Here is a 51,517-nt window from a genome sequence, read left to right as displayed (position 1 = left end):
CAGGATTGCAAATGATGCAGACAGAGAAGAATTGTTTTGAGACTGGATTTTAGCAAAAAAAAAAAAAAATGGTATTTAGTCGTACTTTTTGAAGGAACAGATTACAGTGATAGCGTATATAAGGGGTTTGTGTGCTGAGAAGTAAGGTTCACCAATACACTATTTTGAGTTGAAATGCCCTGTCAAACTTATGCTGTAACTTGGTATGATAATTACTGTGCAAGCTGCTTCATAATTGTAGAAAAATATATTTTTTTTCCAACCAAACATTAACCAGATACTTGCGACTCAGTCGGATTATAGTTTATTTAAAAAAAAAAAAAAAAAAAAATGAGAAAATGAAAACAGACTTTATATATTGCACATAAATAGGAAATATATTGAAGACGTAGTGGAACTGCACCTTGGCGCCCACTGTAACAGGCTCCTCCTCCTCCCAGGTTTCTGAATTATTGGCGTTTTAATGAGTTTGGTGCCATTAATCACCAGACACTGTAGGCTTCTCACTGTCATGGCAGACTTGTTTCATTCCAGAGCAGTAAAACGTATAAACAGTCCACTGAAGTGCATTAAGGATTTTTGTGACACTGAATTGAAGGCCACCATGGCATTTCACTTCCCACCTGACGAGAGCCACAATTTGGCCCAAATCATCCGTTCTTGTGCTTGTTTGTGGTACATGACGACAAAATAAAAAAAGAACGCAAGACGAGATGCTCGATCCGTGGAATGATGTTGCAAATAGAAATAAAGAAGTCAAGATCAATGTTCCGGTCCCTATAAAGTCACGTAGCGTTGAAATCTCAGGTCAGGGTGACGAAGGTTGGATTACAAAATCTGAGATGTCTTTGCATCCTCTCTTTTCACAGTTTGATAGCAGACGGTTACTAAACAGAGAAGCAAGAGGCTGTCCATTTTAAGCTGGATAGTAGAGAATAACCCAGCCTTTGCTAGTTGCCCTACCAATATACAAGGCATTATATATATATTTCTAGAGTCTGTGCTGTAGGTTAATAGTTCCCTTTCCGGAAACGATTGCGATATTTGAACAAAATGTTCCCACACAAAGTCACTGTGGAAGCACGCATTCTAAATTCAATGTGTTCAAATAGAGGTCACCATGGTGCTCCAACCCATGTACGTCCCCCGCCACGTGAGGAACAAAGGTTGGATCTTCCCAAATAATCCGTCAGAAGTACTTGAGTTCGTACTCTACAGCCGGTTATCCCCACTTAGACGCGTTTTCCTGAGGACTCTGAAAACAGAAGAAAAAGAGTGCTAAGTTTTCGGAGCTTCTCTGATACCAGTGATAGGGCCACGGGAATATTTGGAAAATTTGGATATTTTCCGTCAGGCCCTCCTGATTACCCAGCCATTTGTCTTATATTCCTGTTTCCATGGCCATTCCCTATTCTATATGAGAACAAAGAAGCAATGGAGTGAAGGAAAGATGATAATATGTAAGGAGAAGTAATTAAGAAAATAAAGAAAGAGAACGAAGAGAGAAATAGTTTGAAGAGTTGGCCTGCAATCAAAGGTTTTCTTCTGAGCCCCTGGCATACTAAAGGTGGCCATACACGTTGGCGAGGTTGCCAAGCGAGTGGATCTTCTCCCGATATCCCCACCTACGGGTGGGCGATATCGGGTGAATTTAAGCTAATTCAGTCGCCGATCCGACTAAATTTTTTAACCTGCCCAATTGATATTTGGCCAATTTCAGGCCAGATATCGGTCGGGTATGGCCGTCGTTTTTGCCCCTACATGGGCTGATAAGCTGCCGAATTGGTTTAAGGGACCGATATCGGCAGCTACAATCGGCCCGTGTATGGCCACCTTAAGACTACACTTCTATTAAATGTAATATCTGCAAATGTTTCATGCCCTCAAATATCAGATCTAGCAATCTAGAGTTCGCTGAACAACAATGGTTCCCATGAAGGTACATACAGAGCAGAAATAACATACAACATACGTTTGATTTAGTCAAGGAATGGAAGACCTGGGCTCTAACAGATCTTAGTAGCAGGGTTATAGAAGAAGAAGGAAACAGGAAATTACAAAGAAAATGGACAATACTGTCATCTTCAATTTTACCTCCTTTCTCTTTCAAATTGTTCAGCCAACTGTTCTTGCGAGGCACGGAAATCATCCAGATGGTTGGAATGATATCGCGTGTCTGTCGGCCCATCCCAAATGCGCCCAGACATAGGGTCACTGATCCGTTCCCTGGGTGCAGAAGCTCCATTAAGTTCTCCGTTCTCGGTCTGTAAGAGTGTTCCAAGACAGCCAAGTTCAACTCAATGCATGTATGTAGTACAATTTAACAAGATACCTGGACAAGATTTGGTTGGTCATGTGATCCAACTTTCTCCCATGTATATATAAATGGTGCTGAACATACATGTTAAAACCAACTGGCCAGACACTAATTTTAATGGTAGGGTCATAAATCATCCATGACTTGTATTATTGGGACCTACATACATAACATGTAAGGGACATGACAGAACCTGGGTGAGGGACCTGTGATTGCTTGGACTTTAGTAATCATTTCAGTGGATTGAGTTTAAACTGCCTCACCTTGATGTCTATCTTAATGAGCAGTGATGCCAGTTCCAGATCCTCAGTGTAATTATTTTTGAGTGGGATGGCTCTATATCCTGTAACAAAAAGTTTTTAATATTTTGTAATACATAGAAGTAGAAACCTAACACAAACCACCTCCTTTTTTTTCCTCCGGTGCTTTTTCGAAAATCCATGGTACCTGTTTTCAAGCCACGGACCACAAACGAGGCTTGGGCCAAGAAGTTCTGATCACTAAACATGTCCTCTTCATAGACCACAAACCGTAGGAAAGCAAACTCGGGGTTAGCAACGACAAAGGGGAAGGTTTTCTGTGGCCAGATGGGATTCAAGCCATTATCCACTGATAAAAAAACAAGATAAGACTTCAGTTACTCATCTTCTTAATGACGTCCCTTCCAATCCACTTTCAGAGCCCATTATTTGAACAACATCGATTTATTTTGCACGTTTTTGATTTTGTACTTCATCACAATCTTTTTTTATTCAATGGAATGTATTATTTGCAAACCCGGGTGTAGCTATGGGGGCCAAATGAGCCCCAGCTATGCTAAGCTTCTTTTAGGGGAATGGGAAAGGCAGGTTTTTGCAGCTGAAGCGTTTGAGCTGTACCTTTGCCACATTTTTAGGTGGCACAGGTATATCGACGACATTTTGATAATCTGGCAGGGATCTGTCCAGTTGTTGAAGGAATTTGTTGAGAGGTTAAACAGCAATCACTTTAATCTGTGTTTTACTTTCAATTATGACTCCAAATAATTGGAGTTTCTGGATATTTGTACTGAGGTTAATGAACAGGGCTCAATTTTGACTAAGCTTTTCCGGAAAGTGACAGCAAGTAATAGTCTATTACAGGGGTCCCCAACCTTTCTTACTCGTGAGCCATAGTCGAATGTATAAAGACTTGGGGAGCAACACAAGCCCCATAAAAGTTCATGGAGGAGCCAAATAAGGGCTGTGATTGGCTATTAGGGGCCTCTATGCACACTATCAGCTTTATTTGGTAGGAAATCTTGTTTTTATTCAACCAAAACTTGCCCCCGAGCCACTGGTTGGGGGATCACTGGACTATTACATGCCTCATCCATGCATCCTCAGAGCTACATTAAGGGTATCCCTAAAGGTCAAGATGTATCTGTTCCTCAGATGAGAATTTTGAACAGACCCATGAGCTACATAAGAGGTTTAAAATGCGAGGTTATAAAAGCAGAAATCTCTATAGGGCCTACAAGCGGGCATTGTCTCAGAGTAGAGAGTCATTTCTTTACACCTCTATGGTTGGGCCACATAGGCAACCTTGTTAAGTGTGGGAATTGTGATTAATGCAGTTTGATTAAACAGTCATGTGACTTTGGTAATGATTCAGTTACATTTAATATCCTCCATTTTATAAACTGCAAATCTACCCAGCTTTTCACTTGCTATTGTGGCAGTTTATGTGTAGGTAAGGCAAAATGACCCTATAGGGTTGATTCACTAAAGGTTTATAATCGTTATCGCATGCTTTTTTGCGTTAAAATTGACGCAAAAAATAAGTACTGATTCATCAAAGTCTTTTCTCATGTGTTAAGACACATATCGCATGCACTAAATAACGCATCATCGCAAGGCGTTAATTTTCACGCATTGCGTTAATTAGCGCATAGAAATAATACTAACACTTGATTCATAAACACATAAGAAGCGTTAGATGCGCTAAATATCGCATGAGTTTGTGCAAAGATTAACACCTACTTGGGGCAGGCGGTACTTAAAGAAAATTGTGGTTTGTGAGCTTTTGGCAACACAACATGGACTTTGCAGTGAGATTTTTTCAAGTCTGTGTTGGCCCCAGAGTCTACTATTGCTAAGCACATGTATTGCTGCCATGATGGCTGTTTCTCTGGTATATACTTTCAAGCACTGACAGATTACATGCTGATCTGAGAGGTGGTAACCTTAAAAGAACAGTAACTCCAAAAAATGAAAGAGCTTTAAAGTAATAAAAATATAATGCACTGTTGCCCTGCACTGTGGTGTGTTTGCTACAGTAACACTACTATAATTTATATAATAAGCTGCTGTGTAGCTGCTGTGTATCCCTCCCTCTTTTTGGATAATTACGGGAATACCGTTAGCGTTATCTTTATCACAGTTTGGGGTTTTGCCATTCTGCCAGCATTTGATATTTGTACAGTTATAGTGTGATATCAAACCAGTGTGGCCTCATTTTAATACTTTCCCCCTGGTTCCCCCCATGTGCAGCTCAGTGTGTGGGGTTGGACCCCTTTAAGTCTGACATTTTGGGACAGGGGCCTGTGAAGTTTGTAGATATCCAACATACAAGGATAAAAACCTCTGTGTAAGGTCGTGAAAAGCACCATTTAAGGATGCAAAATTAGAAAAATGACAACAGTTTAAGAAAATCTAAGTCTTCTCCTGCTTAGTTTTATTTCTCTTACCTACAAATTCTGTCTTCTGCTTTGCATTGTCATATTCAGTACCACAAACTTCTACCTCCACAAAAGGGCAGACAATACCCCTTCCAATCTTGGGCAGATGGCGGGCACCTAGGATCTGAGAAAGGGAAGCAAGCCATTACAGTGCTGTTGGTTGAGAGGTTTTGAAACTTAAGGTGGCCATACACATACCAATTACGATCTTTATTGCGACTATTGGTTGCAGGAAAGATCGTTCCCATACTCCATTGACGTTTAGGGCTGAATCATCAGATATGGAGGTAGGAACAATAGGGATTCTACCTCCAACTGATGATTCAGCCCTAAATTCAGATTTTGTTTGGGTGCCTTCAATGGTGCCCAATCAAAATCTTTTGCCCCACCTGATCGACGATACGATCGATATTCAAAGCTTTTGCAATATCGGCCACCTTGGCCAGCTTTAGCGGAGGTTCCCAGTAGTGGGACAGTATTACTCTAGTTACAAATTTGAAAAGGAATGTTTATTTGCTGCGTTATATAGCATTTCACTCACCTCAATGCTGATGGTTATTGTCTCCTGGCGTAGGGTGCCTTTGTCAAATGGATCGAACATTTCATCCCTCATGCTACTTGGCTGAAAAACATAACCGCAACGACCCCCGGAGTGGAAAAGAGCCTGGTTCATTTGCATGGGTTTGTCTGTGAGAAGAATAGCATCATATGAACTACAAAAAGTTCCATTATAAAAGACGGAGTGATCATGGAAAATACTGAATCATTTACTTATCTGGGCCCAAGCCTGGTTGTTGTGCAAATAATTTACCTCTGCTATTCCACTTAAGGCGATTTTCGATCGTTCCCACCCTCCTCAGACATTCAGGGCTGAATAATCAGTTATGGAGGTAGAAACAATAGGAATTCTATCTCCTTCTGACGATTCAGCCCTGAATGTAGATTTTGCTTGGGCGCGATCAACAAGTCGATTGATATCCGCAGCTTTTTGCAATATCGGTCGCCTCGTCGAGCAGCCATACACACACCAAATATTGTACAAAATAAGGTTTCGTACAATATCATCGGTGCGTGTATAGGCAGCTTTAAAGAGGGAACTAGTTGGGCCTTAAATATTTACTGTTCTATGATAGACGTGACATGTGGTATGAGGGACACTGAGCTAGGAGTGCATACCTGGAGTCTGGAAGTTGAGCGCTACAAGTTGACTGCCACAGATCCACATTGGCAGGGGATCATAGTTTGATGAATCAAGACGTTGTCCTTTGGGATAGATACGAGATAGCTGCCGCCGGTTGTACTGTAGAAATTTCTTCCCTTTCAACTTGTTGACATACTTTTCTGCTTTGGTCTCAGGGAAGGAGGACATGTCACGGTAACAGGCCTTCTCAGTGCCAATCTCTGGAAAATGAGGCAAGTTTTCAGCACCAAAAATAGAGTCACACTTCCTTCAGAGCAATACGACAAAAATACCTACTCTCTTCGTCAAAGGGAACTGGCCGGCAGTAGATGACAAGTTCTGAGAGTTCCAGGGCAATCTTCTTCCTGCGCTCCATGATTTTGCCTTCCGTGAGCTGCAGAGAGGGTACCAAATTAAGTATAGAGAGGGAATAAATATAGATGTAAGTGATGAGCAGAACCTCTTATCATACCCGTGCATCTGCAGTCTGAGCGGCTTCCCGAATTTTTCTTATCCAGTCTTGCATGTCTTCCATTGTGTCCGCAGCAACGTCAAGTGGATATCGATTCAACTGAGGCCCGGTAATGGTGAATACAAAGGGTCGACCATTAAAGACATCTGGTCGAGGAACTAGATGAAAGGGTGCGGATTCTTTAATCATAGTGTTGCCTCAGTTGTTATTATTACACACCCACTATAAGCTAAACGTAACGTTCCTATACTACCATGTTGTGTCGACCAACCTTGATCCATGCATTTACTTACCAATGTGACAGGACGGCACATCCAAAACTCCACCCAGAAGATCTCCTAGAGGACTGTTCTCATCCAGATGCTAATGTAGTACAAGGAAGATAGCATTTACAGTTAATTGGCTCATGATTATTGTAAACACAGTTTATTAGGGACTCAGACTCTAAGCTCCATTGGGGCAGGGAGTGATGTTTAATCTCCGTAAAACACTGTGGAATATTTTGGTGCTATATAATTGAACAATAATAATATACAGCAAATATCAGTAGATAATTCTAACCTTTATTCATTAACGTCCCTCATTTCCCTTTTCCTACATTGAGTTGAATACTGCCTTAAGAATTCCGCTGAAATGCCCTCACAATATGACCTGGCACTTATCTTTATAACCTTCTGTTACAGTCCTGCAGCGAAATATGTTATATTTTAAAATAAGACAAGAATTCACCAGTTTACTGGGTTCCAAAATGTTATGCTCAGTAAAATCAATTTCTAAAGGTCCCCATACACGGGCCGATAGTAGCTGCCGATATCGGTCCCTTGGACCAATTCGGCAGTTAATCGGCCCGTGTATGGGCACTCCCACCAGACCTGCCCAACCGATATCTGGCCTGAAATCGGGCAGATCTCGATCGAGTTGGTTAGAAATTCTAGACTAGAATTTCTAACCTGCCCGATCGAGATCTGCCCTATTTCAGGCCAGATATGCCCATCATTATAATTCTATTGTTTGGCCCCAGGGCCAAACAATCGAATTACCCTGGATTCTCCCGATATCGCCCACCCGTAGGTGGGGGATATCGGGAGAAGATCCGCTCACTTGGTGACATCGCCAAGCGAGCGGATCTGCCCGTGTATGGGGACCTTAAGTAGTTTTTCCAAGCTGCTGCTCCTTTTAGGAAATAAATGCATCAACCCAGGGAAAGTAGTAGCACAGTCTGCCGCTATTTTACCAAGTCGCTAGCACAGTCTTATACTCGTGCGTATGAATTATATAGGGATGCGCCGATTTCAGGATTCGGTTCGGGATTCGCCCTTTTTGAGCAGGATTCGGCCGAATCCATGCCTCTGGTCAAACTGGGGGTCCCTAACATATTGGCAACCCCAAGTGAATCAAGGGTTTCCCTTTCCAATAACAGAAAGACCAAATCAGTAGAGCAAAGATGCACAAATGTTGGCCATCAGCAGCAATAGGGCAATCTGTTCTGCTGCGGATACACGTAGAATTATGCAGCTGCAAATATTAGGGAATGGAAAAATGCTTGGTAGTTGTTATATGGTAGGACAGCAGAGCCAGGCCTCGTGGGAGCATTCTGAGTAACCCAGACCCACCTGTCTCTCAGGCTCAGGCTCAGCTGGACTAAATATCTCTTCCACGTAGTTGGCAGGGAACCACATCTGCTTTTTACCCCCGCAGTCGCCTCGCCACCTAGAAAGTAAATATATTTTAGTTCATTATGGTTTCTTTGTTCTGTTTTTACTATTGACAAGGAAACAGTCTGTGTTTGGTGGTAGAATAAACTGCCACATTCCTATTTATTTGGTGGGATGGTTCTACCAAAATTGCTTTATTTGTGCCAAAAAGCCATCGTTGAATCCAACATCCGGCTAGCTAAAGTTGGATGCATTTGAAGTTATAGCTGTTTTTGTGCTTGTACTTATAATATCCCTTCCTTTGCTGACAAACAGCAGTCCTGTACTCCTTTATGACTATTCCAGCTATCTTCATAAGTCCGGTTCAACTCACAAAAGTCATAAATCCTTCACATGGAAATAACTTTTCAGCACTGCACACTTGAGTGTTCTCTTAATGCATATGGCAGAAGAACTGATTTAACATTCTCCAAATATATACGCTCACATACATGCAAAATAGATATAATAATGTATGTACTGTAACAGTATATCCCCTGTGTGCGAATAAGGGAGGGGTAAGGAAGAAATCAAAGCATAAAAACATGAAGCACAAGCAGGTTTATGTTTCAATGACTGGAGTGGAGAGCACAGAAAATGTGTACTATGCTTTCTAAACCAATTATGATTAAAATCAGAACATCCATTGAGGCATGAAGAGATGTGGAGAGCCACGGGTCATAAGTCGACCCTCCAGTGGATTTGTATGATCTCCCAGCCTGCAAAAACTATATTTTTTAATGTAGAGACAGACAAACAGCTGAAGGCATAGACGATAAAAGTGAGGAATGGACTGGCTCTGCTTACCATCCTCCCTCTTGCTTCTCTACGTTCTGGATGATTGTATTCTTGGTGAAAGTCAATTCATCCTCACGTTGAGCCTTATAATCAAACAAGGCCCTGACAGAGCACTGGGGAGACACAGAGGGAAGAGAAAACAAGGATTTCTAAGGGGGAAAAACAGAGGGTCATAAAAAAGGAAAAAATGATGGGGCGGGAGGGAGACAAAACAAGCACAACAACACATGCAAGACAACTTGGCCTTCACAATTAAGATCAGTGTCTTTGATTCACTGTTCACCTATACCTTAAATGTAGGCATTGGATTGGCCTCCACATAGAAACCAGGATTCCTTCCCTCGTATAAAGCACCATAATCTGGATCCTGCAACACAGGGCAGCAAGTTTAGTTTTACACTAGACCCACTGAAGGCTTACCTTGCCCTAAAGGAGTTCCAGTACTCACAGGGGTGCCGATCTTTTCAAGCGTTTCTTCATTAATGGGGTAACGCAGCTTCATCTTCCGATACAGAGGGTGCTTCTCATAGTAACTTATTAAATCCACCAGGCTGTCGAACTCTGAGCTTCCAAGGACAACGCTTTGACCTTCCTGTATTACCCGGCAGTGTTTGATCTTCCCCTCGGCTCTGTAAGGTGACACAGAATTAGGGGGCACGAGAAGATTCAGGATAAGAAAATGAGACCAAACAGAAATAAACTGTTAAAGAGTAATGACATGCTTTTATTTTGAAAGTTGGAGATCTGTGTCTCACCTGAAGGAGATGGCATATGAGTTCTGTTCACTCCTCTTGCGCACCAAGAAGGCTCCGTCTCGGGGAACTCTCATCAACATGTGTTCTGCTTGCCCCCGGGTAAGGCTGGCATGATACCACCTAGAGAATTCAACATAAAATCAACTTGGTCTTTGCTCAGGTACCATATTCCCATACACCTAACACCCACGAATTGCCATATAGATTATCCTCACTGGCGGTAAAACGGTATGTCACCATTTTTCCAATAGTATACAAGGCAATATAAACCCTCCCATCTTCTTTTCATCGTCCACCCATTTGTATTTTTCCTTTACTCACTCCTTGCTCTCGTGGGCATTAGTCTGTGGAACCGGCTCTGTCAGTCTCATCTCAAACTCGTTGCACCTCAGGGGCATTTGCTGGTAGTGAGTAATCAGAGCATACAGACTCTCAAACACCAGATTATCTGTCAGGAAGAATTTCGGACTACCAGCTTCTTGCCTGGAGTGTATCCTACAGTGCTGAACTTTTCCATTTCTCCTAGGAAGCCAAAAAAAAAAAAAAAAAAAAAGTCAGATGTATGAAGGAATCTGGTCTATGTAAACACTCCAGTAAAACTCTAATTTGTATGATTAAAGGCTTGCTTTCAAACATGTAAGGTCAGGAATTGTCCGGCGGTGGGGCACATACAGCTTGCTCTGCCTTTTGAGGATTTCACATATAGGTTAAAGTGAGGAAACCAATTAACAAGAGCGCTATTCTAAAGGTGGCCATACACGTAATGATCCGGTCGCCAAGCGAGCAGATCTTCTCCCGATATCCCCACCTACGGGCGGGCGATATCGGGGGAATTTGGGCTAATTCGGTCTTTTGGCCCTAGGGCCAAACGATCTAATTAGAACCACTGTTAAGGGCGCAGTCGATTCGGGGACCCCATCAACGAGCAGATGCGGTCCCTGATCCGACTGAATTTTTTAACCTGCCTGATCGATATCTGCCCGATTTCAGGCCAGATGTCGGTTGGGCAGGCCAGTCATTGCTGCCCCTACATGGGCCGATAAGCTGACGAATTGGTCTAAGGGACCGATATCGGCAGCTACAATCGGCCCGTGTATGGCCACCTTAAGTTGGTCCATAATTGATGGCCACATAACCCAAATGCCCTTATTTCCATGGGACAGTCCTGAACTGTGGATTTAACAGTAGGTAGGATTTAAAGGCAAATCCATGTAATGGCTGAATGTGACTTTGGGTGATCGATGGTGGATATGGTGTGTCCATGCATGAAAGCACGTAAGGCACTCACAGATATGAAGGGGCAGTTTGTGCACTAAGTGTAGAATGAAAAGTGACTGCCCACGGGACTCTTACCAGAAGGAGAGTGTGTAATCCCCCACAAATGTCTCACTCTCCCGCACCAGAAAGGAGCCATCTGGAGCCCCAGTTTCAATACAGTAATCTGTCAGCAGCCGTTCTGCAATGTGCCGTCCATCCCTTCCTGCACCCAGCTTCCCGTGGAACCACTTTTCAGCAGAGTGCAGCTCTGAGCTGTTACTGGCCTGAGAGAACAGGATGCAAAAAAACACAACTGGAGTCATGGAGAAAAAAAAAATATGCAGCATAAGGCAACTAAGTGCAGCTAAAAGGTGTTGTACATTCGTACACTTATTTGTGTTAAGTTAAACTCAACCCTACCTCCTTCTGTTCCTCCTCGTCATCGTTAGCCTGGCTGCCGGTGGTCTCCTCTGAATAATAGATCTTGCTGCTGGTGAGGACAAAGAAATGTGGGTACCACTCCTGTAGAGGAAAGTGGGGCATTAGCAGTGGAACTCATTCTTAAAATTAAACATCACTTATACTCTGCTTTCTTAATATTCTTTTATTTTATGAAATGTGCCAACATCAGGTTTGAGAGCCAGCCTTACATGGCCCAGAAATTCAGTCATTAAGATCTGAAGAATCCAGTCAGCCTTCCATACAGGAGGCTCTGGGAAACCGTTTTGATATACAGTCAAGCAACATCATTGGACCTCAGAGTATCGAAAATTGCCCTCCATGTGTGAATATGAGAGCTCACTGGCCAACCTGAAAACGGCAAGAACCTTGCAACAATAGAAAGTTCTGACGTTTTACAGGAATGGGTAAATAGTATGTCATTCGGTCACTGAGCTTAAGGGCTGTGACACTCGGGGAGATTAGTCGTAACGAAACAAAGCTCCCGAAATGCTATCCCACTGGCTAGAATTTAAATCGCCAGTGGGATGGCAAACGCGGCGCCGCAATTTCCCGAAATTGCCTTGATAGGAAACTTCGGGCGACAGCAAATCGCTGCGTCGCGTATGCCATCCCACCGCCGATTTAAATTCTAGCCGATGGGATGGCATTTCGGGGAGATTAGTCGCCCGCGACAAGGGAGATTTGTCGCGCAGCAACTAATCTCCCAGTGTGTCACAGCCCTAAGAAGGGGATATCAACGAAACGAGTCCCTGAATATTTGATTTGGCTGTGCCTCCTCATTGAACTATTCTAAATGGGACTAAGCTTACACTCTTACACACAGGAAGTTAGCGCAGTGTGAAATACCTCGGGCTATCTCAGCTCTACACAAGCCCACCTTCTAAACCCCAAGCTGCTCAACTCACGTGATTGATGGGATCTTGCAGGTACAAAATTCCATTCTTGATGGAGTTGCTGATGTCATTTTCCGAGTAGACAGTGGAGGCCGGTATCTCTTCATAAGTGCTCCCTTCTGCCAGCTTCTTGTGCTGCGTAACATATTACAGAAACCACAAAGAGTAACACATTTACTCGTATTGCCTACAGCATTCTGACTAAGCTAAGCCACAAGTATCCTCTATCTAAAAATCAAATTATTTTCAGCACGGACATGCCACAGCTTAGTTTCAACATTCATAAACAGCACCTACAGCTGCTACTGCCCCTACAGCTGCTGTACATCCTCCCGCTTACTATATGAACTAGAACAAAGGGAAATCTTTATATTATATGTGTTTAAGTATTATCTTTGTGTTTCTTGATTGGATCTGATACGGAGTAGTTGTGGCCCTTTTATGCTTTGTTATCTACGAATGCACCAGTTGATAATTTGCCTTGGCAGAGGAAAGTTTCCACTTGGATCCAATTAACTACAATATGACAGGATCACCGGTTGACCCCCATGCAGATATACAAGGCCAAGGCCAAATCCATACATTTATGTCTACAAATAGTGTGTTTTTTGGACAGTCGGACATATTGCAGGGTCATCAAGTTTGCGGCTACATTAAGCAGAGCACAGGGATAATATGTATTGGATCGAGCTAATTTTCAACTACAAGCACGTTAATGAGGTTTAAAGGTTTGCCGTTTGTTTAACCCACACCTTGATGAGGATTTTCCGTTTCAGTTGGTTGGGAGAGGGAAGGCCATCAGCGTTGACATCCACGGGCTTGGTCAGGAGCATGTCCCCAAAAACCTTCTTAAAGTGCTGAGCCATATTTCTTTGTTGTGCAATGCTGCAGTGGTCTTCAATTGATAAGATAACTGGGTATCTGAATAGAAAGTGATATGAGAAAAGGATGTTTTTATTATCTAAATATAAAATCACTCTGGTTCTTTAGACATTGCTGCCTAATACTTACTGGTGGAAGAGGTCAGTATAAACACCCACAACCACAATGCGATTGAATCATAGGACAGACTTATGAAATTGTAGTCAGTCCTCTTGGTGCTGTACATAGCCAGATGACAGTACAGGTATGGGACCTGTTATACAGAATGCTCTGGACCTGGGGTTTTCTGGATAAGGGATCTTTCTGAAATTTGGATTTCCATAACTTAAGCCTGCTAAACATCATTTAAATATTGAATAAACCCAATAGGCTTGTTTTTGCCCCCAATAAGGGGTAATTATATCTTAGTTGGGATCAAGTACAGGTACTGTTTTATTATTACAGAGAAAAGGGAATCATTTAACCATTAAATAAACCCAATAGGGCTGTTCTGCCCCAATAAGGGGTAATTATATCTTAGTTGGGATCAAGTACAGGTACTGTTTTATTATTACAGAGAAAAGGGAATCATTTAACCATTAAATAAACCCAATAGGGCTGTTCTGCCCCCAATAAGGGGTAATTATATCTTAGTTGGGATCAAGTACAGGTACTGTTTTATTATTACAGAGAAAAGGGAATGATTTAACCATGAAATAAACCCAATAGGGCTGTTCTGCCCCAATAAGGGGTAATTATATCTTAGTTGGGATCAAGTACAGGTACTGTTTTATTATTACAGAGAAAAGGGATATCATTTAAAAAAAATTGAATTATTTGCTTATAATGGAGTCTATGGGTGATGGCCTTTCCATAATTTGGAACTTTCTGGATAATAGGTTTCCAGATAAGGGATCCCATACCTGTACCATGAAATTGAAATTGTCCAAATCAGGGCATGTATAGAGCAGTATCACAGCATTGAACCGTTGAAATCCCTTGTTGAAAAATGGGGCCAGCAAAGGTGTATATAATAATGCCAATTATTATTTGCACCACTAGTAAATATAAAAAGTGACTAAATAGTGAAAAATAGTGACTATAATAAGTATAACCAGCTAATTGTGTTTGTAAATTCTGGGCATATAACAGAAATGCAGCAAGCTGGAACTCACTCTGATGTGACAAAAGCATGTTCCTTGATGGTGGTTAAGACTTCGGAGAACTTTATTTTGGTGGTCAGCGTATGCCCATGGTAAATAACTGGCATTCCATCTGGCCCATCCCAGCAGTCCACTGCAACGAGAGTATAAAGATGTAACGGCACATAAGGACACAGGTAAAGTGGGGACGTATTCAAATACACAAAGCAGACAGATGTTCTAGACCTCCAAGCAATCTTGTGTCTTGTACCTGCACCACTACAGGATTCCACCTTCCTAATTAGTTACTTTATCAGATGTCTTCCCTGCTAGACCTGTCATTATCAGCTCTTAAATGAAGTAATTACAAAGTGGAAACATCTAGAAGCAACAACAGTTTATCCACAAAAGTTGTAGGCCACACAACTTCACAGAAAGAGACTGCTAAGGTGTCCATTGCATGAAAACCACCTATACTCATTTGGAACACTCACAGCTGGGTAGGTTGATGGCAGGAAAAAAGTACCTTTCTGAGGGCATCACTCCACCATTAGTGTAAGAAGATGGGGTTCTGGGGCTTCCAGTTTTAGAGAAAGCGAACTGTAATGCTGCAGTGTAATTGACAATTCAGCGCTTCCTACTTTGTAGCAGAAGTTTTGGGAAGGCATGGTCCTGGTTAGGCAAATGCCCCCATGTACAAAGGAAGGTCTATACAGAAAAAGTTGATTGACTTCAGAGCCTTGACCTTAACTCAACTGAAAACCTGAGGGATACTTAAATTGGAATGGCCACTGTAAGCCACTTGACTTGATCCCTAATAATCATGCCGCTAAATGGAAGCAAAATTCCGCCAACAACGTTCCAACATCTTGTGGAAAAAAGTAAAGGCATCAAATGATGAACCAGCTTCATATGAACGACTTTGGTTTGGAAGCCTTTGTAACGATGACAGTGTTTATCTGAAAATAAATCTACTTAATATCCTGCAGATATTCAAAGATATATACACTGCCACAGGTCTGGACTGGCATTCAAAAGAGGCCCTGTCATTTCCAGTACCCAGAGGCCCAAACAGCCCCCCCAGCCCAATAAATAGTGACTGTCTATGGCATCTTACAGCAGCCCCTCTGGCATTTGCCTGAACCCACAGATTGCCAGTCTGGGCCTGGGTCCTGGCATTCCAAGTACCCAGAGGCCCAAACAGCCCCCCAGCCCAATAAATAGTGACTGTCTATGGCATCTTACAGCAGCCCCTCTGGCATTTGCCTGAACCCACAGATTGCTAGTCTGGGCCTGGGTCCTGGCATTCCAAGTACCCAGAGGCCCAAACAGCCCCCCCAGCCCAATAAATAGTGACTGTCTATGGCACCTTACAGCAGCCCCTCTGGCATTTGGCAGAACCTACAGATTGGTAGTTCAGTTAAAAAATGTGCAGCTTTGTATTGTAATCTGAGGGAAGCAATATCAAATGAATTCCTGTTTCCTGCTCTGTCTTACCATGAAGTCAAAGGAAATCATCTTATCAGTGATCCAAAATTGCCCAGAGGTGTGAAACGACTTAAAATGAAACAAACTTTGTTTTGACTTTGCGATAATGGTCTCTTTTTCAAATATAGTGATATGGTGGGACATGGGGAGTCATCTGAGCAGACTGTCTAGGTAAAGGTTGCTCCATATATACTATACTACACTATTTTTCCTTATATATTACCCAATTATTGTGAATCCAAAACTCCCTTTGCTTAATAAATTACCACTAATGCACAGACAAATGCCTATTACAAGAAACCCAAATATTAAAAACCTATTCAGGTTTATTCTATTTAACATTTCTTTTGAGGCATTTGCAAAAAAATATGCGATTGTGTTATTTTCTCTAGCCATGACTGCTTACGATTCAAGCAGAGGTGTCTTGGAGCTGCCCAAAGCATTAGTTGCATCCCCGAGTACGGATTTAATTTGGCTCCAGAACCATAGTCGTATAACTGATGGGTCTACTGAGATTTGAGGTTTGTTTCAATCCAATCAGCACTGACCACATCAAAGATGATAGTGTTCATTTTAACTGAACAGGGCCATGAATAAAGCAACAAATCCAAAGTAGTCTAGAGTAAATGTAGCCTTGCATTATGACTTAGTACTGTTAGGCCACTCTCCAAAGCGGACGAACCTAGGCTCCTTTAATTACAACCTCTATGGAATCTTTGAGGTATCCTAGATACAGTCCTCCTATGACCCTGCCAGGCTAGGGCTGTGCTACTATAGCCCATGAGGTAAATACGTTTTCAGTAGTAGCTCAAAAAGAGTAAATCTAGCCAACTGTTGTGCAGATCTGTTACCCAACCTGATGAAGCACACCTCTTGCCCTTTCTCATACATAAAGCTCTTAAATAAGAATCATAGATCAAGTTGAATAATAGCATTACTGTCACATCAATAGTTTTTCCTCCACTAGAAGGCGCTCTGCTTACATTCTATGCAGCGACAGCCCATGCGCAGGCAGCGAGCGTAGGCTTCCAATGAAGATTCACTGGAGAACTGATCCCCTGTTAGGTACCTGGAGAGAGAAGATAAGTGCTTATAAAACATACAGTGCGGGTTTTAATACAGAAAGAGTAGAGTACGGGGCAGAGATTAAAAGAAGGGAAGGCAATAAGGAGACAATTAGCTTGATAAAGAGCCAGTTAGGCTCGAAACATTGCTGCTGCCCACATTGTGACAATCAAGGCATTATAATGAATTATGAAGGAGTGCTGCCTATAATCACTTGGAAAGGCAATAAGGAGCCTGCAATATATAAGGGAGAGGTTTCCAAATTTAGGGGCTGACCCTTGGGAGTGGGGTGGATTTGTGATTGGGGAGCCATTCTGAGGGTCATCAAGAGCTATATTTGAGACGAATGCTTATTTGCCGTCATAGGTATGCCTGGAAGGCCATCTTGAAAGATGATTTGAACCAAACTAAAGGTCCCCATACACTGGCAGATCTACGGGTGGGAGATATCGGGAGAATCCAGGCTAATTTGATCGTTTGGCCCTGGGGCCAAACGATCAAATTATAATGACGGGCATAGGCAAAGTCGGTCTGAGGACTGCATCAACGAGCCGGTGCGAGCCAGATGTCGGTCAGGCAGGCCCATCGGGAGTGCACATACACAGGCCGATTAGCTGCCGAATCAGTCTAAGGGACCCATATCGGCAGCTACTATCGGCCTGTGTATGGGGACCTTAAGAGGTGAACACTTATTTGCTGAGCTGACAATGTATTTATATATCTATAACCTTGTTATGAGGTAAGAGGGTCCTACCCAAATGCTGTGCCCCAGAGGGGCTTGTGTCCAAAAAGAGTACAGAGATGGATGAAAAAGACAGCAAAATTCAGCATGGGACAAATAATGAGGAATGAAAGAGAAGAGAGCAGGAAATAATGAAGAGTAAAGGGGAGAGAGCAGGAAGTCAACATGCTGTAGTGGTGGAAAAAGGAAAGAGCAGGAAGCTCAGTATAGAAATGGGGCAAATAAAGGAAACCGGGTAGCCTGTTTAACTTTAAATCTGAATAAAAAGTAAAGAGTAGAGTCTCTGCTGTTGGAGGTAAGAGTAGATGGTCAGTAGACCACACTGTTTGAAAATATATAAAATCAGACATCAACACAGTGTTCCGTAAGTTAAGGATACAATGCTCATGTAAACTAAAAAGGCAGAATGGGAGAAACAAAAAAGGAGGAAGCCTGTCCATAGAAAATATGGAGTTGGAACCAACAAGTCATATGGAAGTAGTGAAGCGCTTACGTGTTGTGGGAAGAGGATATCCAGTAATGAGACAAAGGGTTGTCCATATTTTGGGGACACACTGTGTCCAGTTCTGAATCCCACACTGTATTCTCCTTAGAGAACAGGAAAGATACAAACTGCAGAGGAGAAAATGAATGTTTAAAAGGCAAGAAAAATGGCATAGACACAAGTACATGGAAAGACAGGATTGCGCCAAACCTCTTCCAGAGTGAAATATGGCTCTTCGATCTCCCTCAAAGGGTCATGCAGGAAGTGGAACATGAACTCCCGCACTTTGTGCAGATCAGTTGCCCACATCTCCTGCAGGAACAAAGGGGGGGGGGTTGATTTTATTGCCAGACAGAAGGAAAAGAATGGGTTATAAACAATGCAGGTGAGAGAACTAGGGGAAATGTCAAGTGAGAAAATGTGAGAAGATAAAGAGCACTAGGGAATTAGGGTCATTGCAAGCAGACAAAGGAGACAAGGGAATAAAGGTGGTAGAACAGAACTAAGAATATTACCTTTTGATAATCCAGCAAGAACTTTTGGAAGTCCTCTAGGGATACTTTGGTCCTTTCACGCTCACCAAACCTGGTGAAAAAGAAAGTATTTCTAGCCACGCCATTTCAACCTCTATCCATTACTGGAATCTGCCTTTTTACAATTTGGCACAAATTTCCCTATAAACATAAGTAGTACATACATGATGAAAATACATTTTTACCTACCTCTCTGTAAAGGGAATTGGGATCTGAGAAGGAAAAAAACAGTAAATTAGGCAGAGAACGGCGATTTAGCAATATCAAACAATTTATTACTGTAGCAACATATGTTCGTTTCTGCTCATATGTACATTGTATGTCCCATAACACAACTTTTCCTCACATCATGACACTTCATTTCCCCTATACACCCTGCAGCACCATTCCAAATCTCACAAACACCCCACAACACTCCCCAAAACACCCAGAAAAATTTCTCCACCCTACAACTCACCCTTTGCGCTGCCCTAAAAACACCCATAGAAGGGATATAAAGGCACAACTATGGCTGCTGTTCACATACCGTTTTCTGTGCATCATACATAAGGGATCGGTAGAGTATGGCAAACTGGGCATAGTTAATCTCTCGGCTTCTTTGTTCCAGTTCCTGAAGAGTTCAGATTTATAATATAATATAAGGAATAGAACATAGGAGGACAGAGGAATACACATTTATATCAATTGGTGGATATGGTGGAAAGTCCAAAGGTGATGATCAGTGAGACTGGTAGAGATGCAAAGTAATAATAAAGAGTATGATTTCACAGGGACAGAATATTGAGAAGAACAGAACTATGTGACTAGGAGTTTGGTTATAGTGGGTATAGGAACACCAAGGGTCAGTGTGCCAAGAAGTGGTATGGGTGTTCGGTTGAATAGAAAGCCAAAGGGAATGAGTGGATATCTCAGTAAGATCATACTGGGTAAAATGCACAATGTCTCACCATTAGTCGGTCACGCAGGAACCTCATATTGGGGACCCTGTAATTAACCTGGGACAGCATATTCTTTAGGTCTTTGACAGAAATCCTAGAAGGGGAATAAGCAGAAGGAAGTAAGACTTCAGTTATTGGAAGCAACATAACATATTTCAACAATATTGCACTAAGCTCTTTCCATTTCTAGAGGACATTCTACATTTTATCAACAAGAGACAGCAGCAACTTTAGACTGCTGACAATAACTGTGCCACCCCCTAGTTAACTGGCCTACTTGAATACTAGAGGATGACCCTGGTGGGCCCTAGCCTAGGATATTTCCCATGAGCCCATACTTATTTTTTGCTATGGGCCTATATAAAACCTATGCCAATTGGCACTATATATTCTATATATCTAAATGCAATAAGAGTGGGCCCAGGATGCCAGATGTGCCTTAGGAACCCACATCAACACTTTGTGGGGAAAGCACTTTTTCTGTGCTGATCTCTAAGAACACATGTATAGCCACAAATAACTTTGGATCAGTACAACGGATCTCCGTCTTACTTGTCTTCCCTGTTGCGGTCCAATGTGTAGAACTGCTTCCGGAGCCACCTGGAAGGATAAAATACATATATATATAAACAAAATATCCACAGACGGAGGAAGTGATGGCAGAAATGTCTGATAACGTGAATACTAATTGAAGTATAACTCTCAGTGTCCCTCGACAGAAGTAGTAGATGCAAGGATCCTGGGACCTGCCGTCCCACACGAGATGTCGGGCCATAATTAGCTTATCAGAGCAACAGAGGCATTTCCTCATTACCTCTCAATCTGCAGAGGAGTAGGCGCCTGCAGTGTATCCTGAAGCAGCCAGTTTAACCCTTTAATCCACATGTTTACTTCCTCCTCGGAGGTGGCTGAAACGGACAGAAAAAAAAAACCGATAGTTCTTTTAGGGAAGGGACGGAGTTGCAGTTCTGCAATAGCTGGAGTTCCCAATGCAGCCTGCCTTTAGGGTAAGGAAGAGAATGCTGGGAACTTCCTACTCTTGCTTTAGTTTAGTGGAACTGCAAGTGCAGCATGAGGGTCACTTACCTTGTAGGCTCAAGGTCTTCAGTCTGAACTCTGTTCCGTACAATATAACGAAGCAATGAGCCTGCTCCAACCGCACCGTTGGGTCCTCCTGGTACCGGTCGAAATCTCTGGAGTTCTTGCTAGGTCGAATCTCCTTAATTTCCCGAATATCCACTAGGGAAGAGGAAACATCGATATAAATCGGGGTGTTTGAATGCACAAGGGGTGGTTCTCCCTTTTAATATGTTACATAACGGTCAGTTCTAAACAAACTTTCAATTGGTCTTCATTATTTATAGTTTATGAATTTCCCTTCTTCATCTGACTCTTTCCACCTTTCAAATGGGACCTCAACTGCCAAAAACCTATTGCTCTGTGAGGCTCCAGTTTTATTGCTATTGTTACTTTTCATTACTTATATTACTATTCAGCCCGTCTCCCATTCATATTTCTGTCTCTTGTTCCACCCAGTCCCTGGTTACTAAGGTAAATTGCACCCTAGCAACCAGATAACGGTTGAAATTCCAAACTGGAGAGCTGCTGAACACAAAAGTAAAATAATTAAAAAACTAAAAATAATAAAAAAACTAAGACCAATTGCAAACTGTCTCAGAATATTACTCTCTACATCATACTAAAAGTTAACTCAAAGATAAACAACCACTTTACGATCACCCTGAAATACTCTTCAATGATTTATTTCTTACCAAAAACCTGATTTTACATCCCCAGATTTTATATTTTCCTGGAAATTGCAGCAATTTTTTTGGGAATGATTTTGGAGCTGAAACCCTCATTCTACTGGAACCAAGTTTAATATGCGCTGCTTTATGGCCAGTCTAGGACAGAAGTCTAGAACACTGGAACATGAACAGTTTATTTCATTTCTTGAAAGGACCCAACATAAATTCTTTTATTTAATAACTAAAAAGTGGATGAAGTGACTATGGGCAGCTGTTATCAGCAAGTGGACTTTGCACATTACATGGAGGCATCTGCTACTTGTATACACATGCCTACTGTATATATATATTAAGGTGTGTAACTACTGCAAGCTGCCGTTGGGACTAGAAGACTGATTATTATTGGAGGAATAGGTGGGGAATACACTCTGGACATACCCTAAGTTAGTGGCCTGTTGCTGGTAATTATATAACTGTCACTCTCTTTGACAAAGTTATTCCGGACCCCACACACATACTTTTTTTTGCTAAAAAGGTGAAGTTGCCCTTTAAGCTGCAAGTCTCAGTTCTCCCAAGAGACCTGTTTAGCTTATTAGTTACAATTATATCTAAGTGCAGGTGTAGCTTGTTAACTTATTTAACTAAGTTTGAGAATCTTTGTATCTTTTTGGGCATTCAGTGCAGGGGATCAAAGGGAAATGAGAGACTTTTCAATAAGAATCCGGGACTGCGGGTTGAGCTGTTAAAATAGGGACTGTCCCGCAACAAACAGGACAGTTGGGCAGTATGCTTATACCCAGTATATATGGACTGTTGTCTCCCTATTCCCCGCCAGGGAAACATCTCACTCGCTTTCATTTTTTTTCAGACACCGCTCGATATTGATGTTTCCTCTTCAAGTTTCACCATTTGTCTCAATACCACAACTGTGACCGGCAGCCAATAAACCTTCTCTGCTACGCCTGCTCCCTAACATGGCCATGCTTTCCAACAACTTTAATTAGCCTTCCCAGTCGCAGTGCCCTAATAATATATGTATAACATGAGGACAGTATAGATTATGAGCGACGCGTTTCGCTCACATACAGAGCTTCATCAGGCAATAAACAATTTAATACAATCTGTTTCAATATGATTGGTCCTATACCTTCCCCATCACAACACTACATTTCCACGTCACCGTAACGCCTTGTTTATCCCTTGTTCAGCATTTCAAAAAAGGAACTAGGTCAATAGATTTATTTAAACCAAATAGTAGGTACTACAGTGGGAAAATCAAAGAATAATTTCTGTTAAAAATGTTGTTATACAATATTCATTAAATTTTATACATTTAAATGAGTCATGTACCAGAAATTACACATAGAAACTTATTATAACTAATGACACCGCTAATCGCCGTTTATAAGGATATACAGGATAAAACGGGCCCCTCACTAATACAGTGCTGCCTTACACAGTTAACACAGCAATGAAACACAGAGGCCTGCGACTACTGGCACAACGGCCCACACAGAATAGTCACACATGGTTGGGTGAACCATGTATCTGAAGCCTGCCAGTCAGTATAAAGAGGCCATTTTCCCAGCAGCTCTGCTTGTATTATGTATATATAATCTATACATTTGCAGCTTTGGCAGTTTGAGCGGGAGTGGTTTGCCTGTGACCGACATGCCAAGCTCACACAGGAAGTGGTTATAGGTTAAACTACACGGTACCGAGCAGATGCAGCGCGTGGTTTCTGTTCTACAACTTTGCATCCTCCCTTCCATTTGTCCCCGTTTCTAGGGCAACATAAGAAAAGAGTTGTTGAAAAACTTCCATCAAGTTAAGGGCGTTACTCACTCTTACGCTGGCCATACACCCACCAATAATATCTTAGTCCGATATTCGGCGTGTGTATGGCAACTCGCCAATCAGGCAGGTTAAAAGATTTTGATCGGGCGCCATTGAAGGCGCCTGAGCAAAATCTACCTTCAGGGCTGAAGGAGGTAGAAATCCTATTGTTTCTACCTCCTTATCTGACGATTCAGCCCTGAACGTCAGTGGAGGGTTGGAAGGATCTTTTGTGCGACCGATGAAAAGATCGAAAATCGCCACGTGTGTGGCCAGCTTTAGTGTTAACTGCTCTGTAACCCATCAAGGCTGACTGGGCCCCCATGTCCCACAAACGCAATAAAGAGCGTCAGTGACATGACTAGACACCTGGTGGCAATGTCGGCCAATCAAATGGGCCCCAGGTCACCACCTTACAAAGCACAATTTCAGCAGAAGTCAATTTCTGAGCTGCACATTGAGCCCACGACATGGTGGGACTTATTTTGTATTTTTGGATTTCCCAGTACTAATGGGGCCGTCACACCTTCCTTCCTGTAAAAGAGCGGCCAAAGAGGAGTAAAAGATCTCAAGGTTTCTATTGCTATTTGCAACCCACAGAAAACAGCTAGGACCATACACAAATATTCATGCCGATGGTTTTAGAGATTCAAGGGAGGGATCATTTACAAATATAGGTTATAAACGGCACAAGTGCGCAACCAATTAGCCATTAGATTAGATCAGTCTTCTGTCAAACAAAAGGGTTGCTATGAGCAGCTGCAGTTAGGTTATTTAGCACCTATGTTTGTAAATCAGCCCCAGGGATGTTGTGATTAGCGCATTAATCCCCGTGATTTAGTTTCCATTGAAAAAGAGCAGCGCCAGTCGCCTCTGTAACTCTGTCAGAGAATGGCTCCCTATATTCGTGTCACTGTATGTAATTATAGGTAATTATGGAGTATGGGATTGTTATTACAAAAATATTACAACTGGCTCGTCAAACCCCAATGCACTGGCTCGCTCTGTCTTCCTTCTTCTTCATCTTTCCAGGGGTCACTGACCCTAGCAGCCAAAAAACTACTGTTCAGTGAACTTACAATTGTATCATTATGACTACTTTTTATTCCCTGTCTTTTCATTCATTCCTTCTCCTATTTATATTTAAATCTCTTATTTCAACCACTGACTGGTTGCAAAGATAAACAGGACCCTAGCAACCAGATAGCTGCTGAAATTCCAAACTGGAGAGCTGCTGAACAAAAATGTAAATAACCCCAAAACCTAAAAATAAATTAGAATATTAATGTCTATGTCATACTAAAACATAATTTAATGGAGGTTTGAACAACCTCTTTAATGATTATTGCTCAGACCTACAATTATAATCCAGAAATCTGCTAGGTTTCTATTGTCCAGATAAGTGGGCAAGAGACTGCCTTTTACTGTGTTTGTGAAGCAAAATAAACTTCACTTACACTATAAAAATAATATAAATCTTGTTTCCTTCAGTCTTGCTTTCAGAAGGAGCCAGCGCTACACATTAGAACTGCTTTCAGCTAACCTGTTGTTTCTCCTACTCCCATGTAACTGGAGGAGTCCCAAGCCGGACTTGGATTTCTTACTATTGAGTGCTATTCTGATACCTACTGGGAGCTGCTATCTTGCTCCCTTCCCATTGTTCTGCTGATTGGCTGCTGGGAGGGGGGGGGGGGGATATCACTCCAACTTGCAGCGCAGCAGTAAAGTGTGACTGAGTCTGAGCTTTCAGAAGGAGCCAGCGCTACACATTAGAACTGCTTTCAGCTAACCTATTGTTTCTCCTACTCCCATGTAACTGGAGGAGTCCCAAGCCGGACTTGGATTTCTTACTATTGAGTGCTGTTCTGATACCTACTGGGAGCTGCTATCTTGCTCCCTTCCCATTGTTATGCTGATTGGCTGCTGGGAGGGGGGGGGGATATCAATCACAACTTGCAGCACAGCAGTTTATCAGTTTATCAGAGCACAGGTTAGATGGCTGTGGCACCCTGGGAAATGAAGAATATGGCTAGTCCCATTTGAAATTTAAAAATTAAATATAAAAAAATCTGATATCAATACAGATATCAATGCAGGATTCTGCCGGAGAAGCTCTATTATTAGGGACCTGTCACCATAAGAAATAAATCTAAATTCTTTTCTATTGTGTTTGTCAAGAAAAATAAACTTCACTTACACTATATAAATAATATAAATGTTATTTCTTTCAGTCAAAATTACAGCTGAAATGACACAGTCCCAAGCCCAAGCTTTGTGCCCCCAAATCTTGTGTATGTGCCGGAATGGGGGACCTGACATGCCCTTGAAAAGGACTTTTATTATACAACTGATGTGTTTTGAAAAAAAAAACATGTTTTTCTATGACAGTTTTCAATTAAGGAAATAATCATCCCCATTTTTGAAGGGAAAGGCCCCTTTTAGGCGGCAGAAATGCAGCTCACAGTGTTGATACACAGAAGATTTTGATCCGACCCACGAGACCTTGTCCCCCAGGCCCCCCTGAGACCGTGGGGTCTGCTTCCTCTGTAGTTACACCACAGCCAGTCAGATGAGATAAAAGTCAAGTTTTGGCTTTTATTCCTGCATCTACAGCCAACAGTCGAAGTATTTCAATGTGTATAAAAAGATTCCTTTCCACCAGGCGTGCCGCATCCGATGGCAAATCTTCCATGGAGTTTTATCAGTCCCATTATATATTGACTATATCGGACTTGTAGGATGCCATCTGTCAATCCAACACTATCAATATACTACACAATCTCGTGAGGTTTAGCCCTAAGTTCAGCCATTCAGTTCCAAGAATATATAGGGCAGCGAATGAATCACCCCAAAACCCATCCTAATTGCACATTAAGGTGGGCATTGGGGTGGATTTGTTGTGTCCAAACCTTGCCCTTACTGGCTGGGCCATCCCTGCCACTCTTCCAAGACCCCTAGCACCACATTTTGGGAATTACTGGTCTAAGGGAAAATACACCCTCAATTCATATAAAATATATTTGCCCTTTGCAATGCTTCTGGCAACAGGACAAGTGTAAATTACTCAGCTCAAGCGATGATAGATAATTTATTGCAGAGGAAGTCAGAAAGCGGAGGCATACGGGTGCTATTCTGAGCAACAGGCCCGAACCTCTGCCCTTATCTCCTATCCAAATCTGTCCCCCTCCTTCCCTTACTCGGGTTTTCTAACTACGAGTTTGAAATGATCTTCTCCACCATATCTGCCCACTTTCCTACCTACCTCAGTGACAGTCGCCTACTGACATTTCCATAGCTCTTCAGTGTGAACCACATACACAGTCACTTTTGCCAAGCGGAGTAAGTAGAAGGTACTGGGACCCACAGCGCTTTGCAGGTAGGACTTGTGGGGGTCTGTAGTTTTGCATAGGGATGGGAGCCGCCATTCATACAGACTATAGATTTCAATACAGCAGTGCCATTTAGCAGTCAGTAGTAGCAGGTAGATCTATGGAACGTCGAACCCTATATATGTGGTTGTTTTTCCCAAGGAGACAGAAGATCCAGTCCTTTCCTATCCTTTGTTTTGGATCTCCTTCCTATTTTTCGCTCAGTGTCTTCCATACAATAGGGTAATGGGGAGGCGCAGATGTCAATGTTATTTTCTAGGAATAACGCAAATTCATTGTTTCATCCGTGACGTAGAACAGCAATAGAAATAAATATGTTAGAAAGAGCAAAGATATGATCTGTAGGAGCAGGACTGGATCATAATATCCTCCCAACGTCATTTGGACCCCCGGAGGATGCTCCATTATCCGTTCATATCCTGCCTGGGACTTGTCCATCATAGTCTAATGAATTTCCAGGCAGACGGGCTGAGAGGATGGAGAGACAGAGAAAAGCGGATTCAGGGGGCACGTTTAGTTGTCCCTAGGGGTTAGTAGGAGATGCTGCTGTATGTAAATGTATGAACTTGCCAATACAGCATGTGTTTCAAAGAAATGCTTTGAAATAAAGCAGTGTTCTCCTGGCCTTCTGTTGTAAGGCTATAGGGGCAGTACACCCCCTTGTTCAGCATGAGTGCTATGAATAGGACTTGGGCTGAACATAGGTTTTGCCAATTGCTTTTGTAAAAAAAAAACTTCAGGGATACTGAAGTTACTCCATGCTTGTTCCTTGCGAGGAAGAGAATTAGATTATATATAATCTAGTCCTCACAGGGACCAAACGGGTAGCTTCAGATTCCCTGAGTATCGCATGAAATTGCAGAAACCATAGCTTTTTCATGATAAAAAAAAATGGGCAAAAAGTACATGCAGCGAAGGTTTTCCTAAACCAATACTAACATACTGCGGTTTGAGACATGGCATAGGGTTAGCACCTGTTTTGAACCAGACACTCTGGTTTTTCTATGGCAGGGATCCCCAACCTTTCTTACTCGTGAGCCACAGCCAAATGTAAAAAGACTTGGACCATAAAAAGTTCACAGAGGTGCCAAATAAGCGCTGTGATTGGCTATTAGGTAGCCTCTATGCACACTATCAGCTTACAGGGGCTTTATTTGGTAGGAAATCTTGTTTTTATTCAACCAAAACTTGCCCCCAAGTCAGGAATTCAAAAATAACTCCCTGGTTTGGGGCACTGAGAGCAACACCCAAGGGGTTGGGGAGCAACATGTTGCCCCTGAGCCACTAGTTGGGGATCACCGTTCTATGGTCTGTCCATTCAAGGCTTTTCAGACATTTTCAGACATCTCAAAACTGGACAGAACTGTTCCTGACTGAAGCAAATCTCAGCCAATCAGGGGCCTACGTTTGTTCATTACATTGTGAAGCATTGCCCATCTATCCCTGCATTGTAAAGCAGGAAATGAGATAAAAGGTCAGACGGTGCATACAGGCGCTTGCAGCCCAGAGAGGCTGCCCTTTACTGGAACTCTTATTCATGGAAAATGCTGACTCCTTGGCACACACATCATTGTATTTGCCTACAGAAGGGGTGGAGACACTGCCATTTCCTTCGCTCTCGCAGAACATATAGTTATTTCCCTAGCAGCCTATGGCATGCAGCTGTCTCTATGCAGAGCCCAGCCAGAATCCTCAACCCCTCTTTGCCCCGGTCTTTTGTTTTTCTAGGCCAGAATTTATATTGGATAATTACAAAAACATATAACAAAGGGGGTCTCCTCCATACAAACGGTTTTTACTTTTGTATAATGAAAGAAAATGCAATATTAATATTTTTTGTGGATCCAAAGTTATTTGTAACTGCCATTAAAAGCAGCCTCTGCTTATATTCTCTCCGTTGTTGGTTCCGACTCCTGAAACATTGTAGTAGAGAAAATTTGGGTTGAATTACTTGCTGCAAGCCCTGCAAACAGAAAGGTACAAAGAAAGGCTTCCTTCCGTCGGAAATACATTGACAAATAACCTTGAATGCATATTGGAAAGTTGCTCAGTATTATATTTTCTTTCATTAGGAATAAACTGTTTTTGGGTAAAGATGCTTGTTGTCAAAATTAAAGCTCTATATTTAGGTTTATGTGTGTATTGGGTTGCCACTAGGCCGGTATTTTACCAGTTTATTCGGCTGAAGCTGGGGCTGGTCTTTGTAATAGCTTTAAAGGATAAGTAAGCCTTTATTTTTATATCCCCTGTAGGCACCTCTTTGAGGTCATCATAGTCAGAGAGAGAGAGAAGGAGGGCTCAGAAAACAAAATGGTCTTTGGCTGGGGCACAGGCAGGCCAAACCCTCACACACGGGGAACCTAATTCCTGGTACACACGTATCTTTATCTACTTCCTTCCTTCCTGCAGCATCCCTAGCCTGTTTTATAATGGAGACTTTTGCTATCCTTACACGAGGCATCACGTCAAACATCCAGTGCTTTCCAGGTAATAAGCGGATTATCCGACTCGCCATATGTTCCCAGATCAGGCAGTAATCCCTCGGAGTAGCTTTATCCATTGCCCCGGAAAGCAGATTCCAGCTGGTCAGCCTTGTTCTTTAGAAGTCACATGAGCAGTGGAGGTATGAAGGCTGTATTTAAAGATCTTTAAAGTAGATTTAAACCACAAAATACAATTTGGCCTAATAAAAGAAAATATAATTGTGAGCAACTTTCCTATACAGAGGCATTGAAAAATGTGCGGGGGTTTTTGACATAAGAAATGGGTAGAAATCAACTGATCCTATGTCACACACATGGACCGGACTGGCAATCTGTGGGTTCAGGCAAATGCCAGAGGGACTGCTGTAAGGTGCCATAGACAGTCACTATTTATTGGGCTGGGGGGGCTGTTTGGGCCTCTGGGTACTTGGAATGCCAGGACCCAGGCCCAGACTGGCAATCTGTGGGTTCAGGCAAATGCCAGAGGGGCTGCTGTAAGGTGCCATAGACAGTCACTATTTATTGGGCTGGGGGGCTGTTTGGGCCTCTGGGTACTTGGAATGCCAGGACCCAGGCCCAGACTGGCAATCTGTGGGTTCAGGCAAATGCCAGAGGGGCTGCTGTAAGATGCCACAGACAGTCACTATTTATTGGGCTGGGGGGGCTGTTTGGGCCTCTGGGTACTTGGAATGCCAGGACCCAGGCCCAGACTGGCAATCTGTGGGTTCAGGCAAATGCCAGAGGGGCTGCTGTAAGGTGCCATAGACAGTCACTATTTATTGGGCTGGGGGGGGGGGGCTGTTTGTGCCTCTGGGTACTTGGAATGCTAGGACCCAGGCCCAGACTGGCAATCTGTGGGTTCAGGCAAATGCCAGAGGGGCTGCTGTAAGGTGCCATAGACACTCACTATTTATTGGGCTGGGGGGGGCTGTTTGGGCCTCTGGGTACTTGGAATGCCAGGGCCCAGGCCCAGACTGGCAATCTGTGGGTTCAGGCAAATGCCAGAGGGGCTGCTGTAAGGTGCCATAGACAGTCACTATTTATTGGGCTGGGGGGGGGCTGTTTGTGCCTCTGGGTACTTGGAATGCCAGGACCCAGGCCCAGACTGGCAATCTGTGGGTTCAGGCAAATGCCAGAGGGGCTGCTGTAAGATGCCATAGACAGTCACTATTTATTGGGCTGGGGGGGCTGTTTCGGCCTTTGTATACTTGAAATACCAGGGACTATTTTGAATGCCAGTCATGACCTGGCTGGGACACTCCAAATTATCTGGCTTCTGCTACATTGTTTCATAAGTCAGAACCATCAAGGCGGAGAATACAAAGAAACAGTGTTGTAATGATACAGGACAGAGCCCCATCTGCCAAAAAGAATTTCTGGGCCCCCACTCCATTGCCCTCCCCTTTCGCACATCTTCAGCCACCCCCCACATTGCGCACCCATACTCCCGTTGCAGTGGACTGCAGGCCAGGGGGAGGTAACCATATAACAGACCCTGCGGCTGTCTGGGCTCCCTCATTGGCTGTAGGCTCTGCTGTACATTAGTTATGCCAGTGCCCAGATTTTAGACCATTTTTTTCTGGTCCCCTGAAAAAATGTAAAATGGGGGCTCTGCTTTAATTGATAATTGTAATATTATAACATAATCTTAGCTGTTAAACAGCCAGCTACCCGGATATGTAGAGGAAAGTGAAATAAAGCAATTTACAGCACGCAAGCTGGTGCAGGAATGAAAGGCACAAATAGAATTATTGATGAAAATATTAAATTATGGTTTCACTTTATGGGGGGGGGGTTAATGAAACAGGGGAAGCCAGAGAAATAAGCGATGGTGGCAAAGCAGCGGGGCATGTTCTAGTGAAACTATAGATGTATCAGTTTCTGGTCCATCTGCAGGTAATAGGATCTGAGCAGAGAGAAATCAATATAGAGGCAGACACCCGGCTCTCCTGGGAGAAAGCAGCCAAGGGCAAGCAATACACTGCAGCAAGGCAGCCGCACAAATCCCTGCAATAACCCCCCCCCCCCTTGTCATTCCCCAGCATTAAGCTAATCCTCTGCTAATGCCACCCATGGACCTAAAGCCATTGCTCTGGGTGACACTGCAGTGAAGGTGCTAGCAGAGAAAGGGTTAACAAGCAGCAGTCTGGGGGGGGGGGGGCGGCAACTTGCACAAAGAATCCCTGTTAAGCAGGGCACACAGGAGGTCTGTGTACACTATTTATGGCTACAACTTTTCCACTGATTCAAAGTTTGTACCATGGTAGGGGCCAGTGTGGCAAGATGGCACAAATAGCACAAAACTGTGACAGTAACACTTTATATCTGTGTTGGTGATTGGTGGATGAATGCTAGGTGTAACACTTCCCTCCATAAAGGGTATTATTATCTCACGGGGGGGGGGGGGGGGTAACTTTATTGGAATTTATACTTTATGGCACCTTTTCCACTAATTAAGCTTATACCGTAATAAATACATTTGGAAGGCTTATTCCTCCCCACAGGGTAGTTTTCTAATTCCTCTCTGAAACACCCCTCCTGGTGCTGTATGAGTCCTGACTTTGGGGGTTGTTGTTTTTCACAAGCTGAAAATAAGCTCAGCGCACTGGAGATGAAAAGGAATTTCCCTTTGGTCAGCTTTAGGTCACAGCAAAAGTTTCCTTTACACAAATACAAAGCGCACAGATTGTCACTGACATGTAGGGCAGGGGGACCTGGAAACAAGACTTTGGCTGTAAAGACTCATTTGTGCCCTGTACAATATCACATAATGCATCTGGGTGTAAATAATAGTGTAAATAATAGTGACAGCAATCCCATTAAGCACTTGTTTCTCCCAGGCCCAAAGTGTAGTAATGGCAGTGCCATGTTTATGGGCTCAGTCCCCCCTAGGCCCAAAGTGTACTAATGGCAGTGCCATGTTTATGGGCTCGGTCCCCCCTAGGCCCAAAGTTTACTAATGGCAGTGCCATGTTTATGGGCTCAGTCCCCCCTAAGCCCAAAGTGTACTAATGGCAGTGCCATGTTTATGGGCTCAGTCCCCCCTAGGCCCAAAGTTTACTAATGGCAGTGCCATGTTTATGGGCTCAGTCCCCCCTAGGCCCAAAGTGTACTAATGGCAGTGCCATGTTTATGGGCTCGGTCCCCCCTAGGCCCAAAGTGTACTAATGGCAGTGCCATGTTTATGGGCTCGTTCCCCCCTAGGCCCAAAGTGTACTAATGGCAGTGCCATGTTTATGGGCTCGGTCCCCCCTAGGCCCAAAGTGTACTAATGGCAGTGCCATGTTTATGGGCTCGGTCCCCCCTAGGCCCAAAGTGTACTAATGGCAGTGCCATGTTTATGGGCTCGGTCCCCCCAGGCCCAAAGTGTACTAATGGCAGTGCCATGTTTATGGGCTCGGTCCCCCCTAGGCCCAAAGTGTACTAATGGCAGTGCCATGTTTATGGGCTCAGTCCCCCCTAGGCCCAAAGTGTACTAATGGCAGTGCCATGTTTATGGGCTTGGTCCCCCCTAGGCCCAAAGTGTACTAATGGCAGTGCCATGTTTATGGGCTCGGTCCCCCCTAGGCCCAAAGTGTACTAATGGCAGTGCCATGTTTATGGGCTCAGTCCCCCCTAGGCCCAAAGTGTACTAATGGCAGTGCCATGTTTATGGGCTCAGTCCCCCCTAGGCCCAAAGTGTACTAATGGCAGTGCCATGTTTATGGGCTCAGTCCCTCCTGCACTTACCATGGCAGGGCAGTTGCATAATTAATCAGAACAAGGAAAACAGTGTTTGGGATATAATATTAATCTTCCATTTGGTTTTCTGGAAAGCAGATCCCCATGTTACCACTGATGAATGGATTTTGTTTTCTAAACAGTAGGAAACCCAGAGTGTGTTGGCTAAACAAAACGATGTTACTAAATAACAGATCAGACACAATGCTGCATTGATTCACTAGTCTCTGCGGCCACGAGAGTCTGCAATGGTTGGGTTATGTACAAAGCACCATAGGGTTTGAGAGAAGGTGAGGGAAAATATAAATAAATGCTCTGTACTGTACCTGCCTCACCCATCACTAGCCCAGTGCATAATAAAAGATAAGTTAGACAGCAATGTTAGGGGGCTGATGTTGGAGACACCATTACTGCCCCCGCCCAGCAGAGAACACAGCACGCTACAGCAGCAAATACACACGCTTCCTCACAAACTGAATTGCCACGTGTGTGCCACAGATGTGCATCTTTTCCCCTTTCAAAAAACTTGAAACATACGGCGTACAGTAGCCAGTGGCACAACTCCTCTCAGCCCCCCCGGGTGATTGCATGCCCCCTCGCCAACCTTTCACTCACGCCCGCAACTCGGTGGGCACCGTGGTGGAATATGGAATCCATTCCACGAGTGGGCAACCACCTTGGTAGTTATGCCACTGAAAAAATATGAATTTTGGGACCATTTGTGTATATATATCAGTGGCGGCCAGATGATGACTGGAAAAAAGGCCCTGCGGCTTCCCTGCTTTCTCACAATCCATAAAATACACTATACACAATAAAAATGGATATCAGCACAAAATAGGCCCTGGCGTTGCAAGTACACAGAGCCTTTCCCCCCAGCCCAATAAATAGTGACTGTCTGTGGCATCTTACAGCAGCCCCTCTGGCATTTGCCTGAACCCACAGATTTCCAGTCTGGGCCTGGGTCCTGGCATTCCAAGTACCCAGAGGCCCAAACAGCCCCCCCCAGCCCAATAAATAGTGACGGTCTATGGCACCTTACAGCAGCCCCTCTGGCATTTGCCTGAACCCACAGATTGCCAGTCTGGGCCTGGGTCCTAGCATTCCAAGTACCCAGAGGCACAAACAGCCCCCCCAGCCCAATAAATAGTGACTGTCTATGGCATCTTACAGCAGCCCCTCTGGCATTTGCCTGAACCCACAGATTGCCAGTCTGGGCCTGGGTCCTGGCATTCCAAGTACCCAGAGGCCCAAACAGCCCCCCCAGCCCAATAAATAGTAACTGTCTATGGCACCTTACAGCAGCCCCTCTGGCATTTGCCTGAACCCACAGATTGCCAGTCTGGGCCTGGGTCCTGGCATTCCAAGTACCCAGAGGCCCAAACAGCCCCCCCAGCCCCCCCAGCCCAATAAATAGTGACTGTCTATGGCACCTTACAGCAGCCCCTCTGGCATTTGCCTGAACCCACAGATTGCCAGTCTGGGCCTGGGTCCTGGCATTCCAAGTACCCAGAGGCCCAAACAGCCCCCCCAGCCCAATAAATAGTAACTGTCTATGGCACCTTACAGCAGCCCCTCTGGCATTTGCCTGAACCCACAGATTGCCAGTCTGGGCCTGGGTCCTGGCATTCCAAGTACCCAGAGGCCCAAACAGCCCCCCCAGCCCAATAAATAGTGACTGTCTATGGCACCTTACAGCAGCCCCTCTGGCATTTGCCAGAATTCACAATTGCCAGTCTGGGCCTGGTTACCATTAAGTGTAGGTGGTTGTGGGCATTTCTCCACCAATGGGCACAAGATTCAATGCTGAAATCCAAAGCTGAAAATGGTGCTGCATTTCCGAGCAATATGTGCTGGTCACTATACAGGGGCAGGCGCTTGGCAGAAATTCCCTTTGACTTTGAACTGTACAGCTCCCACAATTCCCCCGTACACTGGAGGATGCTGAGATTATCATGACAAATGTCGGAATGCATGCTTGGCTTACCAAGCAATAACTTGGCTGACATGGGAGTGCTCTTGATTCAATCATGAATAAATGCCATACGCCACCTGTAATGTTATCTCAATACATACGGCATCAGTGTACTTTCCCTTTAATGTAAGATGGCTGTGATATTATATATATATATTTTCAAATCACTGTTTACCACCTCTGCTGGGCGGCAAATCTTCTCTTGCATTGCTTTTCCCCCTCATCTTAGCAAAGCAATACAATTCATAGTACAGGTATGGGACCCATTATTCAGAATGCTCAGGACCTGGGGTTTTCCGGATAAGGGATCTTTCCATAATTTAGATCTCCATAACTTAAGTCAGCTAAAAATCATTTAAATATTGAATAAACCCAATAGGATTGTTTTGCCTACAATAAGGATTAATTATATCTGAATTGGCAAATGCACTCTCCGTGTACAGCGACATGATCTTGGAAGAAAAAAATACAGCAAAGCAGCAAAAAAATATAAAAAAAATGCCAAGAAGGAATGTTTTAATTGGCTACTCAGACAGCGAGAGAGCTAGTCCTCAGGGCCTGGACAATAATCACACAAAGTCCTCTGGGGTTATATCCGCTCAGCCAGGGCTGCAAGGGTTAATAGGGGGAGTGGAACGAGTACAATAAAATCCAGGATACACCTGGAAGCCACAAATAGACATGGGGGAAATAGAATACTATTCCCAGAACTGCCGCAGCCTCTCTGTGTACATGTTTGGGAGCAGGGACTCGGGGGCAATGAATAGAAGGATGAAACTACTGTACATTCAATCAATACACTTTTATGCACACATTAAATATTCTTGAAGTGTACAATACATCATAATCTGTAAAAGTATAAATGCACATATGCTGCAAAAACATCCAACCAGCGGCCCGGCTGGTATAATAGTATAACTCCCAGTACCTTCCAACAGCCAGCAAGGAACTGGCCTATGGAACGCACCAAAGGAAGCACAAGCATGGGCAACTGGAGATGCTGGGAGTTGTAGTTTCCAAACAATTAGATGTAGGCCCAGACTGGCAATCTGTGGGTTCAGGCAAATGCCAGAGGGGCTGCTGTAAGATGCCATAGACACTCACTATTTATTGGGCTGGGGGGGCTGTTTGGGCCTCTGGGTACTTGGAATGCCAGGACCCAGGCCCAGACTGGCAATCTGTGGGTTCAGGCAAATGCCAGAGGGGCTGCTGTAAGATGCCATAGACAGTCACTATTTATTGGGCTGTTTGGGCCTCTGGGTACTTGGAATGCCAGGACCCAGGCCCAGACTGGCAATCTGTGGGTTCAGGCAAATGCCAGAGGGGCTGCTGTAAGATGCCATAGACAGTCACTATTTATTGGGCTGGGGGGGCTGTTTGGGCCTCTGGGTACTTGGAATGCCAGGACCCAGGCCCAGACTGGCAATCTGTGGGTTCAGGCAAATGCCAGAGGGGCTGCTGTAAGATGCCATAGACAGTCACTATTTATTGGGCTGGGGGGGGGGCTGTTTGGGTCTCTGGGTACTTGGAATGCCAGGACCCAGGCCCAGACTGGCAATCTGTGGGTTCAGGCCAGTGCCAGAGGGGCTGCTGTAAGATGCCACAGTTTAATTACATAGTTAAGTTGATAAAATACTAAAGTTCGTCATGTTCAACCCTTCCAAGTGAGTGATGAACAGGTATAAAATAATGATGATAATAATAATAGGAGGTAAAAAAAAAAACAGTATAGCAAGAAGGGTCATTTTTGCTGCAGTTTTAGACTGCATTTACCAGCAATGAACTACCCTGAAAAAAAAAAATCACCCACAGAGGAAAGATTTAGTTGCAACCTGGAGCCATATATATATATCACTCATAGGAAGGCGTCTAACAGTAAAGAAGAGATCACTATAAGAGATGTATCGCTTTACAGGAAGCTCCAGAGTTCGAGGAACGCTACGTGCAGTTATAATGAATATTTCCTGTCTTTGTAACAACCAAATTTACGTTTCATGCATTTTAAATGAATTCCATTCAGTATTCTGTCTACATTGTCTCTACAATTAAAAGCTAGTTATCTTTTGATTTTAGCTTTGTTTTCTCAGCAATTAAGGGCCCTGAGGTCTTAGCAACACCCAATGCACAGCGGGAAACTAGAACAAAACTCCCTGGACCTCTTGCAGCCACTTCCCATTGTAACATGTGGAAAGCATGCCAAGTATGGCACACAGGGGGGCGGAGCAGGTTTATTATATTATACATATGGCAGGGCAGGAAGGGCCTTTTGACCAGAGAATGGTGGGAGCTTGTACTGTCCCACATTTTGACAATACTGGAATAAGGTAAATACCCTAGTTATTAGGGCCAGGCGTCTGAAATGGCACCTTATTGCCCTGCGGTACAGGGTGCGCCACAGGCAGAGAATGTTAGAAGGAAGCAATGACAGGTTCCAGCCTATTTCATATTATACCTGTGTCAGGAAAGGGTTAAAACAATTCTGTCACCTGACCTGCTCTTACTCTTAATAAGCCAAATACATATTGTAGGATTATCAAAAAAATGTACCCAACCCCAAAAATGAATTCCTTAGGGCACCTTGGCCGGCACTTAGAGTGACATGAAGCAAACAAACTGTGCCAGGCTCATTCTGTAAATATCATCCTTATATCTGCATAGCAGCTACATCATCCCCAGATAGAATATACGCCGGGTCACCCCACCCCATAACCTTGTAGAACAGCAGCTAAATCTGGCAGCTGGTGGCCCAATACAACACCTTAGTGCCAACTCACTCCCTGCCACTGTCTGTCTGTGGGATTCTGGGAATTGTAGTTCAGCATTGCCTGGCCATAACGCTGCTCTAAATTACTGTTGTGTACATACAACTTAGGGATGCACCGAACCCCCGAACAAACCCCGATGGATTCGGCCAAATACTGAACCGAATCCAAAGCATATGCTAATTAGGATCAGGAAGGGTTAAAAAGTGCCACACGCACAGCAAAAAATTTGCTGAATCGAACCTTGCCCAAAACGGCCAAATCCTGGCTGAATACCGAACCGAATACTGGATTCGTGCATCCCTAATAAGATTTCAAGTTTTTTCCCCCCCTAACAATGTGCCCGAGTGTGTTTTCTTCAATGGGGGGGTTGAAGGAGTATTTTGTACAATTTGATACTATATTTTGGGCATGGAAATGACACAGCGGGCAAAATGCCTGAAACCACTTAATGAGCCCTGAGCTTAAACTGTACTAAACCCAACTGTAACTTGCACCCTGCTGGGAAACCTCTTGGAGCCAACGATGGAGGGGTTAAAAAAAGCCCAGAAACACAGTGTTGTATTGCACAGCAGTGATCCTCAGACTGTAGGTGACCCTGTGCGGTGCAGCTGGATCCAGCGAGGGCTCTGCAGAGCCAGTGCCGCACTGACGATACTGTGGGTGGATGAGGGGGAAAAGCAGGCACTCAGTCCTTCAGTGACACCACGGCTGTCATCCAGAATCTGCTCCCCACACAGAACTATCATTGTGCAATCTATTGGCCACTCTGGCCAACCCACTTATCTGGCCTAGAGCTAGCAATGAGGATGGGTGACTCAGCACCCCCCAGGCGACATGCCAACGGGGGGAACCCTGCCTGCAGTGTATGTCACCAGCGACACTTTAGCACGTGGCTACAGACTAGTGAGTCCTACCCAGCTAGCCAGAAGGTAACCCATACAAGCCCAGCGTGGCTACAGACTAGTGAGTCCTACCCAGCTAGCCAGAAGGTAACCCATACAAGCCCAGCGTGGCTACAGACTAGTGAGTCCTACCCAGCTAGCCAGAAGGTAACCCATACAAGCCCAGCGTGGCTACAGACTAGTGAGTCCTACCCAACTAGCCAGAAGGTAACCCATACAAGCCCAGCGCGACTACAGACTAGTGAGTCCTACCCAGCTAGCCAGAAGGTAACCCATACAAGCCCAGCGTGGCTACAGACTAGTGAGTGCTACCCAGCTAGCCAGAAGGTAACCCATACAAGCCCAGCGTGGCTACAGACTAGTGAGTCCTACCCAACTAGCCAGAAGGTAACCCATACAAGCCCAGCGTGACTACAGACTAGTGAGTCCTACCCAGCTAGCCAGAAGGTAACCCATACAAGCCCAGCGTGGCTACAGACTAGTGAGTCCTACCCAACTAGCCAGAAGGTAACCCATACAAGCCCAGCGTGACTACAGACTAGTGAGTCCTACCCAGCTAGCCAGAAGGTAACCCATACAAGCCCAGCGTGGCTACAGACTAGTGAGTGCTACCCAGCTAGCCAGAAGGTAACCCATACAAGCCCAGCGTGGCTACAGACTAGTGAGTGCTACCCAGCTAGCCAGAAGGTAACCCATACAAGCCCAGCGTGGCTACAGGTGCACACCAGACAGACAGTAAGTGTGTTGGGCTGGAATAAATAGCAATAAACACAGAAATAAACCAGAAAGTTCACAGCTCAGGGATGTGGTTACATTGATTTAGGATGATAAAAAATCTAATATAAAATTTATCTCGGTTTTACAAATTTTGGCAACATTTGTATCTATATTTGCTTTCCCTAGCTGGTGTAGATAAGCACCCTCTATATTATAGCTATGGCATTGGCACAGCGAGTAGCCTCCATCTAGACATAGAGCCAGCACAATTTATATTAAAGGGGGGGGGGGTCCCCCAACTTCTCCATAATACATTAATGTTGTCATTGTATATTACATTTTGCAGTCTGATCTATTCTCGGCACTGCTGCTCCTGGGTCTAAAAAGACATAACAGAAGTCAGCTCTCATCCAGCCAAGACCTTCCCACAATGCCTTGCAAGTCCTGCGTGTAACATGTGAGGAATCATGGAAGACATTGTAGAGACTGGAGTCTTGGCTGCAAGAGAACGGACATTTGCTACATTGCTTTGACAGTCAGGCCACGCCAAAAAGATGGTGGCAAGGAGCTCAGAAAGAAATTAGCAAACGGCACTATAGGATATTGTATTTATTGTTTCTAAGGCGAAAGCAAAACTTCCTTTGTATGGGTTTCAGGAAGCGGCTTGTGACCCCCAGTTGTAGGATCACTGTAGAACCAATCAGGAGATGGCTCCAAGACTGCAAACGCTGGCAGCACAACCGCAACTGGGAAGCAGCACAAAATGCTCAATGTCCAGCATGGGGTTTGTGTTAGTTCAGCTGTACATACTACAAATGGTCATGTTACCGAGGTCAGGGTGCAATTGGGCTTTGTGTGTATACTGTGCTCTAGTTACACACAGACAGACACACAGACAGACACACACACGCTCTGCAGGAAATGCTTCATGGGTAAAAAGAAACAACAATATACAACTGGGCTACATGGATGTGGTTATTTTTTCCTAGTGATAGAACTCTCATTAAGGGAGCATGCTCGTGGCAGATGGTGGGAACTGTACTCTCGGCTAGGGTATAAGGGCTGCCCAAAACTAGCTTGGGTTTTATTTAAGGGATTATGTACCCCCTACTGCAAATGATAAGGATATTAGCAGTCACTGAGGGGTTCTGTGCCCATATAAAAGCACAAGGCTGCAGGCTGAGTTATAAAGGGAACTCTGAGTATCACTCATGTATTATAAGGGATAATGTACCCCCTACTGTAAATGATAAGGATATTAGAAGTCACTGAGGGGTTCTGTGCCCATATAAAGGCACAAGGCTGCAGGCTGAGTTATACAGGGAACTCTGAGTATCACTCATGTATTATAAGGGATAATGTACCCCCTACTGTAAATGATAAGGATATTAGAAGTCACTGAGGGGTTCTGTGACTATATAAAGGCACAAGGCTGCAGACCGAGTCCAAGGCGGCTTTCTGGCATTATATTATGGAGTAGGATTGTACATTACTGGTATTTGGGTAGACAATTGATGGTGCCCATGATTGTGCGCACATACATACGGCTGGACTTTGGAGGTTGGACAGTAGAGAGGAAGGCTCAAACTGCAGATATTCTCTGTATTTAAAGCTCTTATGTGTTATATACTCATACTATCTTCCAGTGCAATGAGCCCCATAGAGCTTGCAATCTTTTATTTTTTTATTTTGGTGCCACTGTGGTATCATTTGCGACACACCATCCTGTGATCCCATCGGCACGTGCTGCGCTCCCTCATGGCAGACATGTATCATGTGTTGCTTAAAAAAATGGCGCCCAGTCCAAAAAGCCCTACAAAGCAAAAGCTCTTTTAAAAGCAAAAAACATCGCTCTTTCTGAACATAACACAAACTTTTCCAAGCGGTCATTGTGCGTTCAATTTAACGGTGCCGCTAGCGCTTTAATGCAAAGAATGGGGAACGTATTTACACTGATATTTACCTACTTTAGAGCCTTTGTCCCATTAGTGCTGGGGCAGTAATACCTTGTATTAAAGCTACACATATACACATTGTGCGTTACATAGACTCTGTTAAATGCTTAAAGCTAAACTTCAGAATGTCCTACTATTAGCAACTTTTCAGTTGGTCTTTCCTTTTTTATTTTAATTAAAAATAGTATTTTACTTTTTGAATTATATTTACCTTCGACCAGCTTGAAATTTAGAATACTATGTGGTTGTCGCTGGAGGGACGGGTCACTGACCCCCGGCAGCCAAGAAACTATTGATCTGTTAGGGTGAAGACACACGGAGCTACTAGTAGCAGCTACTGGTCGTGGCTACTAAAATAGACAATGCTGATCATTTACTGATAATTGTGTCTGCGTGTGTTTTAGCAGAGGCAATTCTCAGTATTGTCTATGGCAGGGGATTTTCTGGAGTTTAGTAGCCGTGACAAGTAGCTGCTACTAGTAGCCCAGTGTGTATTCACCCTAAGGGCAGTGACACACGGGGCGATTAGTCGCGACAAATCTCCCTGCAATGCCATCCCACCAGCTAGAATGTAACTTTCCGGTGGGATGGCATACGCAGCGGCACGATTTGCTGAAGTTGCATTGAGAGGAAACTTCGGCGACTTCTGCAAATCGCAGTGCCGCGTATGCCATCCCACCAGCGATTTACATTCTAGCCGGTGGGATGGCATTGCGGGGAGATTAGTCGCCCGCTATAACGGAGATTTGTCACGGCACTACTAATCTCCCCGTGTGTCATGGCCCTAAGGCTACAATTGTTATTGCTATGATTACTTTGTATTATTTATCTTTCTAATTGGGCCCTTTCCTATGAGTCGTCTGGTCTCTTATTGAAACCACTACCTGGTTGCTAGGGCCAGTTGAAACCTAGCAACAAGATAGCTGATGAAATTGGAAACTGACTAGATCATACAAAAGTTAGTTTAAAGGTCAAATATCCCTTAAACACACACGTCACACAGGGACATTGCTCACGGCCTAAGGTGGTCCTTTTTAACCGCACTTGCGTTTAATTTAAAGCTATTCATCTATATATATTAGTTGCAGAGGGGCTCATCTCTATTCCAAGCAACAGTAGTCTTTGCCAAGATCGGTAACAATGGAGCCAACTTAATTCTGGCTAGCAGGAAGGCCTGCCATTTCCCAGCATTCCCAGCCTCTCTCATACTATATCACTGTGACCAGACATAAATATATCTAAACATTTCCCTTTATGTAATTAATTATCAAATGAGAAGTGATGGGATATATACAGTGTGATAATACCTGCCCGCTACAGAGCTAGATAGAATACGGACGTATGTAAAGCAATGTAACCTGAGATCTCTGTATACATACATGTGTAACTATGTACACAGACACATACAATATATGAACAAACAGACAGCACAAATATGGGACCATCACATGCAATCACATTGCAATGCTGCCAGCCTAATACAGAGTGGCTAAACCCTCCTGCTGAACTACAACTCCCAGCATCCCTTGCCAGTTTTTAGTTCAGCAGCAGCTGCAGGAATAAAGGTTCGACTGGGAATAAAGTAGCCTGTCCTGTTTCAGTCAGTAAGCTGTGCGTTGGCAATTGTACAGTCCTGCGGAATATATTGGTGCTTTATAAAGACAGTTATTAGTACAGGTATGGGATCCGTTATCCCGAAACCCGATATCCAGAAAGCTCCGAAATACGGAAAGCCCGTCTCTCATAGACTCTATTTTAATTAAATAATTCTGATTTTTAAAATTGATTTCCTTTTTCTCTGTAATAATAAAACAGTGCTTTCTATTTGATACCAACTAAGATATAATTACCCCTTATTGGGGGCAGAACAGCCCTATTGGGTTTATTTAATGGTTAAATGATTCCCTTTTCTCTGTAATAATAAAACAGTACCTGTACTTGATCCCAACTAAGATATAATTACCCCTTATTGGGACAGAACAGCCCTATTGGGTTTATTTAATGGTTAAATGATTCCCTTTTCTCTGTAATAATAAAACAGTACCTGTACTTGATCCCAACTAAGATATAATTACCCCTTATTGGGGGCAGAACAGCCCTATTGGGTTTATTTAATGGTTAAATGATTCCCTTTTCTCTGTAATAATAAAACAGTACCTGTACTTGATCCCAACTAAGATATAATTAATCCCTACTGGATGCAAAATAGCCCTATTGGGTTTAATTAAGGTATGAAGATCCAAATTACGGAACCCTTATCCGGAATACCCTTGGCCCTGAGCATTCTGGATAACGGGTCCTATACCTGTAATAATAGTAATAGTGAGTCCAGGGATAGAGGAAAGTTATAAGGCAAACGGTGCTGAGGGTTATTCAAACGCTGTGTATTGAGGGGGATATTTAGCAGCATGTGTAACAGTTTCCATACACAGAAACGATGGCCAGTAGAGCCCAAACCTTACCTGCCCCTTCCACTTTATCCGCCACTCTGCTCCATGTCACCTGCCTGGTCTCCAGCTTCACCTGGAAAGTCCTCCTCTCCGGCTTCTGGGACTTCTTGGAGTAGAAGAGGGTCATGACGGTGCCCACCTCCAAACTCCGGCACAGATGGGTGAGCTCGGCTTCACTTTGCCCACATGGAGCGAACCCATTGAGAAGCGGCAGGGATTCCATGCTGCCCCCTGAGGTCCCTCCAGCAAGTCAGGGAAGAAGAAGAATCAGAGGCCGGGTTCCTCCGAGCAGGTCAGGGCTCCCCCGGCCATGGGAGGACAATGCAAAGCAGCAAGTGGCTGTGGAATCAAACCCGAGACTGGTGTGAGGAGTGGGCTAGCAAACACATTTCCACCCCCTCTATTGTTATAAACTGAGAGCTGAGATCTGCCTCCCTCCTCCTCCTCCTCCTCCTCCTCCTCCTCCTTCTCTTCTTCTTCCCCCCTCCTGGGCAGGCAGAGATCACAGTGAAACAATCTGCACTCACACACTCACTCAGGAAGTCTGCCTCCTCATATTCTCCTGCTGCAGATCTCTTGCAGATATCCAGCCTTATGCACCTACCAAAGCCTCACTCGGGGGGGGGGGGGGGGCTCCCATCATGCAGCAGGGGAGGGAGTCAGTGCCCTATCAGTTACCAATCAATACAAACCCACCCAATGGATCCTTGCAGTATCCTGCTTAACATGAATCCATAGAGATTCCAGTGGGATTAAAAGCAGAAAGGAACTGCAGCCAGTCTACCCCCACCCCTCTTTCCTGGGACTGCCTCTTAAAGGCATAATACACTTTTTTTTTTTTTACGTTTCCCCTCTGGGTAGGCTAGCCATGGCCCTGTTACAGCTGGCCTGGGGGCCCCTCTGCTGGAAGGAGGAGTGGGGTGCTGATAGGGAATAGGCTGTGCTCTCTCTTAGCGTTCTTAGTAACAGGGGTCTTGCCACAGCTCCCCCTAGAGGTGAGAGGAGAGAATGGCAGTGCCTTCCAAATGAAAGCTGTGGTTCCTTACTATCACGACTTTAGATGATCACAATGGGCAGTATTGAGTATTTTAATAGAGCAATCATTTTTTGGCTGCCGGGGTCAGTGACCCCCCCTCCTTTTAAAAGCAGGAAAGAGTTAGAAGGAGAAGGCAAATAATGAAAGAACTATAACACAACTATATTGTGCCTTTATGTTACCCAACCACTTAGATTGTAAGCTCTACGGGGCAGGGACCTCCTTCCTACTGTGTCTTATACCACATGGCACGTATTCCCTGTGCATTTATATATATTTATTGTATTTATTTATTGTATCACTTGTCCTCCCTGTGTGTAATTGTGTATATTGTACGATTGTACAGCGCTGCGTACCCTTGTGGCGCTTTATAAATAAAGTTATACATACATACATACATAAAACAGAAATAATTAAGACCAATTGAAAAGTTGCTTAGAACTGGCCATTTTACAACATAATAAAAGTTAACTCAAAGGTAGACCACCCCTTTAACGAATTTTGGTTTGGAAGCCGGAGTTCGCATTTGATAACATAGGTAAGGAAAGAAACGTATCAGGCATACAGGGGGGTTCAGAGGTTTCAGCACAGCCCTGCTCAGTGCGTATCCTAATACAAAACTTGGGTCTTTGTCCATATGCTGAATCTCCATAAAAAAAAATAGCCATAAAAGTCTATATACACATAATGCTCCATGATTGAGCTTATATCCAGACAGGGCAAATTTGCCGGCGTCTCCAATGTACACTGTGTGGGCTGTGTGTGGCCACAAGGCTGCATTTATACGTATTCCCACAAGAGGTATTTTTAGTGGTTGGTCTAGAGTTGGTCGAAAAGATCACCCCCTCCTTTTTTTTTTTTCTTTAACAAATAAAAGTTCTTATGAAATATGCACCCTACCGGGCTGGAAAGCTGGGTCTGAATGTTCGTCATATTAATTTCAGATCTTGCACATCTTTTTGTGTCATTTTTTTGTTTTTTCTTTTTTTTATGTCCGATCCTGATTTTGGGGAGATTAGTCACCCGCTGTAGCTGAGAGCGACTGATGTCCCCTTGTACTACCGCCCTTAGGAATGCCTGCCTAGGGCAATTAAGATTACTAGGCAATTAGGATCACCATAGGCTGTTTCCAAACACCAGTTACACCTTTTTATTCCGATGACAGTATCCTTTTAAGAAAACCAATAAACCAATAAAGATGAACCCTACCGATAACTAATAGTGACTTGTGGTTGTGCGATTAATATCTGCAAGGAAAGGTTTTTAGATATGTAATGTCGACTGAAGTGTTGCAAACGGGCCATTTAACCACTGAAGAACTCTCAGGAACAACAAGCAAAGTTTAAAGGGTATCCCAAGCTCAAAATTTTCATAAAAATACAAAAATAGTCCATGTTTTGAGTAATATTTGAATAACATTCCTGTATTTGAAGGCAAACTCGGATCCAAAGCAGTATGGGGGCATCTTGGAGGCACCTGTCAAGCCCCTGGCCCTGCCTTGGTTTTGCCCCATCCCGCTCCTTGCCCTGCCCCCCCCACACTTCTGTTTTGGACAATATTGGTGAGGATTTCTATGCATTTCAATGTGTGCAATTTAAATTTTGGGGGAAATGAATGACAGCTGGTGACCTGTTACTGCAGGAGACTCCCAACAAATACTGGGGGTGACCAACAACAGCGGAGGTCCAAATACTCTTACCTGCCTGCAGCTGGTTGGCAAGTCGGGGGTAATTAGGGAACAGTAAAGTGAGCGTTGCCCTATCGACTGCCCTTGGCAACGCTTTTCCCTATTAGATAACTGCAGATGGTGACTCCATGGTACAACCTAGCCTACAGCATAAATCTTGTCACTGGACATATGCTGGGTGTTGTAGTTCAACAACAGCTAAAGGGCCAAAGGGAAAACCATCCTACTTTATTTTAAATCAATTTCATTCTTGCCTGGGGCCCCATGACTATAATAGACAGCCCTGACTGTGGCCCAGTCTCCCTATTCAGCTTTCTATTCTAGCTCTGCATTAGGAAATGCCAGTGATTTCCCAGTGAGGGCTGGATCCCAAACCGGGAGAGACCATTGGCTTCCATAGAACGGTGCTTCAGAGAGAGGAAAAGACTCCTCTGTCTCCTTCCGCCTCATGTGGGAAGCTTGGGAAAGCTGCCAGACGTCACTGCTTATGTCACCGCCTTTTCCAATAGGCTAGCCACCCCCCCCCCTCGTTAACCCTCTGATTGCTGGAATTTTTATTTTATTTTAGAACTTTGGTATGGTGTATGGTTTCGACATGCTCTGAACATTGATACTTATTGACTGATATTATTATCAGGATGCATCTATGGATCTTTCCTTGAGCACCAAAGAGATTTTAAAGGGAATTTATTACCTTTATTATAACAATAAATGAGGTGGAAGAAAGCAGAGCACCTGGAGGAAAGCCGTACAGGCACAGGAAGCAGAAGGGAAATTGTCCGATCATCATTATCTTTGCCGTGGGCACTAGTGGGTTAATCCCCTGCCATGCAAAGGACAGGAAATGACACGCAGACAAAAATAAAGACCCTCCCATATTTTTCTTTTAGCAGGACCCACACCAAGGAATCCTCCCCCCCCCCCTTTCCCCACTCCAACCAACACAAGGCCCACTGCCTTGTTCCAGGCCATGAAAAGAAAATAACATTATGTTTGACCAGTTCATTTCCCTCTTCCTACACATGGGAGTGGGACCAGCAGGTCCGGACTGGGATTCAAAACAGACCCTGGCATTTCAAGTACCCAGAGGCCCAAACAGCCCCCCCACCGGCCCAGTAAATAGTGACTGTCTATGGCATCTTACAGCAGCCCCTCTGGCATTTGCCTGAACCCACAGATTGCCAGTCTGGGCCTGGGTCCTGGCATTCCAAGTACCCAGAGGCCCAAACAGCCCCCCCAGCCCAATAAATAGTGAGTGTCTATGGCATCTTACAGCAGCCCCTCTGGCATTTGCCTGAACCCACAGATTGCCAGTCTGGGCCTGGGTCCTGGCATTCCAAGTACCCAGAGGCACAAACAGCCCCCCCAGCCCAATAAATAGTGACTGTCTATGGCATCTTACAGCAGCCCCTCTGGCATTTGCCTGAACCCACAGATTGCCAGTCTGGGCCTGGGTCCTGGCATTCCAAGTACCCAGAGGCCCAAACAGCCCCCCCCAGCCCAATAAATAGTGACTGTCTATGGCATCTTACAGCAGCCCCTCTGGCATTTGCCTGAACCCACAGATTGCCAGTCTGGGCCTGGGTCCTGGCATTCCAAGTACCCAGAGGCCCAAACAGCCCCCCCCCCCCCCAGCCCAATAAATAGTGAGTGTCTATGGCATCTTACAGCAGCCCCTCTGGCATTTGCCTGAACCCACAGATTGCCAGTCTGGGCCTGGGTCCTGGCATTCCAAGTACCCAGAGGCCCAAACAGCCCCCCCAGCCCAATAAATAGTGACTGTCTATGGCATCTTACAGCAGCCCCTCTGGCATTTTCTAAAATCCACAGATTGCCAGGGAAAAGTGCCCATACCCTCCCTACCCAGAGAAGCATGCAAAGCTGGGACCAATTTCATGAGGAACAACAGCTGCCGGCAAGACATTTTGTCCAAAAGCTGCTTGGCTAGTGGAAAGGGTTGATTAAATAATGTCTAATAAATGTATCTGAAGATGACTCTGCTGTGAGATGTGCAAGATTCTGTTGTGCCGAAAGGCTGGTAAAGTTCTTGGTGCCCAAAACCCCCCAGAAACTTTAGCTACTTGATCTGTTTATGGTTCCTAAGCCCACCCTGAGGTAATAATTCCAAGATTAAGATGTTTTGGAGATTGTGGTTTGGTTTGACTTGATTATTCTCCAGGTAGACAAATACTGGGCTTATGGCTGAACATTTTGAGGTGTGCCAGAAGGAGAGCTAATACTCTGCTCCAGTCTATTACATTTCCAGGTGGTAGCCTCTAGCTTCTGTTTCCTAAACAAACCTGTCAGGCGTACTCTAAAATCCACGGCGCTGAACCCTACAGTGGGGTCTTTTACACCTCTCCAAATGTTCGACTTGCTAAGACTTCTTCTTACCAAGCTGATTTCAGGACTTCCAGCGGAGCTGCCTAGAATAATATGTTGATGCTTGGCTGTTTATCATCTTTATATGTCATCTTTGGTAGTAAAACAGATACTGTTTTGTATCTTGTGTCCTGTGGCAGAGATCCAGTTAAGGACTTAGCGAAAATCTGATATAAACTGGCTTCGAACAATAGGTTTTATTCAAAGGGAAGGAAGCAAAGGTTGTATTGGGACAGGTACATGAGCAAACAAGTGTCTCAACTTCAGCTTTCTTCTAGCCACCGGTTCAGGCCTATAGATTTAGCAGTGAGCCTAATAATGTGCCAGCTAACCCATCCAGTGAAGCCCTCAGTGTCGGACTGGGATGCCAAGGGGCCACCAGAAAACCTTAAACCATGTGTCCACTCTCCAAAATATTTTTCCTCAACCCCTTTATTTTCCTAGTCTCCTTTCTATCCATAATATCATCTATTCTTCCATCTATTTAGCCTCTTTGTTCCCATACAGAAATAGGGACTGACAATCAGGGGCGATTCTGGACATATCGCCGCCTGAGGTGGCTCCTGGATGCCGCCCCCCGCTCCCCAGCGCTTACCTTCTGAGCGCAGGAGCGGGGCCGGGGGCGGTGAGATCGCTAGTGCAGAGAGCACAATTGTGCTCTCTGCACTAGAAGAGCCAAATTTTCGGTTTAAAAACCGGAAATTCGGCTCTTAAAGTTACCAGGAGCGGCTTTTTGCCGCCCCTGGTAACTGGGGCGCTTCTGCCGCCTGAGGCGAGTTTCTCAACTCGCCTAATGGCAGAAGCGCCCCTGCTGACAATGAAGTAAGCTGAATGGTTAGAAGCAGGAGGGCCCATTGACACCTGGGCTCAGCCAGCCCCACAATGAAAGGCCTTCGGTTCTGGACCCAGATCTTATAGCTTGAATAGGACCTTGATGTTGTTCAATGGTACGTTTAGGGGATACCTCCCTATTCACCGGCAAAGTTGCGCTCCTGGCTACTCTGGTTATGGGCACATTGAACGTCTGAACCCTAAATATGATGTGACTTCAGACCAATGGACGAAATGTGTTTCTTGTATGATTCACCGCGGCTCCTTTCTGAGCCCAGAGTGCCTTGGTGCAGCCTTTGGAGGACCTGGATCCTAAAGAATTTGCATCACTGAATCTTCTTCATTCAGGTGCCATTGCCCGGTGCCATCATGCACCATATACAGTGCAGTGGCTTATTGTGCCACAGAGACACTAATTATGCTTCAAGATGGACTGAAAGAACACACACACAGATTACAGCTTCAGAACTGGAGAGGCTGATGTGGCTTATAGGGGAGCAATGTCTGAAGGTCCCCTATTTGTCAATTAAAGGGGGATCAGCGGGAAAAAGAGAATTTATGCCCCCCTTTTTGTAGCCTAATGGGGGCGGCACTGCCTCTGGGCAGATACAGATATACACAGTGCAAATGGCAGTGGCTTTACCTGTAGAGACACAAAATCATTACTGTATTTATGCAAGGCAAACATACTCATAGGCTGAAATAAACAGAAGAATAAGAAAAAGTGGTTACAACTTTCTGTCCATTGGAGCACCTGGGTGCTAGAGAGGAAACAATTGGTGCCAACCTTAGTTTACCTTTACGTTTGCTCTTACTCATCATGATTTGGCCCATATTATCCATGGCACAATTAACCTTTCTTCTGCCGTGCCGTTTTCTGGCTCTTTGAATTATAAACCAGTCTGCCCGACTGCTGATCTCTTTGTACCACACAGGCAGGATGTTGATAGCATAGCGTCTCCTAGTGGCATATTCCTGTTAATGCACCTCCTCTGTGGCTAAATACCTGCAATCTGCAAGAATACAATGTTTTATTTAGTATTATTTTTTAGCCAGTGTTGATAAAGCATTGGAATGCTCCACAGAGCTGTAAGTTTCTATATATGTTCAGGGCTTGATAGAAGTTGGAAAGGGCTAGAGATTACAGGTGGATACACAGACTGGGCACATTAGCCCTTAGGGGCCTGAATGAACATTTGCCTTTATCCATTTTTATTTGAATTATTGACTGTTACTACTATTCCTTGGGGATTAGGGAAACAATACACTCTGATGGGAGTATGGACCAATATATGGGGGGTAACAGTTTGTGTTGGTCACAGTCTAAATGCTAGATATATATATATATATTTATAATATATATATATTGATATATATATATATATATATCAATCCAAATGGTGTCCGCACTCCAAGGCTCAATATTCTGCGGGGTGCATAGCCAAAATTATGTATATACAGAAAATAATAATCATCCGTGGCCAGCACACCTTTCAATGCTTTATCAAAAATTTATTGAAAATATATTGTTTAACAATATATTTTCAATAAATTTTTGATAAAGCATTGAAGGGTGTGCTGGCCACGGATGATTATTATTTTCTATATATATATATATATATATATATATATATATATATATATATATATATATATATATATATATATATATATATATATATATATATATATATATATATATATATATATATATATATATGTATTGTTTTCATTTTACAATTTTAGTTGAATTAGTTGAACTAATTCAGCTCATTTCTGTCACTGTTTTGGCTCACAGATACGTAGAATTTACCCCTAATCTAAAATATCGCAATATACAGGTAAATGGCTAATCTCAATTG

The 51,517-nt window shown here is 44.0% G+C and overlaps 1 protein-coding gene across 3 annotated transcripts; it reads right to left on the bottom strand.

Annotated features, from left to right (window-relative positions):
* Nucleotides 1–288: 288 nt before the first annotated feature.
* Nucleotides 289–44,522, bottom strand: plcg1 (phospholipase C gamma 1). 3 transcript variants are annotated; one of them, XM_018097895.2, is made up of 33 exons: nt 44,416–44,522; nt 43,732–44,058; nt 20,866–21,018; nt 20,594–20,687; nt 20,332–20,379; nt 19,789–19,873; nt 19,368–19,451; nt 19,031–19,053; nt 18,824–18,893; nt 18,519–18,620; nt 18,318–18,436; nt 17,001–17,086; nt 14,563–14,683; nt 13,279–13,447; nt 12,539–12,661; nt 11,592–11,693; nt 11,268–11,455; nt 10,236–10,436; nt 9,915–10,034; nt 9,608–9,788; nt 9,449–9,526; nt 9,169–9,272; nt 8,281–8,377; nt 6,961–7,030; nt 6,668–6,825; nt 6,493–6,589; nt 6,192–6,416; nt 5,557–5,702; nt 5,025–5,139; nt 2,765–2,926; nt 2,581–2,660; nt 2,095–2,264; nt 289–1,255 (listed from the first exon to the last, which is right to left on the bottom strand). In XM_018097895.2, the coding sequence occupies exons 2-33, from the start codon at nt 43,940–43,942 to the stop codon at nt 1,213–1,215; spliced, it is 3,825 nt and encodes a 1,274-aa protein (XP_017953384.2). In that variant the 5' UTR covers nt 43,943–44,058; nt 44,416–44,522; the 3' UTR covers nt 289–1,212. The 3 variants fall into 3 exon arrangements, with proteins under 3 accessions (XP_017953384.2, XP_017953385.2, XP_012808222.3); XM_018097896.2 differs by lacking the exon at nt 44,416–44,522 and adding an exon at nt 44,247–44,340; XM_012952768.3 differs by lacking the exon at nt 44,416–44,522 and adding an exon at nt 44,255–44,330.
* Nucleotides 44,523–51,517: the final 6,995 nt, after the last annotated feature.

This window comes from Xenopus tropicalis, chromosome 10 (assembly GCF_000004195.4).
Source record: "Xenopus tropicalis strain Nigerian chromosome 10, UCB_Xtro_10.0, whole genome shotgun sequence".
NCBI classification, from domain to species: Eukaryota; Metazoa; Chordata; class Amphibia; order Anura; family Pipidae; genus Xenopus; species Xenopus tropicalis.
The sequence above is the reverse complement of the archived record's forward strand: the minus strand, read 5'-3'. Positions and strand labels throughout refer to the sequence as shown.

Coding starts and splice junctions, on each gene's coding strand:
- plcg1 (XM_018097895.2), bottom strand. CDS start 43,942: ATGGAATCCCTGCCGCTTCTCAATGGGTTCGCTCCATGTGGGCAAAGT. Junction 8,378..9,168: donor GAGAAGCAAGAGGGAGGATG/GTAAGCAGAGCC, acceptor TTTACTTTCTAG/GTGGCGAGGCGACTGCGGGG. Junction 5,140..5,556: donor CAATAACCATCAGCATTGAG/GTGAGTGAAATG, acceptor TCCCTTTCTCAG/ATCCTAGGTGCCCGCCATCT.